This window comes from Populus trichocarpa, chromosome 14 (assembly GCF_000002775.5).
Source record: "Populus trichocarpa isolate Nisqually-1 chromosome 14, P.trichocarpa_v4.1, whole genome shotgun sequence".
NCBI classification, from domain to species: Eukaryota; Viridiplantae; Streptophyta; class Magnoliopsida; order Malpighiales; family Salicaceae; genus Populus; species Populus trichocarpa.
The window spans coordinates 5534729-5604305 of record NC_037298.2 but is presented as its reverse complement, the minus strand read 5'-3'; the positions used below and the strand labels follow the sequence as shown (position 1 = coordinate 5604305).

The window sequence follows — 69577 nt, the reverse complement described above, 5'->3', positions numbered from 1 at the left end:
AGATCACACACAGACTTTGTTTATCAAAGTATCATTTTTCTTCTGTTACTTTTGCTCATTTCTTCATAGTGCACTGTAATCATTTTCATGACTTCTGAGCATAGTTATTGAATTTTTTGGCCCCGAGCTGCTGTTATACCCAATTGACACTATGCGCGGAATGAATTTACAAGTGCTTCATCTGGTTCTATATAGGGCCTTTTGCAATAATTTTTATTAACTGGTATGTATTTCTAGTGTATTGCATTCAACTAGGGCCAAACAGTTTTACAGGTGATTAAATGTTCTCACCATATGCTACTTGTACCCATTTGACAAGGGAACTCCTAATTTGATTAGTATTTTGGCCCTTGCATCTTTTGAATTTATCACCTGATGGGCTCTGCTAAAAAACAAGATCACTGGTTGTTCATGCTGTGTCTATGTTAAAATTGATTTTAGGTCACAGATGCATGTTTTTGATTGATGGAAATTGCCCTGCTATGGATTGGCCACTGATTGTGATGTCCTCGTCAATTTTAATACCTTAATTTGCTATTTATATAATGCTTATGTTGATCCCTGCAAATGTTCTTATGTAACTCAGTTTATGTTAATACCATAACAATCCAATTATCTCCAATTTATTACATAATGTAAGTCACAATATATTACCACTTTGTAGAAATATCAGAAGATGCATCCATGTATGTACGATGACCATGCTGGATCTAGTTACAATCTTAGAGAGAGGTTAAAATGTAGAAAGCTTTTTCCTGGGGAAACATCGTCTCAAGCACTTGTTTGCTCACAGTCATCTTCTGCAGCCACCCAAACTGATTCAGATTCTTGCATGGAAGGGGTTTATGATGGTGATTCTTCAACTGAATGTTCAGTGCTTGACCTGCCAATTACAAAGAGAATTCCTGTGGGGCCAGTTTTTCAGGCTGAAGTACCAGAATGGACTGGCATGGCTTCTGAAAGTGACTCAAAGTGGCTTGGGACTCGGGTTTGGCCACTTGAAACTTCAATCAACAAATTTGTTATTGAAAGGGAACCTATCGGTAAGGGAAGGTCAGATTCCTGTGGTTGCCAAGTGCCGAAATCTATCAAATGTGTCAGATTTCACATTACTGAGCGAAGGTCGAGAGTGATGCGTGAACTGGGGAAGGCTTTTAATCAATGGAGATTTGATAAGATGGGTGAAGAAGTAAAACTCTCCTGGTCGTTGGAAGATCAAAAGAAGTTTGGAGCTATAGTGAGGTCAAATCCTCTATCTCTTGATAAGTGTTTTTGGGACGAGATATTCCGATGTTTCCCAAGTAGGAGAAGGGAAGATCTGGTGAGCTATTACTACAATGTATTTCTTTTGCAGCGCAGAGCAAACCAGAATAGGTCCACTCCAGACAGCATCAATAGTGATGATGATGAATCAGAATGTGAATTAGTAAACTATGGCTCTAGGCGTGAGGCAGTCAATTCACCAGGCTCCCTCATATCAGCAAAGAAGCAACATAAATATGTTAAATAGTGTCTGATCAGGTTGATGCCTAACTGAGATATAGAATCTGGCAGTTTCTCTCTCTCTCTCTCTCAGATTTTTGGCTATTTGGCAATTTTGCATGGCTACCACAGAATTTTCAGTGCTTTTGAAAAGCGGAAGTTTAGCAATTCAAGTCTCTGCTTTAGGGGGTAGCTAGAGGAGAAAATTGATGACAGCTATTGTTGTGGGAGCAGCAAACTGTAAGGGCTCAACCAGCCAAATTGATTTTCAAGTGCTATTGCTTCATTTCTTATGGTTTTTGAGATATACTTCTTGTTCATCCTTATATTTCTACATCGATTTCAGGTATTTTCACTTTGCAAACCCATTTTCTTTTTAAGCTGTTTGATGATAAGGCTGGCTTCAATAGGAACATTAGGAATACCGTGAAATGTCAACTCGGTAGTTAGATGGAGATGAATAGAAGAAAAGTGTATACTGTGATTCAATTGTAGTCTCTCATCTATTTTTGTAACATGCACTTGATATAATTGATTTTAAACATGTATGGAAACTAGTCTTGCCTCAGGCATTTGCATTTCGGTTTCTCTGTTTCATGCATCCAATGATTGCCTGTTCTTGTAGGCTTACATGCTGACAACAAAATATTAAAAGCACACTGCTTTTAGTGTATTGAAAATGAAAAAAACACCATAAGGATGATTGATTCAAATGTGATGGTTGGATTTGCATGCTATAAACAAATTATGAATTTGGAAGTAAACTTTCAAGACCAGTTGTGCTACATGAGCTTATGACCAGGATGTGGCTGGGTGAGGAAAGGTTTCATTGGATGGCAAGAAATAAGGAAAGCAGTGAAGAAAACTAAGGATTTCTAGATGCAGGAGTGGCACCTGTAGAAACGTAAATAAAAAGAACAACCTTTTCGACTCGAGTCATATGTTCCATTCTAGTCTTTCCGGTGGTGGAAATACTCAATTTGGAGATGCACATTCAAGAAGACGTTTCACACATTTGTTCTTCCTTTTGAATGGATTGGACCGTTTAATGGAAGAAAATGGCTGGCTTGAATATTTAGGGTGGATTTCAAGTTTGATTGAAACTAACCAACAAATTATTAGTTTATATGTTGTAAAAGCTTGGACGGTCGTGTTGGCTTAAGCAAAATGGAATGCATGGATAGCGAAAATGTTCGGCAAAGGTGTGTTTTGTTGAGTGTATTTCCGCAGTTGATATGGAGCGAAACAGGCTTTGTGCTTGGTGGTATGCTTCTTTTGTTAGGATTGGCAAACTTGTTATTTAGATCCAATAAAACTACTGTGGCGGAACACTAATTTAGTTGGAAAAATCAACAAAGATAAATAACCAAAAACGCCTTTGTCTATTTCTATTTATAGAACAAACTGTAATCAAAAGGGGTTGCGAGGGTTTATCTACAGTTGAATACTTGGGATCTTTTGGATTTTGGCAGGCTAAAGCAACTTTAGATTCCTGTGTTTTCAAGTATGGCCTTGACGACTGTTCATGAGTTATGTTTTCTTGTATATATCTCAATCAATATTATGTATATTGATTGCCTTATAAGTTGTTTGTGGGGGGCAGTTGTTTGTTTTCGCGTTTAAAATTATGTTTGGATGCTTTTAAAAATACGTTTGGCTTGAAAGACCATTTAATTAATATACTGTTTTTAGTGTTTTTTAATAATTTCTGTTAAAAAATAATATAAATTATATCTTGAAACTTCACTTAAAAGTTTAAACTATTAGTTAAGATAGTTTTTTGATATGATATCAGAGTTTTGATGACTAAACGGTCACGAGTTCGAATCTTATCATTTTTATTTATTTGATAAAAATTAAGCATAGTATAGTGCGGACCTATATAAATTTCAAGTCTAAAGAGTTTTCATTCCAGGAGGTGTGTTGGAAAATAATATAAATTATATCTTAAGATCTCATTTAAAAATTTAAATTATTGAATTGAATTGATTTTTCGACAGTTTTGATTCAAGAATAATATATATATATATATATATATATATATATGAAAAAATATCAAGACATTAATATGACTTAATGGGAAAAAAAACAAATACTGAAATATGTCTCGACCACGAGTCACAAAAGCGCCGAAATTGAATCCCGGCAAATAACACCAAATTCGGCCTCTTAGGTGTAGAACTTAAGCTGGTCCAAAGCCTAGCTTCTTTAGACCAAACGGGTGCGATTGGCTTTCGTAGGTTGGGCTTCTAGCTCCTAACCCCAGCCTCTCATGTTTGGTTAAGAAAAGTCAGGTACGGGGTCTCTAGAAGCTGCACGCTCAAACGCCAAATTTGGTGTTTGCAGCAAGCATCCTTTTGTCTTGGCCTTTTAATTCACACCTTCTAATAATTATTTATTCACTAATTACCTTATACTCTAAACTGCATGGGATTTTCACTGTTTATTTTTATTATTCATTACTTTATTTTATTCACTAATTACTTTATTTTTTATTGTTCATTCTCTCATATTTTATTATGAATGGATTGCGCAAAATTTTATGTTCTTTTCAATTTAGTCCTTAAACTTTTTTTTGGGTGATTTATCCCTATTTAAAAAGCAATTAATTTTAAATTCTTATAAAAGGATGGGATTGGAAAAGGAGGGAATGAAATGAAAGACACAGCAAACATGGGTGGTGAATCATAAGTTTTGAAAAATATGCACTTTGATCCTCCAAATTAAACAATCATGCAAATTATACAATTTTAATCCCTCGAAATTGTTCCAATTTTATTTTGGAACAAAAGTTTATTTTTGTTATTTTTTTGTCCCTAGTTGAGAGAGGAGAGAGATCGCTGGATTACAATGATAGAGAAAAAAACATGGCGTTGATACCAATTTAGTCCTCTAAAATAAATGATATTTGTGTCAAATTGTTCCATATTTGATGAAGAAAGTTTCATATTAGGTGTTTTTGCACCTTAAAAGTTTGTGAAAAAACAAATTTGAGCTCTGGTTGTTTTTTTTTATTATTTCTGGTCGAGTTCGGTTTTCTAGGTGTTTTAATAGGCTATTGATAGGTTTATCATGATTTTTTTGGTGTTTTATAGATGTTTTGGGTCAAAAACAGGCTGAAAAACAGGTTTTTTGGTCAAAAAAATATAAATCATGATTTTTCTAGTTACCATAGTGATCAAAATCTAGATAAAATAGGCAATGCAGAGTCTAAACACATGGCCTTAAAAAAAAAGTTAGGTGCTCATAGGTCTAAAAGAGCGTTTCGAAACGCGGGTCAACCTGCGTTTTCAAAGTTTTTTTTTTGTTAAAAATTATTTTTTATATATATTTTTGATCGTTTTGATGCACTGATCTCAAAAATAATTTTTAAAAAATTAAAAAAATATCATTTTGATACATATTTCGGCATGAAAAGCATTTTGAAAAGCAACTACAACTACACTTTTAAACAGGTTCTCAAAGGCCAAATCGTGTCGGTTGCAGTTTATCCAATGAATAGGTTTTTAAAATTTAATTTTTTATATAAAAAAGTGGAGTATGCATATAATCTGATTTACTTTGTTTATATTAGAAGTTGATTACAACACACGAAGGTCAAGTTATTTTCTTAATAAGGTAGGGAATAACGAATTGTCAACACGAAAAAGATTTCTTAAACTTCAAGAAAATGTTGAGAAATCAATGTGTTGGGTAAACAGTAATTTGTTGTTATAATTTCTTATCAATTTTTTATCAGGTTAAAACTCATTTTTATGTATTTCTTTTTTCCAACATTTTGTTGATTCGAAGCATCATGTCTTGAATATGCCTTAGCGTGACTTGAAAAACAAGTCTTAATTTTTTTTTAAAAAGCATAAAATTATGCCTTGCAAATTTTTATGCAAATGTGCGTGAAGATAAATGAACAATTAATTAAGAGAATTTAATGGGGAAAAAATAAAATAAAAAACCGATTTTTTCATCTCGTTGAATATTCATGACATTCTTTTTTTAAAAAAACACGCATGGTAGATTCATGTTTAATTATTTATAAAGTAATTATTAATATAACACCCTAATGACACCTGTTCTTTCAATTTTTATTAACTTAACCCCATGATTATATTTTTATAACGTAGAAAAAAATTTCCCACGTCCCATCCAGGAGAGCATTCAATGTGAAATGAAACCCAACACACAAAACCAAGGCAACATAACTTAGAAGTTAGAAGGACTAAAATAAAAAAAGAGAAATAAAGTTTAATGACTGAAATGCAAATAATGAAGAACTTGAGGGACCTAGAAATGCAAAAAAAAAAGTATATGAACAGTACAGATGTGGATAATACAGCGAGTCTTGATGAACAATAAAATTACAGTGAAACAAAGACATGTTTAGTTTTAGTTTATTAGTTTTTTTTTTTTGTTTTTTTTTTAATTTCACTTAATTTAAGCTGTTGTTATCAACGGAGTAGGGAAAATTAGTTAGCTACTTGTGTTCCGTGTGCCTTAATTTGCATGTTGTAGTGGGCCACTTGATTATGGCTCCTTGATGCAACATCCTGTCGTATTATCTATCGTCTTTAATCACGAGAGATACCTTTTCATTGAAAACTAATTTTAAATTTATTTTTTAATAATTATAAATTTAATTTTTGTTAACATCTCTTAAAAAAATAAGTGAAATTAATCAAAACATGTATAAATTAACTCCAACATCCATGTTAATAAAAAAGAAATATTATCTTGCAATGAATTTTTTAGTATATCTATTATTTTCTAAAGTATTTTTATTAAAAAATATATTAAAATAATATTATTTAAAAAAAAATTATTGCTGGGATGAGCACATAAAAATAATATAAAAAATATTAATTTAAAATATTTTTAAAACACATTAATATCTGAGACAAACTTTGAAAGGGTGAATGGATCCGTGCAAAGAGCTCAGCTTAACCCCTGATGTTTGTCTTTATTATCTTATTACAATAAGCTGACAACTGTTGTCTGCACCCTGCAGTTTATGAGCTGTGTCCCTTTTCAAGCCTCTTCTGTCTGTAGCAGCCAGGAAGCAACCTTGTGGTGCTCCTTTGCTTGTATGTCATTATGGTATTAACATGGTACGCGTTAAGAATTTCGTACACTCAAGAAGAAAGTAATAAAAAAGGAAAAAGAAAAAAAAAAGATTTGTCAAGGAAGAATCATTCATTTTAAAAAAAGTCAATACTGGATATATAAGAATAATTTATCGTCTCTCCATGAATACCCAGAATCAATTATTTTCTGTCGACAAAATTAAAAGGTTCCTGCAAGGATGACATCACGTTACTGCACAGCGATGACACCATAATAAGGATCAAGGGGGGATTATATTATATTTATGGGAAGATTACTTCTTTTCGAATTTTCAGTTGCAGAAAAAGAAAATTATTATTTCCTGTTCAGGAACATCCAAGCAGAGAGCAGCTTGCTGCCATGTGCTCTGGATCTTTCTCAGCCTTCCTTCCTTCCTTCCCTGTATAATTCACCCGTCGCTTTCTCCCATAAACAATATACAACGTCAAAATGCACTGCATTAGATATAAGATGATTTTGCTGGACTCTCTTTTTATATCAGCAACGTTCGGGTCAAGCAACTCTGCTGTATACTTTGCTTCAGCAGCTGGGTTCCTCTGTGTTTTCAAAAGCAGCCCCATTTATTTATACCGAATGAATGCATGCACCAACTCTTCGTACACGTTTCTTTCTCCCATTTGCCCCTCATTGTATTGTAATCCAGACTGGGAAATTAATTTTCTATATGTTTTTTTATCTCCGAGATAATTATAATGTTCTGATATCTAAAATAAATTTTAAAAAATAAAAAAATATTACCTACTGATCAATAATTGTGGTGGGATGTGCGGATTGATAGCAAGTGGGTGGCTTGTAGCAGCATTGAAAGGTGGAGAGAGAGAGTTAGGTGCAGGAATAAGATGTGCAATGGCATGTAGCAGGGCATGCCCTTGTTCCAAAGCCTGGTAAAAGCAAACCCTTTTCTACTAGTGGCTGAAATTACTTTCTTCGTTTGATAATTGAAAAGAAAAGGAGAGGTTGATTAGCACCACTACGTGATCTACAATTGAAAGGTCCAATTCTCTTCATATAGGGGGAAAAAAAGAAAAGAAAAAAAGAGGCCTCATGAACACCGCTGAAAAATGTACTGCATCCAACCCTTTAGCTGATGTGCACCCCACACGTTATCGAGCAGAATATATATTTGTCAAAATGTAACGTCGGCCGCCCATTGATTGCGAAAAGACCTCATTAATGATTGAATTTTTGCTTTGTTTTTCGGTAAAAAAATGTTTATGAATTTTTTTTAATTATTTTGATGTTAAAAATAAATTTTAAAAAATAAAAATATTATTTTAATATATTTTTAATGAATTAGATTTGGAACGGGAGTCATGTGATTTATGAATCCATTACCGGTGAAGATTGAGTGAAAATAATCTCTCAATCCACACGACTTTGTATGTACTTGTTCTATTTGTTCTCGTTCTTTTCTTATAGATTGCGGTGATATATCTAACTTTTGAAAAATAAAAATAAATATAGAAAAGGAAAGGGAAGATTCTTATGGTTAATTAATGCACTTGTGTTTTTTTTTTTTTTAACGTAGGTATCCGGGTTAGTTTACGCGCACCTTAACTAATCTTACGGGCCCTGAAATTAACGACTATGTAAGCCTGTTTGTGAGTGTAGTTGTGGTTGCTTTTCAAAATGTTTTTCTTGCTGAAATGCATCAAAATGATGTTTTTTTATTTTTTAAAAATTATTTTTAAGATCAGCGCATCAAAACGAACCAAAATATACAAAAAAATTAATTTTTAGTAAAAAAAAAATTTGAATTTTTGAGGAACGCGATTGCACCGTGTTTCCGAACGGATTCTTAGCCTCCAGTGGATCTGAGGTTTGTGAGACTCAAACTGGTGATCTCTAGAGAGCAAACCTAGAATCTGACCAGTTGAACTACCTCCTTTATGGTTGTGTTTAATTATTTCTAGCTCTTGGCAAAAAGGAAAAAGAAAAGATTCTAGCATGGCGTGAAGGCTCACTAGGTGTGTTTATTTTTGTGTTTAAAAAATTGTTTTTAAATTTTTTAATTTTAAAATATTTTTTTTATGATATTGAATATATGCTGATTTTAAAATAAAAATTATTATTTTAATATATTTTTTAAAAAAATACTCTTTAACAATAATCATCGTCATTACATTTCAAACACTGTCAAATTATGAAATTCCTACTTCTAAGGATAAAATGTATAAAAATTGGACGGAACAACTTTTATCATATTATATTAAGATCGATATTCAAGCTTATCACCGACAAAATGTTACAAGGCACGGTATGTACTGATAAAAAACAATTCACCAATAAAATAGTAAAAATAAAAAAAATGAGAAAAAAACTAGAACAAAAGAAAAGGTAAGAGAGAATCACCGCAAGCGGCTGTTTTTTTTTCTCTTTTTATATATATAGACCTGTTTGGTAGTATATTTATTTTTTAAAATGTTTTTCATGCTAAAATATATTAAAATAATTTTTTTATTTTTTAAAAATTATTTTTGAGATCAGCGTATCAAAATGATCTAAAATATATATATAAAAATAATTTTTAACAAAAATTAAAAAAAATTAAATTTTTTAAAAACATGGGTTGACCCGCATTTCCAAACGCTCTATAAATATATCTTATTTAGAAATTCTAAGTAGTACAATGATTATTGTTTTTTAAAATATTTTTATTTAAGAATATATTAAAATAATATTTTAAAATTAAATTAAATTTTTTATATTAATACATATAAAAAAACATAAAAAAAATTAACTTAGCCTTAAAAGGTTTGTTCAGGATTTACTTCATATTTTTTAAAGCTAATATTTTTTTAATTTTATGTGTTTTTTTTTATTTGATTGGGTTCTTAAGGTTTTTTATTTAATTTTTTTTATAAATAAATTTATTTCTTGATTTAAACAAGATTGATTGTTTAAATATAAATATAAATAAATAATATTTTTTTTATTTTTGTACGGCGCTTCTCTAGCGACCCGTGAGGCTTTTTTAAAAGCTATCATTCACTCTTTTGCCATAGGGCTCGGTGTGTATTGTCCACAGTTGAATGAAAATAAATATCCAATGATCTATTTATTTATTTTCCTCCTCCCGATATTTTGCAACTTATTTATTTTAGTTAATTGTTACGCGGGTTACTAATCTAGTTGATGTCCTAAGCAATTGTTGTTGCTTCCTTCACTTGTACAAGCAAAACCTTAACCATAATCTTCTTCCTTGCTTCCATTCTCTCTCTCTCTCTCTCTCAAAAAAATAAATAAAAATAAAATAAAATTCTCCTAAGAACTAAGAAAGGATCATGTCTTCCCCTAGCAAACGAAGAGAGATGGACTTGATGAAATTGTTAATCCTCTAACCCAGTTATCTCCTGTTTTTCTTATCTTTTCTTTTTTATTGGTCTTGATTGTAACTATTTCCTCTTCTTCTTTTTGGGTTTTTTGTTCTGTTGGGTTTTGAATAGGATGATGAGTGATTACAAGGTAGAGCTGATCAATGATGGCATGCAAGAGTTTTATGTTCATTTCAATGGACCCAATGAAAGTAAATCTTCACTGCGCTCTTCTTTCTTTGTTTTTTTTTTTTTGTTACATTTTTATTTTCAACTCTGTTATCTTTTTTATAGGATAATCAAAGTGATTGCTCTGTGGGTGTTATGTATGTATTTGTATTGATATAGATGGTGGTAAATGGAGATATTATCTTGTGTTTTGTGATTAATAATTAATAACTTGATTTTTTTAAAAAAGAACTTTTATTTTTGGATTGCTATACAGTTCTCTCATTCAACTGTTTTATGCAGTTCGTAGATTCTAAATCCTTGAATGCCTTTTGATTCTAGAAAGGAGTTCATTTTTAGGAGGTTTTTGGTTTTTTCTATTGCCTGATCTGCATTTTCTCAGACCTTTTTAGCCTAGTTCAGAACAATTATAATTCTCGAAGTCATATTCTTGTTGAAACTGGCTTTTTTTTTTTCCTTGTCCAAATCTAATGTAGCAGACTGGATATCGATATTTTTGGTATCAGCAAAAACAAGCATCTTTAACCCCTTTCTGTCATGTGATGGATATTGCAGGTCCTTACCATGGAGGTGTGTGGAGGATAAAGGTTGAGCTACCAGATGCGTATCCCTATAGATCTCCCTCAATAGGCTTTGTTAATAAGATCTACCATCCAAATGTTGATGAAATGTGAGTAAGTCAAGTATGAAAACAAGAACTGTGATTTTCTATACCTGGTAAATCACCATATTTATCCATTTAAAGAGGAACATTTTCTGAAGCTGAATACATTCATGGTTCTAATTTTCAGGTCTGGCTCAGTTTGTTTAGACGTTATTAATCAGACTTGGAGCCCCATGTTTGGTAAATATTTTCTTCGTGCCTTTTCAGATAAAAAATTGAAGCTACTGTCAAGCTATAATGTTTTGGATATATGTCTAACAAGCTGAAACACATGTTCTCCAGATTTGGTAAACGTGTTTGAAGTATTCATACCACAGCTGCTTTTGTATCCTAACCCATCAGATCCATTGAATGGCGAGGCTGCAGCTCTGATGATGCGTGACAAGCCTGCTTATGAGCTAAGAGTTAAAGGTAGTCATTTTTTTTCTTGTTTTTCTGATTAGGCACTCCACATTATCCAACTCTGGACCTAACAGTTATATTTTTACTCTCGAATATATGCCTTTTGTTTTTGCTTTCCTTTACCTTTTTCTTTAAATTGGGTTATAATTATTTATACCGGCAATTGAAAGGGAATAGTTTGTAGTGGAACATAAGAGAATCAGTTACTCTGCTGTACCAGAATTGCTCTTGGTTGAGAAGTGAGCTGCGCATTCTTAAGATTGTGAAATGTGATATGATATTTAGTGTCCAAATTGGTGGGTCACCTTTTCCCGTGATGAAACATAGGGAAAGATCTTGATTTGCTTGTTTTGAATTTAGTTTCATTGAGTCTACTCGCTTGGTCAAAACCTTTTGGAGTGCACTAGTTGATTATGGCATACACAGCATCCCAAATTATATGATCGCAAAAGACTTGACTACTAACCATTTAGCCATGATCCATGCTTGTTCTGTCAAGTTTCATAAAATTTGAGCTTTCCTCCATTGATGAAAAGCTCAATCATCACACAAGTTATAATCTTGAAAAGATCTTTCATGCTCTAAGAATTGCAGCTGAGCATTTGATAGCTACTGAATCTCTGAGATGACCACAGTTGATTTGTTATGTCATAATTTGAAAACTGAACTAGCAATAGATGGACCTTCCAAGAGTGATGGATTTTTTTATTTGAGTATAACAAAAGGCCTCGTTTGTATGTTTGGCTTGGAAGGATAAACCTTTAGCTGAGGTGAGCTCTCTCTCTCTCTGTTTGAGTAGGAATCATGAAGGTGTTAAATGTAAAGCATATCGAACGACAAGTAGAACGAGGCTCGTTGTTATAGTTGATTATATAGGTTTTGCTATCAATGTTGAACAACTGAGCCGTGCTCCATCTTGTTTAGAAACAAAGTTGTGGACAAAATTAACATATACTTCATCATTCTCCAGGAGATGCTTTGTGTTGTCAACCATATTTTGCATATCTGTGGCATATCTAACTGAAGTTATTAGACATTGATATTTGATTGCTTCATCCAGAAGTGGATGTTGAACTATTCACTCTTAATGTCCTTTGCTTTACACTTCAACTCAATTTGTGCCAATTTAACATCACCGCAACTTACTTTTATCGGCTTATCAAACAGAATACTGTGAGAAATATGCTAAGCCAGAGGACATTGGTGCTGCCCCAGAAGAAAACTCAAGTGACGAGGAGTTGAGTGAGGATGAGTACGAGTCTCTTGATGATGAAATGGCAGGCCAAGCAGATCCATAGTGGTCTCTTGCTTGGCCTCCCAAGCTTGTTGTATCTGTACATGTTTCTAGCTTCTGTAAAAATCAATCCTAACAAATGAACTTGTTTATTGGGCAGGAAAAAAGAATTCCATGGGCTCTTTATTTGTTTGAGTTCTCGCTTCGTGTTCCAATCTTTTAGTTTTTCTTGTGTGATCCCACCTTTTGCGATTATGTTTAAGCTACATGCATGCATGTGAGACCTCATTTCTCTAAAAAGATGAAATTCCCGCCGGAAGTATTTCACGGTTTTATTTTTTAGTTTAGTATATTTTTTTTCACATGATGCCGTGGAGCAGTTTTCAAAATTGATTTTCATTCAGTTTTGTTGTAATTAAAATAAATATTTGTAAGAAAGAAAACAATTTGAATTTTAAATAGGAAATATATTCTATTAAATGACTTTTTTATTTTTTATTTATAAAAAACATGCTTTAATTTATCTGTAGCAATATGTTGGCTTTTTGTAGTAAGATCATCACTAAAAGCCGGACCGCAAAAAGCCAACATGCTTTTAAGAATGTAAAAGACTTATAATAAAAAATAGTAAAATAGATATTTTATTTTTATTTAATTAATATACATAGCATTTTTTAATAAATCTTGTGTTATGATCTATATATAATAATTCACAAATTAATTTTCAATATTATTGTAAGAAACTATAATTTTATTTAAAAACTACGGGTAATATTTTAACTATTTTTTATTTATAATTAATTTTATTTAAAATTAAATTAAATTAAAAAATGAAGTGCAACACAAAAAGAGGCTATGTGCTGAGTCTAGGAGGATGAGCATGTCGTGCCTAGGGTTTTTTTTTTTTTTTAAAAAAATAAATGATATATTTCTTTTTTAATAAAATGGATGATAACATTGTTCATTTAAATAAATAATTCACTTATGGTAACTGGAAAGTTGGGTTTTGAGTTTTTAAACCTAGAAAACTAATTTTTCAAACACCTAAAAACAAATGCTAGTAACTTAATTAAACCCTTTTTAACCTCAAAGTTTTATAAGACTAGTCAAAAAAATAAAATAGATTATATTATAAAAACCTTCCCAACTTTGATATACTTTTTTTATAAAAATAAAAGTTTCAAATTACCTTCTTGGAACTCCATTATATAAGATGAATTCACTTATATCAAGATCAGCTCTTTTCTTAGTTGAAATATGATTGATCGACCCCTCTTTCTTTTTTTTTCTTTTTCCAGTGATTTTTTTATGTTTTCATAACTCTGAGAAACATGATAAGAATATAGTTTATGATTAAAATATAAAAAATATAAGGACTTATATGTAAACTAAAACTTCAATGATCAAATTGAAGTTTTTCATGTTCTTTTTAAAATAACTCCTTTTTTTATTCCTGTTTTTTAATTATTTCTTTAACTATAACCCATAGTTTTAAAACCTGGCCCGGCCCAGGCGGTCGACCCGGGGCTGGAATCAGGCCAGGTTGAAGGAAAAACAGGGGAAGAAAAACCCGGTGTGACCCGGCAACCCGTTGACTTTTTTTTACCAAACGACGTCGTTTTGATTTACAACAAAAAAATTTGACCCGGGCGACCCGGTCAAAACCTGGAACCCGAGCCTTGGACCGGACCGGGTCTAAAAACTATGCTATAACCTTAAATTATATCTCATAAACAGGCTAGTTAATTCAATTTCAGAATTTTTTTTAAGACAGTTTGTATACGCAAATGTATACAAAAAGAAACAAATGACAACACGTAAAATAATTTTTACATCTTAAAATGATAAAATTGAAGGGAAAAAAAATTTCGATTGTTCATCAATTAGTGCCGTCTACTCAGCTCTAGTAAAGCTACAGTAAAACGCGATTTTATAATGTTTCTGAAGGGAATTGTAGCCTGCAAATCATCAATTTACATCCCCGTCTGATGAACAAAAGGAACACCAATTTTCAGATTTTCCCAATCATCCGTACCACTGCCACAGTAGCACAGCACCACCATCTATTGTCATCCAAACGCAAATTTGTTACTTTATTTCCAATCTAGCAGTTACTTTTTCAAATATTTTATTTAAAATATATTAAAATAATATATATATTTTTATTTTTTTAAATTTATTTTTAATCTCAACCCATAAAAACAATCTCTCAAAATACCAAATAAAATAATTTTTAAATAATTATTTTAAAAAAATATTTTTAAAATACAAAATCTTTTCTTGTGATTCTCAAAATCTTCACCAATTTGACCATTTCTTTCTCATGGTTCAGACTTCAATTAAATTATCTTTCTGATATTCAGGAACTGCCGACCAGAATCACGTTTCCTATTCACATACCTCATTCAACCCTACAAGATTGCCAACAAAGAGATTTCAAATTTCCCGATTATTTTGGAAAGAGATTGCAAGAATGCACGAATTCTTCTTGTGTGCCATTACACACACAAACAAGAGCTCAAAAAGCTGACAGCAAAACGAAGATAAGCTTTAATCTGGTGAAGGCATAGCAACAATAACTATAAGACGAACATGCAAAAACTACTGGATTTCTAAAATCATGCAAGGAGCAGTATACAATGGAAGAGCAATGACCTACAACTATATTAACAGTAGAAGCTACAGCACTGGTACAGGCCACAAAGGGCCACTTGCACACTTTGCGGCTGAACTCAACAACAAATTTTTCCATTAAATTATACACTTTCCTTGAGAAAAATCATAAATGGCTCGGCCTTCTTTTACCAGCATCTGTCCTCAACCTCTTTACAGGATTTGCCCAACCAACACTCCCCGCACCACCATTTGGTGGTTGTGGTTGGTTCACCCACCCTTGCTGATGCGTATTCTGCTGGCTCAGTCTCGCATCTTTAGGTATTGAATTCAAAACAGGACTAGTATTCAGTCTCGCATCTTTAGGTATTGAATTCAAAACAGGACTAGTGTTCAGTCTCGCATCTTTAGGTATTGAATTCAAAACAGGACTCGTGATATTACGGCCCATGCTAGGGGGGGAGACTGGACCACTTGATCCAGTCCTTGACCTCACTGCTGACTTGTCCCGGTCTTTCCTCTTCTTCTTGCAGATAACTAACTCCCCTGGATGCAGTGGAGAATCATCCTGATGATATTGTTCCCTACTACTGCCACTTCCACTCCCAACCCTTGTTTCCTTCTGGGGCACACGGACGCTCCTAATGTCTTCACTATTAGGAATGGATCCTCGCTGCATTGGCTTATGGGTAGTGCTGTTGTCAGGTTCCACATTATTTATTGACTTGTTTCTCTTGCTTAGGCCAAGAGCAGCTTGTTTTGCAGACGGAGCAGAAACGGAAGTTGATGATGGGCCAGAGAAAGATAGAGCGTTCCTGGCCTCTCGGAAATCGGTGTCTGGAAATGCAATCTTCAAGATATCAAAAAAGAGATCATGCACCTTTCTTGCTTCAGTTCTAACCTGCATGATGTAAACATACCTTGAGATTCTAACTTGTTTTGAAGTTCGACCAAGTGGATTAGCTCTGGTAATTGGCACCATTGGGAGTTAAGGCAGCTAATTGAAGTAATAGATAGAAGAAATCACAAAATTCCATTGTTCTGACAACTGAGCATATGTTCACTTATATACAGGGAAGAATTTGGAAATTTTGATTCACACGAAAATCATATGATGTAACCAAAGGATAAGCTTTTGGCAAGCAGAGTGTTCAAGAACAACTATAAAGAAGAATAGTTCCCAACCTTTTTTTGTCTCATCCTTTAATGGGATAATAGATCAAACCTTAAAATCAAAAGTCAAACTGTGCTACATTCAGAGATGATGTTTCCATAAATTACTCAATCATGCCAGTCCATTATGTTTAAGTGCGAGAAAAAGAAAACCAAAACAAGAAATATATAATTGGACATTTCAAAATTATATCCAAAATGTTTGCATAGAAAAGAATTTAAAAATCTTGTAAATGAATGATACTACAAAACAGATAATATGACATCTTCCAAGAGGGAATAACACAACTTTTATAAAAGAAAGATAATAGAGCACTTTAGAAATTGGTTATGCATGACTGGACACAAATTCCACATCAAATCATTGACAAATGCCATACTATAAAAATGTTTCAAAGAGACCATATTCATGCTCCAACAGGATATCCAGAGACATCGCCAGTAGCATTTTCCAGGAGAAAATGTTTTAGAGAAAAAAATGTTGAAGTGAAAGTTTGGATGAGAAATCATACCTCATGTGAGAACCCATAAAATTGCATTGCACCCTTTAACATGAATTGCACGTCAAACACAAGCTCCATCACTCCACTATACTCCAATCTGTCAACACGCTGTTCAATCTTCCGTAAATCCAAAAGATTAGTTCCAGCACCACTTACGTGACCAGAATTTTCAATCCTCTTCCACAAATCAGCTAGAAGAGGTACAATTTGTTGTCCTTCCTTGTCTATCCTCCTTTGGAACTTGCCAATAACATTCTTACACTGCACAATTGAAACTTCCAGTTAATATACAGAAATATGATATAACTAGGGACAGACAATTAAAAAAAAAGAGTCTACACTTGATGTAAAGAACATCATGTGCCAAGCCAATCTTGATTTTCCACTGTCAAGCCTCTTTTAGGCGCATATGACCTATCCAATTACATTATATTAACAAGACAAAATAAATTAGAATAATAAATGAACTGAGTTCATACCCTTCTCTGGATGACATCAGACATCTTGGTGCCCAAAGATGAAGTACCACTTGTACTTGGAACTTTACCATCCAGACTCACTCTGGAGTGTTCAGTAGCATCCTCTGCTGGAGCAGACTGCAAATGCAATCTGCCAGATTTTGGCGAAGCATGTAACTTAGGTGTTTTGGCTATTCTTCTTGAAGGTAAATTTCGCCTACTTGTTGAGGAATCAATCTGATCATGCTTGAATCCACTAGGCTCTACTAATGCTTTCATTTCAGTATCGCTCCTCAACTGTGCTTGATATTTATGATCCATTTGGAATGGCAACAAACAAGAATCTCCACGTTGCACATCATTGCTAGACTTCTCCTCTGGCCTTTCAACAGTGTGACGGGGTCGAAGCCGAATACTACGTTTTCGTTTAATCTTAGGTTGCAGAACCTGTTCATCTTCACCTTCATCGCGATCATGCATCCAACTTCCAGATTGCTGGTGATCCACGTGAGAATCTCCAGACACGGCAATTTCCCCCTCTTCTAATTCATCTGGCTGTACAATATTAATGGAACAGTAAATGGATAGCAATACTACCCAAGTCAGTAATGAAGCACAAGAATAGGTATAGAAGGAACATACCAGCTTTTTGGGAAGTGAACCTGGTCTAGCATCTAATGCAGAAAGTGACCCGAATTTCTGAGGAGAGACAGGAGAGATCATTCGTGTAACTCTTTGGCTGTCAGAGGATGATCCTGAGGAACCAGCTTCATCTAGTACATCATTATTTCTAGTGCTTTCCAAAGCTCCGTGACACTCATACCCACCATCACACGGGGGACCATCATCTTCTGATTGGTCCTTATTAATGGGCGGTGCCCCAACAGCATCACTGGATTCATCATCTTCAATTTCTTGAATTTCTCCCTCTTCTTCATGTGCAGAATAACCGTTTCTCTCGTCAGAACTTGCCTCAGAATAGTCTCCATTTTCATCATCGATTTCCTTGTAATTAGGAGACTTTTTCCCCTTTGGCCGCACCCGTTTTCTTTCAGTTTCCATTTCACCGGAAACCATACCCATAACATCAGCAAAAAGGATAGCTTTTGATGGTTTCTTTGATAGAATAGCAATAGTACCATCCACTTCTTTTGAACTGGCTCGAAGCCATTTAGGTACCTGATCATACCTCGTCATCTCCTCCGTCCAATCAAACTCTTCATCCATTTGATCAAATAATTCAACTTCATCTTTACTCCTGGCTATCATGCGATTAACCTCTTGGAGTGATGGAACATCATGCATAGTTTCTTGATACCGCTCCTCATCATGCAATAATGTCTCTAAAGTCATTCGCCTCTCCTCATGTGTTGTTCTTTGATCAAAACGCCCAGCATTGATAACCTCATCAGCCATGTCAATCTTATATTGCTGGATGTTTTTCCTTATTAGGCTCTCAATAGAACCCATATATCGATCCTTACCAACAAGGTCATCTTCTAAATCAACGGTGCCTCCACTTCTTAATTCATCCTCTTTTTGACAGCTAGAAATTTTGTCAACAACTGCTTCCATATAAATGACTTTGACTTCTCTTGTCTGTCCAATCCGGTGGGCTCTAGCAACTGCCTGTTCCTCGTTCTTAGGGTTTGGATCAGGATCATATATGATAACTGTGTCAGCTGACTGAAGATTAAGACCCCTTCCAGCAGCACGAATACTAAGCAAGAAAATAAAGCAGTCTGAATCATGGCTATTAAAGTCCACGATAGCCGATTCACGATCTTCAAGGCTAGTTGTTCCATCAATCCTTCTGTATACCAGTCGGCGCCATTGCAAGTATTCCTCCAATATATCAAGGAGTTTTGTCATGGTACTAAAGAGTAGTACCCGATGGCCTGTTCTTTGAAGTTTTATGAGAATCCTATCCAGAATCCATAGTTTCCCACAAGATTGAACAAGGAAATCCTTGGATAAGTCATTGAAATATGGGTAATTAAGCAAAGGATGATTGCAAGTTTTTCGGAGCTCCATACATCTGTTATTTAAAGTTTTGTACACCTTAGGCTGGTATGCTGGATTTTTTTGAGCCCTGAGCTTCTCATCCTCAGGGTCAACTCGAATAGTGCCAGTAGATTTGATCCAATCATAAATTGTACTCTGTATAGAAGACATTCTACACCTCAAGACAATGGAAACCTGCAATGTAGCACTGTATTAGAATCCACCACATGAAAACATCATGATTGACGAGGACAAATTAATGCCATACCTTGGGTGGAAGTGAACCTTCCACGTCTTGAACACGACGTCTGAGCATAAAAGGCTCTAGAATTTGATGAAGTCGATGAATTATGATCACCTTCTTTTCAGTTTCAAGCCAGTCATCCTCTCCATCATGCATTGGAGCTTCCTTTTGGAAGGGCTTTGAGAACCAATCATGAAATGCTTTACGATTATCAAAAACTTCTGGCAGAAGTAGATTCAAGAGCGACCATAGCTCCTTCAAGTCATTCTGCAGAACCCAAAATCAATCCGTGTAAAGTCATAGCCAAAACTCATTGTTGACGGAATTAAAATTGAATTTCTGAGCTATTATTTTTCTTAATATCACAATATTGCTTCATATATGTCAAATTGAGACTCTAATTTTCATTTGTAAACTGCAGAGGTTCCAATCTATTGACCATTATCTTGAAAGTTTTTTGCAGGTCTTATCCAAAAAGTAAGAAGACATCTAACCAAGAATCATAATATGTGCAAACAGAAACATATTAGCAGATGTAACAGGACCACTGACAGAAGGAAATTTTCCTTGCTTTCCTACAGGATCATGAAGTGGAAAGAAGACGACATGAATACACTAGTATATCACAAACATCCTACTGACATACAACCAAGTTTTGCAAATCTTGCTGATTCTCCATTTTTTAAACTTAGGATCTGTAATTGTGGGAATGCTTGGATGCTGTAAGTCTGAATTGAAGTTTTACTTGCTCTGCTACATATAAGATAAAGCTGACAATTTGATTAAAAAAAAATCTGTAACGTAGGTTTTTTTTCCCTTGTGTACACCGTTAAAGCATTTTTACCCGTTCTTGATTAGTTTAAACAGAATGCCATTTAGAAATAATATGAAATTTATATACATGACCTATGCAGCTGAGGAGATCTCTAAGTTAAATATAATAAGACCCAAACACGGTTTTTTGGTTAAAGTAAGGTTCAGTAGAGCAACAGCCATTTTGTGCATGATTGTGAATACACAGCAGCGCACAGATAAATACCAAGAAAGATATCAAGGCTGCATTTGGACATTGGGGGGGGGGGGGCTTGGCTTTAGAAGGAAATGTAAAAATAAATAAAAAAGTAATCAAGGGAAAAAAGAACCAAGGCTAAATATGTACTAGTCCTGCAAAACAAAGCTGATCTATAAAATCAAACGTGAAAGTGTGCATCTATGTAAATCAATCCAGTAAAAACTGAAAGGATTATCTTTCTCATTTTCTCTCATGTTGGTGAAAGAAAATGAGTCAAAGGAGAAAATTTTGTCCCCAACTTCTATTACTCACTTTTTCGCCCTTCTTCTAAACAGAAGTAATCCTGCTGCGCTACCTGCGGGTAATAGCAAGAGAGTGAAGAACAATGATCTTCCAAACAAAATGAGTGTTTGAGTCCGTGCTTCTGAAATAGGACTCCTTACTTGACTTCGGAATGGGATGAGGGATCTAATACAGAATTCCTAGCCATCACATCACCTATTCTTCCTCCAATTTTCTTCCTGCTTTCACTCTTTCCTCCCATTTCTCCTCTCCCAAACATGCTCTAAATTACAGTTAGGCCATGGAAGCACAAACTAGCCAAGACTTCAAAACTGTATTCTAGATCTAAGTTTTCCCCAAGACACACAGATAAGCATTGGAGTAACAATGGTGTGTAGCTATAAAATAGACAGCTTTAACAGACCTGTAGTGGTGTCCCTGTGAGAAGTAAGCGCCTCTGGCAGCGATATCTATCAAGATCACGGGCTAAAACTGACTCCCTGTCCTTCATTCTCTGTGCCTCGTCAATTATGATGTACTTCCAATCAACTTTAGAAAGTTTTGACCGGTCATACATGATGAACTCATAAGTTGTCACAAGGACATTAAATTTCATGGCAGAAACCTCCTACAGAGTTATAGTAAAAGAAAGCTCAGCAATTCATAATAAATCTGAAGAGTGAAAAACAAATGAGCAAGTAAATGTGTTCTTCTTACTTGGGAAAATAATTTTGACCGCTGATCCTTTCCACCAACATAATAAATGCAGGACACAGATGGCAGCCAGTTGTGTAGCTCGCTCTGCAGCATGAACTCGGTCAGACATCAAAAAACACTAAAAAATCCTGTGAATAAATATGCAACTAAGAGTAACTAACCTTCCAATTCACCAAAACAGCATTAGGAACGATTATAAGATGTGGTCCATAGTTTCCTTTGAATTCCATTAGATAAGCAATCAATGCCATCACCTGCATAGGAACAAAATTATTTAAGAATAGCACACAAAACAAATGTCTATTATGTCATCTATAAATTATTCTAGTTGACTACCAATGGAAAAGTGTCAATGGGTTCACCATTCACATGCAAAAGACCAATAAGTTCATTATGCAACTTTTCATTCCACAAAATCTCAATTTTATATACTCCATAATTGAGATTCTAAATCATCAATTTATCCTTCATTATTTCACAACTATCAGCTCAATTATAAGAATTGTTCTCAGATTCACATGCAAGTTTCCTAAAAGAGAACGGGTACATGCACCATTCTTCTTCTTTTTTCAACATGTATAACATTAGCTTTTAGGGTTTCACTGTTATTTGCTCAACATTTTTATAGTTCAGGTCAAAAACTACAATTCTTATCTAGTTACTTTTTTCTTACATATATAAATGTATATATAAGGAAAAAAGGTTTTTAGACTTGGATTTTCATGGCAATAAGTTTCTTTGTATGTAATCAGCTAAAGCTTTAGAATTTTTAATTACTTCTCGTATTTAAAAGTGAACATTTTCTTAGGACATATAACTTCATATTTTTTTTAATTTATGTCTTTAATCATTGACACAACAAATTCACCTTTAAGTTATTAGATTTTTTCCTCAAAAAGAAAAGTTTCTAGGATTTTTAATAGGCAATGCAAAATTTCGGAGGGTACTTTAGGAAGCATGTAAAGAAATAAACTCCTTTAAAATAAAATTATTATAGGTGATTTATTGGTGAATTAGTCTGTTGCTTGAGAGAAGTGAAATTACTAATAATTTTTCCAAGAACAAAGGATCCATTTATGAGGCATGGAGTTCAGAGACATTAAACCTCTAGGGTTTTGAAAGCAAATAAATGGGATTTGTTTTCAAATATTTCATTTTTTAAAAGGATGTGGTTTAAAGGCTTAAGCTTCCATAAAAAGAAGAGGCTTGAGCCAACAGAAACAAACCTGTACAGTCTTTCCAAGCCCCATCTCATCTGCCAAGATTCCATTTAATTTGTTGTTATACAAAGAAAGCATCCACTGCAACCCAACCTGAGGGGGACAAACAAGCACACAAACATAAATAGCTTAAGAAACTTGTAACATGAGAAGGCTTAAAATGTAGCAAAAAGAAAATGAAATAAAATAAAAAATACACCAAAGATTAGTGGCCTACAAGCTGATAGTCTCGTAAGGTTCCAACTCGTAACATAGATGGTTGCCTTATGACCCTTTCATTCACAGCATGTGCAAGATTGTAATATCTGTTAACAGGGAATGACAAAGCATAAACTGTTACAATCAAACATCAATTTTGTACAGGATGAAAATGTGGAAGTAAATTATGTATGTGAAGATCATTAGTGGCATGTGTTAGATGCCTTTAGGATATATTGTATAGCACACAGAAGCCTCCATCTCTTGGAACCAACTACACCCACTCAGCACTTAATAAATCGAATAACCAGTTCACTCCTCTCCTCAATGTAGGAAACATGACAAATTTAATCAAACAAATAACTTACTTGTTAACAGATGAACTGTCCCAGGGTGCATTCATTTCCACAAACCGGTTTCTTATCAATACTTCCTCACCAGCACAAGCTGCAGCTGCTCGTACTTCTTCTTCTGATAGGCCCTTTAATCAACAATAAAACTAGATGAATTAGCAGTTCCAAACCAAATCTCACATAAAGAATATGAAAAGGAAATCCATGCATCAGAATTTATAAAGAAAAGGGGGGGATTTTTGGTATACAGCTAAGAGGCAGGAATCTTAATTTTACGAGAAGAAATAAAACATGAACATCTAATTGGTGGGTTGCTGGGAGGGAGGGAGGGGGGGGGGTGAATAAATCATGCCTGCAGTCGTGCAGCTCCTGCTGCGGCATTAGCTGCCTCCTCCACTTCCTGCTGATTCTTAGCAGCTGTTATTTTACCTCCCAGCTTATGGAGATATTCTTCTGTCTGAGTCAAGAATGACGAGAGAACGGCATATCTCTCAGAAGCATCGCCTGAGATGCTAGTCTGTTGCTCCAACAACATTTCTCTATACCTTTCAACATCGTTGTTCTTCAATGCCTCCATCCTTTTATTTCGGTCATCATCCCTTCTCTTTGAAAACTCCCTCAACATTCTCTCATGGTATTTAGCAACTCCTCTGTTACGGGCAGTACGTGCATCCCGGATGGCCCAATGAGTCTCAAGAAGTTTCTTGCGCCACTGCATGATGGATTTCAATTGCTTCTCTCTTATGGCTTTTTGAGAGGCCTGTACCTGCCTTGTCAGCTCCATCCGTTGACGCTCACATAGCCGAACAAACTTCCTATATAGTCTGTCAGGCATTGCCATGATTTCCTGTTGCTGTTGATCAACGTCATCCCTTAAACGCGCCTGTAGATCCAAAAGCCTAAGCTTTCTCTCTTCAATCTGTAACCGCAACACAAGATCTGGTCTAATCCTTTTCCTCTCTAAATTTACTGCTAGTAGACCATTGATTTTCTTCAAATTCTCTGACCTTTTCTTGTTAAGCATTTCCATGCCTTCCTCAAAAAGAAGATCTTTGACATCATAGGTCAATGTTAGGTTATTATTCGTGTTAATCATCCCAGTTGACCCAACAGAGTCATGTTTCCTAGTAAAAAAGGGAAAATCAAATAATGGTCCATGATACTTTCTGGCAGAGCCGGTATCTTTCGGCTGGACCACAGTGCTTGCTTGTGCAGGTTTCTTAGCTTGCATAGCATCAGATGCAGGAAACTGTGAAGCAACGCCCCTTCCCCTATCTGCTGCTAGATCACTTCTAACAGGAGTTTTCAGAAGTCCATGTTCAGTCTCCTGGTCTGAATTGACAGAACATGTAGCAGTTTGCTGCTCTTCTTTCCCAGAAGCCACAAGGGGAGTGGGTTCCTTCATCACAGCCGGTGCCTTTTGCATATGCATGGTTGAGACGGTTGCTTTCTCATCACCAGTAAAAACTTCCTCTTTAGAAAAATTCTGTCCGTTCATAGATAGCATTGCTTTCGAACCCTTATCATTGGACTCCAGATGCCTTGCTTGGTCTTCAGCAATCTTTCCACCCGACCTGTCCAGATTACTTCCTCCTGCAGGGAGAAGTTGTTGCTGCAGCTGCAACTCAAGGGGTGGTGGAGCAATAGCTCGAAGAAGCTCTTGTGGAAGAGTACCTTCTCCTTTCTATCAAGCAAAAAAAAAAAAACATATGATCCACTGAGAACTTATTAAGTCAATTGAAATTTTCAAGTGGACATTAAGAAAATGTGTAGTGGCAAGTAAAAGACTTTTAGACCTTCAGTCGCCTAAATGCTAGAATTTGAGCCTTCAGAACATGCAACTGCTGTTTAGTGAACCCAGTGCGCTGTTGTGCCATCTGGACAGCTGGCCTGCCTTGTGAAGAGAAGTGGTTGCCCAAGCCTCCGTCATTAGAAGGACCAGCAGATTGTGGAGAAGATCGATTCAGCTGCCTGAATTGCTGTGTCTGTGAAGTTTCTGAGCTGTTTAATGCATTTTTTGAAGGCAGAGTATGATCTGCACCTTGGCTTGCGTTTGCAGGCATTCCATTTCCAAGCACAACTGCCTGTCGAGGAGGTGCTTGGTTCTCTCTGCTGTGAAAAGCCTGCTGCTGCATTGTGAGGTTGTTAGGGTTATTCACTATGCCTCCACTGGAAGTTGAGCCAAAGGGACCAGATGGAACAGTTTGCCTGGTTTTTACAGAGCCAGACTGCCCAGAGATATCACTGGATGAATTTGCATGAGGAGAACTCTCGTTTGCAATGGATGGAGAAGCAACCTGTGGCTTTGACACAGGGAGATGTGATGATTGTCCACTAGTATTATTTTCATTTGCCTTTAGTTGTGCAGCCATCCTTGCCTGCATGACTGGAATAAGCTTCGCCATCAAGTTGGCATTTGCAGGTTGTGCCAGATCAATGTTGCGCTCAAGTGCCCATGCTTGCATTGCTTGCATCTGAGCAGCCATTGTGAGCTGGTTGTTTGCCATGTTTTGGATGTTTTGCTGAACCTGTGGTGCCTGCATGGGTCTAGTAACATTTGCAGGCATTAGTTGTCCAATGGCAGTAGGCTGGATTGGAGACTTTTGCTCATTCCTCTGTTCAGAGGCTTGCTGCTGACCTTGTTCCACCTGTTTTTCACCACGAGAAAAATGTTCAGATGGGTTCTTAGAAGATGAAGCCTGAGCCTGATTTGCCGACTGCATGGACATGAGTTCCTGCATTTTCAAATTTCCCACCCGCATGTCATGATCCTTTCCAGCAGGAGAGCCCAGTGTTCCTACTTTAGCTTGTTGCTGAGACTGCATTGCCAAAGCTGACTTTTGTTGGGCGGCCTGGAAAGCATATTGAAGATATGCTTGTTGAATTGGGTTCAAAGCCTGTTGCTCAACACCTTGATTCCTATTCTGTCCGTCCTGAGAGGAACCATGTTGTCGAGCCAAATCAAATAATTGCCTGGACTGTTGAGGTATTTGCATTGAGCCTGGAGATGAAGCAAAATTGTTCCCTCCCGTAACTCCTTGAAGAGTTCCAGCTTGATAAGCTAGAAGGGTTTCATTCCCTTCGGGTTTTCTAAGTAATTGTTGCTGTAATGCCTGCATGCACAGTTAGAAATATAAAACAAATGCTACCAAAATTTCACCTAAAAATGAAAGCGCAAACTACCCTTGCCCGTAAGGAAATCTTAGAAATAAGCACAATATCATACAATTCACAAAGCACACAAAATTGGATTTGGAAACAAGCACGAAGATGGTCAACCGAGCACTAGAATCGCCACTGCACCTTCATATTGACAAGAATCTAAAAGAGAAAGCAAAATAAATGAATGCATGATGCATCTACAGATTCATTTTTATGCAAACTGCGCCATAAATTTTCAGTACAAAAAAAAAAAAAAAACCTCCATCTAAAATTGCAGCTCAAAAAACAATGCCGGCAAAACACGACAGATAACAAGAACCATAAAATTAGACAGATTCCACCATGAACACCAAGTATGATACTTCTGCAGGATTATTCCATAATCCCAATAAAAAAAAAAGGGCTCTTTATTTTTTTTCTAAAAAAAAGTTAAAGAAATGAAATATAATAATAATATCCACATAAACTAACAAGGAAAACAACAGACATGATTAAACATCACCCAGATAAGGAATGCCAACTGCTAAAACAAAATACCCAATAGCAGGACCCGCGCTTAGTTGTCATTGATCTTCAATATTGAAACAAACCCCCGAGCAAACTCAGATGCTTAATTACACCTCAAAATAATTTAAATGCCCTAATCTTCTCCTAAGATTAAATGCATGCTTAGTGTGCCTCCTCCAAACTCGTGATTAATAAAAAATTCAAAAAACTAATCAATCACATTGATTACAACTGGAATTCACTAATCACACGCATCAATTAATCAAATTTGATAAATTGAAAAGAAAAACCTTACCTGCCTAGACTGCTGTTGCTGCTGCTGCTGCTGTACCGAATCAAATCCCAACTGAAGGTTCCATACAGCAGCAGACGAAGACGAAGACGAAGGCGATGCTGCAGCCGATGATGTGGACCCCGCACGCCCAGCCGGTCCTACCCAACTGGGCCCCCCTCCTCCACCACCACCAGATTGCATACAAATTTACTCTTTAAACCCCAAGTTTATGACATAAACCAAAAAAAAGAGTCATGTCCGAACAGAAAAGAAATCAAAAGCTAAAATGGTGTTGTTAAAAAAGCCCTCCAAAAATTTGAATAGAACTTCAATTTTACCCTCCGATCCCAACGTTACAAAAATAAAAACAGAACTTGCTTGCTGCCTTTTAGCCTATCTGTCCACTTTCTCTCTCTAGGTTTTCGGATTTTCGCACACTACAAAAAAGGCGAGAATATCGGTGAAGTGAAGAGGAATGGATCCTGCAAGAGAGAGAAGAGACAGAGCAGGTGATTGATTGTTTTTCACTCTCACTGAAACTCGCGATTGGATGTCGAGAGAAACAAAAATAAAGAAACAAACAAAAAAAGGGTGTTGAGACTTGAGAGTCAAACAAACCCTAAAGATTTGATGGTTTTATTTGGGGTTTTTATTTTTTTATTTTTTTTAAACTAAAGGGGGGGGGTAAATTGGGGTTGGTAATGAGTGAGTTTTTTCTGCCTTTTATTTTATTTATATTCTTATGTTAGGGTGGGGTCTACGTGACTCCTGCTGCTACAAGTTTACGAAAAGGTAGGGTTGGAGTTTAACTTTAACCTGCAGTTTGGTTATAATTACTGTTTTAGTCCTTCGGTTCCTGCGAGCTCCTTCGATGTGAATGCGTGCCCTGCCAAATGTGGAGAGAATTTCTCGCAGGATTGGTGACCTGCGCTACACTCTACTAACTACAGATCAAAACAATTTTCTAACATCATAGAGAATGTTTAGGTGCAGCTGACGTGTCTTAGATAAATAATATATATGTAACTCGTTCTTCGTAAAATATTTTTATTTTATATAAAAAAACTGTATATATAAAATTCTTCAATACATTTTTATAGTTAATAAAATTTAAGTTCAAATTAAAAAATTTATACATACGTGTAATCAAGTAAATTAAAAACTATATATGCGAATAAATAAATAAATAAATTATTAACAATATCTAAAAATAAAACTTGAAAAATCAAGAGATAGATATTGATCAAAATATTTAATCTCGAAAGATAGGATATTTACCATGTTATGTTCGCTAATTGTTTTTATTTTAAAAAATAGATACACAAATTAAATTGATTGAATAAAATAAAAGAGAAACAAACATCATCCAAGGTTGTACATGTTAGAAATATTATCTGAAAATAATTTTTTTTATTTTCAAAAATAAAGTTTATCAATACAAAAGATAAAAATTATAGATAAATAAAAAAAACTCTTCAAATTTAAATGCATAGCTAAAAAAATAATTAATATTTAAAAGAGGTTCTACAAACAAAATAAAAAAGAGAAGGGGTACTAATTTAAATATAAATTAACAAAATTTAAAGAGAAAACCATAAAAAATAATCATTAATTTCTTAAGAAAAAAAATTAGAAAAAAAAGAAGCAAAGGTTAGGCACTACTTCGCTTGGCCCATTTTGCCAGACCTCACGTGACTAGGCCCTTAATTTATTTTTATTTTGCAACTAGGGTGAATGTTTGCCCTAAATTTTTTTGAAAAAAAAATCAGACGACGCACTATTTGATTTGCCTAGATTCCAACCATTGTGATGATCGGAAAATCAAGATTTAAGTTTTTTATCCAAAACCTGTTTTTTACCCAAAACACCAATAAAATACACCGTAAAAACCGTGATAAACTTGTTTATGGCTTGAAAAAACCAAAATTAACTCGAGCTCTGATATTTTTTTTCCACAAACTTTAAATGTACAAAAACACCTAATATGAACTCTCATTGTCAAATGAAACCACTTGACATAAATATAATCTATATTGGTAGCTTGAATCGGTATCAACGATAATTTTTTCTCTCTGCCACCAGAATCTAATAACCTATCTCAACCAAAGACTAAAAAAATAACAAAAATAAACTCACCAAAATTGAATTGGAAAAATATTGAGGCACTTAAATTATATAATTTGTGTGATTTTAAAAGTATTATGACCAAAGTGCATCTTTTGCAAAACTCATAGTATGTCACCCATATTTGATGCCCTTTTCATTTTGATCTATCTTCTTTCAATCCCACCTTTTCATAATAAATCAAAACTAATTGGTCTTTAATTAGGACTATATTGTTGGAAAAAAAGTTTAAGGACCAAATTAAAAAGACATAAAATTTTGCACAACTAATCCACAGGAACGTGTGAGAGGATGAATAATGGAGCCTTGCATAGTGAAAAAATCATGTCTTTTGGAGTAATACTTAATAAAAATTCACAGCTATAAATAGACATTATTTTTTTGTCCCCTAAGCTATAATTCTCTTAAACTAATAAAATTAAAATTTATTTTTTGTTAGACCGAGCATTATCTAAGCGACAAAACATTTCATTGACATCATAAGATTTTAGTATGCAGGCATAAAAATAAATCATCAAGACCAATAACGTAATGTTAAAAAATTAAATATATATAGAAAAAAATTGAGGGGTCTAAATGAAAAAAAAACCCAAGGACAAAAAAGAAAAGAAATCAGGGTGCGAATCTCTCTTTTAGTTTTTTTTTTCTCTCAATATAGTAGTCCCATTAGAGATTATTTGAGTATATTAAAATATGGTATGGAAAGATTAATGATATCATAAGATACTATAAAATGTTGCACTGGTTTCGTAAATATATTAATTAAATTTAATAATTCTAATCCTTTCATGGTTAGCAATAAAAATTCCACTTTCAGGAGACTGGACAGGTATTAAAAAAAAAAAAGGATTCATTTAGTTTGAGATTTACGGTTCAGATTTCTATAACGAACTTGGTCTGATTAACTTCCCTGATCAAGATATTTTATATCTTCACGGCAACTAACTAACATTTATAAATTATACTTATCTTGTTACCTCTCTAAAATACATAAATTATATATATATATTATTTATAATTATATGGATAGACGGAATAAGTTGTAAGAACATCACCAGCAAAAAAAAAAGGAGAGAAAAAGAACATTTAATCCTGGAGAGAAACAGTTTAACTGGTTAAGCTCTGAGTTTATTTTAAAAAATTATTATTTTAAATTTTATGAATTTTATAACTACTAAAAACTTAAATAATATAGTTATTAACCTTAGAATTTATATAACTCGAATATTTATTTTATTTGACTCTACAGTTTGCATCTGTTGACGTTAGATTTATCTCAAACAAGTACTACAGGTGGCAATGCAAGAAGTGAATTGGGACAAAGGAGGCCACGTGTAGAATTTAGCTTCTTCTGGAGGAATATATCTTACAAGTTAGGCCTAAGAACAAAAACAAAAGTGTTCGAAAGTTTTCAAGAGCATCCCATCCCGAATGCGTGGGTAGATTGTCCAATCCGGGCATCAATAAGAGGATCAGATTTCAAAGAGTCCCTTGATGGCCAATATAGAATCACTTCCTGGTATAATGATATTGATTTTTTTTTTTTTTGCACCGAGGTTTGTGGTCCAGCGGCCTTGCCTCTGTCACCTGGGTTCGAGTCTCAGCGTGCACGCCTGTCAACCCCGTGATGTCTTACCTGCCTACTGGGCTTGCAGTGTTCAGTGGGTCCAGGGATTAGTTGTGGTGCGCGTAAGCTGGCCCTGACACCTCGGGTTACCAAAAAAAAATAAAAAATATTGAGCTTTTTTTTTTCCCTTTCTTTTCGAAGTAGCACTAGTAAAATTAAAAAAAAAATAATGAACTATCTAGTAGGTGATCCAGTGATAAAAGTTTGGAATTAAAAGGTTTGTTCCCATGTGGTCTCAGGTTCGAGTCTTGTGGTTGTTAATATGATGGCCACTGAAAGCTTACATGATCTTTAACTTTAGGGCCCATGAGATTAGTCGAGGTGCGCGCAAGCTGACCCGGACACCCATATTAATAAAAAAAATAAAAATTAATGCAATTCAAATTTTATTTAGACAAAAAAACATAGCTTCACAAGTCGCATACAATATATACGATTCCAGTCGATTAAAACCCAGCCCCCTTTTTTCTTTTCTTGTTTTTGCTCCTTTTCTCTTCCCTTCCATCTTTGTTGTCTCTATCGCTGGACTCGCCCGCTCTCTCTCTCTCCCCCCCCCCTAACCATGAAAGAGCCATCTCACCAACACATGATATTATTTTTCAGTGATGAATTGTTTTCTAATGCATGTCTTCTATGTCTTGATAGATTAAATGAATACTTTACATCGAGTACTTGATATTAGCAACTTTACCAATATGTCGAGAGGGAAATGATTTATAACTAGAATGAGTTGCCATGCATTATTTTGATATTGCTGAGATATATTTCTCAAGTGTTATGAAAATTATGAATTTAGTTTAAATTAAATTAAATTAAAATGTTAAATGAATTATAATTATGTTTGATTATAAATTGTAAGATATTAAGTTGATTGCTTTTATGACACGAAGTTGAAAAAACATCCCAGTTCAAATAATATTTTGGACTAGAATTATAAATATCTCACATGAATAGTTAAACTAAATTATGTTATTTTTCTAAATAAATCTTACAATGTTATTCTTTTTATTTTTATTACCGTGCTATTATTTTAAAAAAAAACTGACTAAAATGATAGAGTATAAAGTATATTAGCAGCGTGTTTTAGCAAAAGACCTAACTGATCGTTAACTTGTATAATTATTATTTTCAAGATTTATAAAATTAGTTAAAATATACGTAAATTGGTTCGAATATCTATATTAATAATAATAATAATAATAAAAAGACCTAACTGATATGAAAGAGGTTCCTTAAAATAACATGTTTACTATACTGCCTCTAAAGATAAATTTAAGTTTGGGTAACTGACATGGTTCAAAGAGTTCCAAACGCATATTTTGGCCTTTGACTTCGCCTATATATATATGATAGAGTAAGATTGTTTTTCCATTTCAAAAATATAAAATAAAAATTTTAAATTTTAAAATTTTCTATTTATTTTTATTCAAAATTATTTTTAGATCTTGATATTAAAAATAATTTTAAAAAATAAAAAATATTATTTTAATATATTTATAAATAAAAAATACTTTAAAAAACATTTATTACTATGATTTTCAGCATTTATTAATATAACAATTGTCTATCCTCAAAATGTCCTCGCGTAGCTTTACTGCCAGCCACCTAAAATCTAATCAAGATGGTCAGCTGTCTATTTCTTATCCACATACGTTCTGCAGACGAGCATAATCCACTACTGAAAGAACCATTTGGCAACTGAAAGTACTAGTACCTACACACGATGACCATAGAGTGAAAACGACGACTCCAAGATCATTAAAGTGCTCGAACAGGGCTGTGTATGCACCGCAATTTTAATAAATTTTGATTTTTTGATTTTAAATTATTTTGTCTGCCAAACTATTCAAATGAACGAGCAAAACCCAGAACGGTAATTTTAACTTTTAAGCTAAATGGTCGAGGAAGCCGGGATCCAAGTGCTGAACATCCAACAGTTGTTAGGCAGCGATTTTTTGTTTCTTTGGCACTCTGTAACTTCCGATGACGCGGGCATGGTCTCGCTCAAATCGATCTAATGTCACCATCTCTGCAGGCTTCGGCAGATCCGCCCTCAACATGGCAACTTCACTATCGCATGCTTTACCAGCGGGCACGGCGGAGTCGATGCAATTTGCCTGAAGAGGTTCAAGAAAATGTGCAAATTTATAAACAATTCACAAGATTGCAAAAAATAACAACAATAATAATAATCTATTGGTTGCTTTAGATTTCTCAGTAATGGAAAGAAGTGCAGAACAGAAGAACAGTTAAATGCTAGATTGAACCTTTATTGAGAGCACAAAATGACCTCCTGTTTTGAGGAGATAAGCTGCATTCAAAGCTAATATTCTTGTCTATCTGCAAAGAAAAAGCACGATAAAGAAAAGGAAAAAAAGCAAAAACACTGAAGACAAATAAACTGATAAATTCATAATTCCATCATGACCCCTGATTTTCTGCAATGCTGGTATTTTTCAGAAAACAACAACGCTTCATTATAGGACAGATGTTACCTGACAGTTCATAAGAAACTGTAAGAAAACATAAGAACATTCTACGTACGAGGATGAATGCCAAGCATTTCTAAGTTCATGTTGAAAAAGAACAAGGCACTATTACATATGGCAATTCCAGAGATATGCGCAAAAGTAATAGAATTGTTAGAGTTCATACTAATACGGCAATGCCTGTAAGGGAAATCTGAGTGGCCCAAAATGTCAAGAAGAACAAAAAAATGTATCCTGTGTCTTCGTCAGCATCATATATGATAACCTAACTGCATGAATTAATGTGCGCATACTGTATCAACAATATGCATGTCTTAGCATTTAAACCCACTCTATCCTCCAAGTCATTGGCAAAATGAGATTGTAAAGCCAACAATATTTAAGACAGATTCACATGAGAATGAAAAGAAAAGAAGTTCAAGCATATGTGAAGTGAATCAAAACAGTTTTTTACGAAATATCTCAGTAATCGCACCAGAAAAAAAAGAAATTGTGCCTTCCAATCAACTAACAAAACGAAGCATTGCATCAGAAGTTAGAGTTGCATGACTTAAATTTAAGAGAATCTGAGAAGCAGGTGCTGTATCCTTTGTACAACATCAAAAGAATAGCAAATACTCAACAGTGAGAGTGCAAAATAGTACAAGACAACTTGGAAAAGGAAAGCCCATTTTTATCTAATAAGAAATTTTCGCATGGATGACTTAATTAAAAACTGAGAAAATCTGTCAAAATTAAGTTTGAATTGGTAATGGGGCTTGTGCTTACTGCAGAATAAGGTTTCTACCCTTGCTAGCCAAACCCAATTCTCAGCTATAATAGCCTGTGGGAGTTAAAAGAAAACAGCATTATTGCTCTCTACTTTCTAGCTATTCTAGCAAAATGAACAGTATTCGCTATATATATATACTGTAGTACTCTTCAATTGGCTTTCGGAAAAGACGCGAGAGAAGAGGTCACAGGAAAAAAAGATCGTCCATGGCATCTGAGTCTTGTCTTTTATTCCTGGCTTTAGTTTTCCTAGCAATTAACAGTTCAACTATGGCGATCCCGTACAATAGTTAATCTGTGGTGCTAGCGAAGTTGAATCCTCAATTGCCAAAATGGTTTTTAGTAAAATGTCCGTGCTTATTGTTTGGACTCAACGTTCGACGATGAAAGTTCTTGGCTTGATAGTATTCAAGCCAAACTACAAAAGCAACGCTACCTCATGTGCTCCTTAAGATATGTTATCTTATTCTGACAGCAATCATATCTCCAGCACGTTTCCTTTTTTTTTTGTCACTGAACACATCAATATATTTAGGCAATTAGTATACTATTAATTCGCGGGTTCCTGAGTTAATCATATTTTCATTGAAGGTGCTCTGCTCTGATCCAATGCTATTTCAGTTAGAAGCAACTGGATATTCAAATACTGCACAGCTAACAGCTTTAGTATAAGCAGATGTCTCCCCCTTTTGCTTTGGAATGGCAGGGACACGGAAACACGAGGAATATGGCCTTTGTGGAGAATTGCCATCTGAATTATGTATTTGAGGGGGCTGCATTCTCTTGATCTGTCTGATAACTTGTTGGAAGGAGGGAATCCTGAAGGAACTGCAAATTTGTATGATTTGAGAGTCATTAATTTGAAAAATAATAGGTTCACCGGGAAGCTACAAGTGGATATTGGAGGCCATAGTGGTCTCTGCAAATGAAGAAATAACCTTAGTGGATTGGGGAAATGCCATAGTAAAGGAAATAGCATACACTTCAATATTCATCTTTCACCTCACATGTAATAATAAAATATTCATGATTTTTTGTATTTTAAAGAGCATGAATATGATTACATTTTTTAGAAAGCTAGTTAAAATGATATTTTAGCTAAAATTTATGCATGGATGTGGATGCTCTAAGATCCAAGGAACTAAAAGAAACCAACTTTAGAAATATGCACAATTTAATAAAAAAGAGAAAGGAAAAAGAAGAAAAAAAGTGGTTTAAAAAAAAAATAGCACAACAAATTAAAATTATTGACAAAATAGAACAATTTTAGTTTTTCGTTAAATTAAACTCGAACCTCCCTTTTTAATGCTGTTTTATATAAAAAAAATCGTGTTTTGTAAATATATTATTTATTTAATGTCGTGTTTTTTAATTATAATTTCTTTATAAAATCACGGTAAATATAAATTATATTATTTGATCAAAAATATTTTTCAATTTTTTTATTTCGTTGAAATATTAATCTTTTTATGCTAATATCACACATAAAAAAAAAGTCTCAAATTTTCAAAGTAAATGAACATTTTTGTTATGAAAGAAGTTTTTACTACGCATTGCGTCAGACGCTCGGTGTTGCTGCGTTCACATCAGGTGGATACCGAGTACATGCGTCATCTGCATGACTTGAAAAGCAGGAGAATTTATCGACAATAATATATGACAGGTCAGGTAATAGTAATCAATTCTTAATATGTTTCAAGTCTATAAGAAAACACCTAGTTTTATTATTTAAAAAAACAACGTTGTTTTGGAACAAAATTATATAAAAAATCTTTAGAGTTGAACTAGCTGGTCTCACCAGGATTTATCCAGGAGTCTCGATCCTTACCACAATTCTTATCTGACAGACCAGACCAGTTTAAATAATTATGCTCGCCTCCACTCTGCCAACTGATTTAAGGTTCCACTGCAGTTTTCCTCTCAACCACCTGAGCCAAGGTCGGTTTTAAGAAGGGGGTCAGTTAATATCAATGTGGAGAAAGGTTGCGCTAGGCAAGATTTTGAAAATGTTGCGCATCCATAACGCAGAAATTAGCGTGGAAATTCTAAATTCCTTATCTACGGTCTTCGGCAGTTTAGAGGTAGCGATGCTTCATCCTAACCATGAAAGTATTAAAATCTTAGAGAACCATAGAAAAAAATTATGGTTTTTCACTGGAAAATTCATTGATCAGCAAATATTAATTCAACTGACGCTGGTTAAAATCAACTGCAAGAAGTTCAAGCGGGCATCAAGGAAAAATAATTTCCATTGCTCAACTAAATTCTGTAATACAGAGGATGCTTTTCAAGTGAAATTGGAAACTAAAGCCAAACTTTAAGAGACAAGCAAGCTCTATCACCACAAATGTTACGGAGATAAGCCGCCTGCATGGACACAGAGTACATATTTTGCTGCACATCGTTCAACAAACACATTGAGAGACATGGTTGCGCAAGAGGCCTTTGACATTCATCGAGTGAGATGTTTGAATGAATTAGTCCACAGGAACTGGCTGCATGTTCTCGGCTTCTTTCCTCAGATCTTGAAAGAGAACAGATGACAAGTATCGCTCCCCAAAACTTGCATGAATAGTCTGAAAGTCAACCAGCAACAACTCTTACGGAGCATTCATACTTAAATTAATTTACTTGGGTAAAAAAAGAATTCCCGATTCAATGATGAGGAAATTTGCTTAAATTGATGAAACCTTAAGCCTTCTTAACAATCAAATATGACAACTTCAGGAATAGAAAAGTCATTATTAACAGCGTACCCCCATCCCGCAAACAGTGTAAATTGTCAGTAGAAAATTTAAATTCTGTGTTTTTGAGAATTGGAATATAAGTTGTTCTTACCACTATAAGTTTGCCTTTATTTTCTGGCATTCTCGCAAGTCTAAGTGCGGCAACTGTGTTGGCTCCGGATGATATTCCCACCTTCACAAACCAAAAATAATTGAATAAAATTTAAACAACAAAAAGTACTCTGCCACTGCTCATTTCTTGAAAGCAGATGCGAGTCTTGAAAACTACAAATCCAAGAACCCAAAAATTGCAGCCAAAGCTCAAAGAAAACCGATTCATATACAAAAATTAAAGCATTGCGCTTCGCATTAGCATATGTGTGCAAGAGGCTGTCAAAGATAGAAAATCAACCAAAATGTCAACGATAACAGACTTTGTTAAGAGTAAATACCATAAGACCTTCTTCCAGTGCCAACCTCCTAGCCATATTCACAGCATCTTCGCTACTAACCTGCCATTTAATTTTTTCATTGTCAGTTTGGCATTTCAAAATCTGACATTGAAAATGCCTCATCTTTTAGTTACATTTATTCTCTACCCTTTCCTTCAATTCAGCGGTACTTACCTCAAGGACCTTTTCCATTACATCCATGTCCAATATATCTGGTTTGAATCCAACCCCATTGCCAGTAATGTCATGAGGACCTATTTCAATTGGCATAATAATAGAGATTCAACTTCTCTGTCCATAGCAAGGGATTTAGCATGGTAATCAAACTCGTCCCAGCCCGGCAGGTCAACCTGATGACCTGCAAACCCGGAGCCTTGCCCGAGCCGGGTTTGCTTTTGAGCCACCTAGGAGGTTGACCCGGTCAAACCCCAATGACCCATCTTGGGCTGGGATGGGTCTTATAAGTATGGAATTTAGCACAGACTTGACATAAATTTTCAAAATTACAAAGACCAAAATCATAACCTCCATCATGTTATATTCCTCCATTCCATCTCTATAGGTTATTATACCTTAAGCTTAAAATTATTGGAAACAACATTCTACTTCTAAGAAGCAGAGAAGATTCTAGCTTTACTCTCTATAATTCCTTTCTTCCTAATAACAAGAGGAGAAGAGTAAAAACGAAAAGAACAAGAGCAGAGCGAGACTCTTACCTGGTTTACCACCATTAAGTACATTACTCTCCGCAGGCTCTACTCCATAAATCTACAATCATATAAAAATGAAGACAAAACATTATGGGAGAAATAAAGTAGTAACATTTATGACAGCACATGGCAGTGATGCTGTGAAAGCACCAGCAAGAATTTAAAATTAGATACCTTAACGTTAGGATTTTGGGATTTGAGATACTTCCCGACGCCAGAGACAGTCCCTCCACTGCCTATTCCCATTACAAAGATGTCAACTTTTCCAAGTGAATCCTCCCATATTTCCGGGCCTGTAGTTTCGAAATGGATCTGTTTTTCCATTTGGATTCAGAAATCAATCCAATAGTTACAAAGTAAGAGAGTTAAAATCCCAAATCATCAAAATAATACTAACTCGAGCACATTGCTCTCGATAAGCCCTTTAAGCTATGCAATGTCACTGCTATTGTGAGATCAAGTACCTGGGTATTGGCAGGATTTGAGAACTGTTGAAGCATGAAAGCACCTGGAGTGGATTCCAAAAGTTCATAAGCCTTCTTAACTGTTCCTCCCATTCCCTTAGCGGGGTCAGTCAGAATTAACTCAGCTCCAAAAGCTCTCATGGTCACCCTTCTCTCCAAACTAGTATAAGAAGGCATGGTTAGAATCATCTTGTACCCTTTCATGGCTGCCATAAATGCCATGCTGATCCCCATATTACCAGATGTGGGCTCTATCAAAGTCGTCTAGTGTAACATGAATAAACAAGTTAGAGAAATTCAAAAAGTTCAAGCATCTGATTGAACCTATAATATCTAAAAGTTTTAGAGCTATGACTATTGAGCAAACCTTCCCAGGAGCAATCAAGTTCTTCTTTTCTGCATCTTCTATCATTGCCAATGCCGGTCTGTAGCATAAACATTATGGTTTTTATTTGACCTTAAGGTTTATGATAACATAGGAAAATAGTATTGAGTTCTGTGATACCTGTCTTTGATGCTAGAAGTGGGCTGAAACATCTCTTGCTTGGCGGCTATATAAGCTCCACATCCTTCAGTCACTTTGCTCAGATACACAATTGGAGTTTTCCCAATGAGCTGAATATTTTGAATTATAAAAAAAGAGTGAGTTAGTTTGGACACAAAATTTGGTCCAAGATTAGAAAATCCACGACACTGAAAATCCACTCTCTTTTCCTTATGAACAACTTGGTTGAACTAGCTGAAACCTATGTCGACGACTAGTCTTCGCAAACATGAAGACGACTTGTCGTTTCAGAGCTGAATAGACAACGGTGCAGTTAGTTCGTGGCTTGTCGGAAAGAAGAAAAAACGGACAGCGCAGTGACCAATCCGGTGGGCACAGAAAGATGTTTCTATTCATTTTTATATGAGGATTCTTATTGGACCGAATTATATATATATATATATATATATAGCCGGATTGAGGAGAAAAACATTGAAATCATAAATAAAAACCCCAGGAAAAGAGTACCACTGTACTTGAAGAAAATGGTAAATAGCAAAGCAGAAAACTATCGTCATTAATGCGCCAGGAATTAAGCAAAGAGATTTTTTTTGGTTAAAATTAATGATCAATAGATATGGAGGGAGATGGACATACTTGGGAAACTTGTGTCTTGATTTTAGTGCCAGGAAGATCTTTAGGCAAATCTCTGAGTCTTTGAGCAAAAGAAGGGGAAGCAGCAGCAGCTTCCGAAGAGAACAATCTTCTAATCATCACCAGCTCGTTACATGTTGGGATTGATGATGAGTTTTTCTTCAATAAGCTCCTTAAAGCAGCCATTTATGGAGGTGTTAACACGGTAGACACTAGCTAGTAACAACACACCCAGAAGGTTACTAGAGCGAAAGCCACTTGTTGAGAAGACAACAGAGTCGCGTATGAAAGGTGGGCGTGTTAGGACTTAGGAGTCGTGGGAGATACGTTTTATAAGGTTTCTGAATTCTACTCTCTGGCTTCTACGATAAAAGACAGTCTATTTCAATTTCTTAATAGTTTTTGTAGCGAGTATTTTTAAAGTATTTTTTTTAGAAATTTTTTAAAATAATTTTTTATTTTTTAAAATTTATTTTTATATTAACATAATAAAATAATTCAAAAAAATTAATTTAAAAAAATTTAAAAAATAAAGTTTGACTGCAAAAACAAATACTAGATGATTTCCATTTTTTTAAATCACCGTAAACAATGTCATCAAAACAGTGAATATTCCCCAGGTGGATATTTTGGATTTAATTAGCTTGTGAAGTAAAATGTTTTTTTTAATAATTTTTAATTTTTTAATTTTAACATCAAGAGGAAAAAAAAACATGACATAGAGGAAGCCAATAATTGCCGCCGCGATTAATAGAAGAAAAATCCACGAAATATATAAAATGCAAATATTTATTGATGAATAATAATAATAATAATAATAAATCTATAAGAAGCATGCATATCTCTAAATGCATGAAGTGCACGGACTTATCCAATAATATTCGCACAGAGACAGGCCAATTGTGTTGAAAATAATTATTCCACGTGGCGGGCTTGACTCTCGAGTTAAATTCATTAAAAATGTGAAACTGCAAACCTCCGGGGCCTGGTCGATGCACTGCATCTGGCCAGGCGGCACGACTGGTCAAAGATGGTCACTTTTTGTTCTTAGGATTACCAAACTACCTACCCTACATTTTCCTTTTTCAATAACAAAAACATGAATATAATATGAAGAATTAAATTGACCGTGACATAGGGATTTAATATGTGATATTTAAATTGATAACAACATAATTTAATTTAATAAGTAAAATTTAAATTAATGGGTGTAATTAAATTGATAAAATTATAGAATTGCTTTTTAGAGATCACCTGTTCGAATTCCACAAATCTCAGGGTCATTGAAAGCTTATATGGTTTTTAATTTCAGGACCTGTTAGATTAGTCAAGATACATGTAAACTATCCGAATATCTAAATTAAAAAAAAAATTAAATTGGTTGCAACGGTCAGACTATATTGAAAAACATTTGAATGTGATATAAATGAACATAATGAGAACTTTTCCATGTGTCCCCTGCAAACATAATATGAGAGGTGCTCGTGCCCTTGCCTTTTCAGCTACATCGAAGCACCAATCCAGAGGTCCGTTCATGGCTTTTCAGCAAACAAAGGAAACCATTGGCGATACTTTTACAGAGTGCTCAATTACTTTTATATTTTTTTACATTAGATGGATACATGTGAGTGTGAATTGATAGGAAATATGCCTTCATCTGTAGTGGCCTAGTAGGTCCTACCGGAAAGAAACGTTGTCAATTCCTACTCAATGGTGGTGGGTGCGCCTTCAGCATTTAGCGGGGGAAGTCCTCAATTTGTGTTTGGCAACGACCAAACACATTTGTTGCCGGTCGGAAAGGGCAGCAAAATTAAGGCAGCCTTAAAATTTTTATTTGGAATTGTTGTAGTAATAATGGTTTAAAATATTTTTTTATTTATAAAGATATTAAAATGAAATTTTTTACTTTTAAAAAATTATTTTTAATATCTGCACATCAAAACAATCTGAAATCATAAAAAAAAATTATTTTAAACAAAAAAAATTAAAATTTAAAGGAACACGATTTACACCACGTTCTCAAACACATCATTAATCAATTCCTTATTCAAAAAATGAGCCGAACAAGGGCAAAGCCATCAAAAAAATCCAAGTTGAACCCCGTAATGGCGGTAGTGCTGTCAAATCATGCTTATAAATAATTTTGATTTTTTTAATTATTTTTTAATATTTTAAATTGTTTTGATACGATGATGTCAGAAATAAATTTTAAAAAATAAAAAAATTATTTTAATATATTTTAAAATAAAAATTACTTTAAAATATAATTTCTACCTCTTGTGTCTGGTATTATGGTAACTTTTATGGTTGTGGTTTGAAAAGGTTGTTTTATAAAAAGTACTTTTAGTTGAGGTTAGTTTGATATTTATATATGTTTGGTTAAAACTGTTGATGAAATTGAGGTTAAATAAAAAATAGTTTAATGTGTTTGGTAAAAAATACTTTTCAAATTGAGGTTATAAAATAACTAAAATATATATATATATATATATATATATATATATATATATATATTGATGGTTTTTAATTTAAATATTATAGATTTAACTACTACTATTACATCATTAAATAAATAGTACTTTTATATCAATTATTTTTTTATTGTTCCATTAACCTATCTACAATTCCATCACGTACGAAATTCATCCGATAAAAACTACAGTTTCCATGGTTTTTCGAGCATGCAACAAAATCAGGTAAAATATCATCAGGAACACAATTGGAATTGCGATCAAATTTTGCAAATGCTATGTTATCATGCGATCTTCTTCTAATTTATACAGTGTCATTGAATAATATTAAACACTAGTTTTTTCGAGTAAAATATAATTAAAAAAATTAATTTATTTTTACTGGATCCGACATAGTCCAATACATTTAAGTTTAGACAGGATCTGATCCGACCATAACAGTAAAGAACGTCTCCACTGTATCCACACAATGGAGAGTGAATAAATTCACTTTCCATTGTGTGGAGGCAGAGATTATGCGTAGTCGATGAGAGAGAGAACACGGGCACGAAGCAATTGTAAATTTCTTTTCACAAACTGGGTTCGACTTTAGTTTTCGAGTGAGATTCACGTGAATCAACCAAACACTTTAAATCAGTGTTTGCTTCCGACTGTTGCCGTATTCGTATTGCCAAACGGTGACTTATAAGCAGCCACTACGTACCAAAACAAAACAATGTTCCTGGGCAACACATCTCCCCTCGAGTTGGTTTCAGCTTATTTTTTTGTTATTGACAACGTGTAAATTTCAATTTACTTACTGATAATTTCATTATAACATAATAAAAAAAATGTAAGATCATACTAAGATTCGCTCCACTAGAAGCAATGGCCATGATCCAGGGGACACGTGGAAAAGTTATATAGTAAATGTACGGGTCATTCTCAGGCTTTTTTATTATTATTTTCTTCTAGTTTTTCTAATATATCCATGACAGAGTAGACTTGTCCTATCTATAGACGAATCAAGTGTTTAGATTCATCTTGCATGTTTTATGTTATCAAGGATTCCAATCCAAATTACAAGCCGATGCATTGTGTATAAGAACAGATAAATCCCAGGAGTTGATTCGTCCAAGATAGAACTGAAAGCAATCTTATTAGTTTTTTTTTTTTTTTTTTTTGTATTCCATTTGAGGCATTGATCGAAATACTACCAGGGCTTTGCAGTACACGACATATATATATATATATATATATATATATATATATATATATAGATTTCTACCATTTCCCAAATGATGTGAAATGAAGAAGACGTTTGTGCATGTACCTAGTGATCATCATGTTCCGAAGCTGCGGCTGATACTCTTGCTCTCCAGTCTCAGGTCTTGCTTTAGAATCTGGCAATGGTATCTGTAAGAGCAAAATGCTGAGCATAAAACTGCTAGTACAGTACTGTGACAAGTCAACGGAACAGGCCATGAAAGAATATGGTCATGCAGCTATTAATGGAGTTCCTTGAGATTTGAATGTGAAGAAAATAATGTTTGGAAGTGCATGCTCGCCTGATCTGCAGCACATATATTTTAAAGTATGCACCGTACGTATGACCCAATACGGTCTTGCTCTAGACATATACAAAAAGGTCTGATAGAATGGATTCAAACATGAAACCTTGAGGTGACATTTTGACCAGTTTTCAATTATATGTTAACCTAATAGATGGATGTGTTCAGCATGCAACCAGCGAAGAACATTGTTAGTGCTGAAGCTACAGTAAAATAAATGGGACCCAATATGAAATGAAAGTAAGATAAGGATGGATATAGAATTAATCTACAAAAGATGGGATCATAAATAGAATAAGCAAATTTTCAGAGGGGCCTAATTGAAAGAACCTTAAATATATAAGGTCTAAAATGAACTTTTAAATAATTAGAAGAACTTCAGCCCCTCCACGCAAGTTTAGAGGGTGTCAACCATCTAGGTGGTGGCTCAGTGGTAAAAGCTTGGGACCAAGAGGTTTGCTCCCTCTGTGGTCTCAGGTTCGAGCCATGTGGTTGCTCATATGATGGCCACTGGAAGCTTACATGGTCGTTAACTTCAGGGCCCGTGGGATTAGTCGAGGTGCGCGCAAGCTGGCCCGGACACCCACGTTAAACAAAAAAAAAAAAAGTTTAGAGGGTGTCTGAGAGTGTTGTAATAATTGATATCAGTACATTAAAATAATTTAAAAATATAAAAAATAATTTCAAACAAAAAAAAATTAAATTCTGTTTGTAATGCAATTCGAAATGGCGCTGTAGTGACAACCCTGAATGCTACCCTTACATATCCTACACCAAGTCATTGTCTCTCTTAACAAATTAATGAGTTTCCTTCCATAAATCCTCAGCCTTTGGTTACCTTATAGAATGATAGCTGAAGGTGACTGCTTAATGTAGCACTGCTAAAGATGCCACGAGTTTATACTTTTCTACTACTGGTCTCCTTTTTTTCTCCATACCCTTTCCAACTCTTGGCACTTTCCGAGTTGATCCAGCAGTGATAAGCAGGACATGTATGTTAGTCGAGATCCACGGCCCTCTCATTTCCTTTCTTTTCTGTGCTTTTATTTCAGCAAACTACACTTCCTAATTATAATGCAGCCATTTTGTCGCCATCGTGTAATTCTAGCCATGAATCGCAGGACCATTTTTAAACTGCCAAGTAGCTACTGATCGTTCCACGTGGATATCGGATGAGAAGCAAGCTAGCAGCTATCTGACCATGACCGAAGCAATGAAATTAAGCTTTGGAAATTTTAATTCTGGAGGAAGATGCTCTGCCTGTCGCTTTGCCTTCCTTGACAGGGAAAAGGCTCCAGATTGGGATTTACCAAATCCAACATACAAGCCGATGCCATGCCAAGTCAATATGCTTTAACTCTATTTAGTCCTGCTGTGTTTAGAAATGTTCCACAAAGAGAATGGCAGGCCTAAAAACACTTGCTATGTTTTGTTAATGTAGGCATGCAGCTGCTCTTCGTCATGTGGCTCAACGGGGAGGTTTATTTGAGCCCATCACAATTTTCCCTTCTTATTTTCACTTGGTAATAATCTGTCCCTTCGGCTTGGCATAGGCGATGGGCTAATTCCAGGGCCTTTCTCTTTGTTGTTTTTAACAAAAAAAGCAAGAGAATCCATTAACTCCGAACACCTTCTCCAGGCATTCATATCAAACGAACCCTAGCTATGTGTGAAGAAGATTGAAAGAGATTGATCAGTGAAAGGATAGGAGGATTTGAATGCTGTGAAAGCTTGCTCATGTAGTCGCTGGATGAATTAATCGAGGAGTTTAGAAATAGGCTGGAATTGCATCAACACTGAAATTAAGAAAAAGTTCACCTTCAATTATAAAAATGATTCTTGACATTTTGCAGATATGGTTCCTTATGTACAGCTCTGGTGATATTTAGAGAGAGTTCTCGACAAATGCAGCCCACATTACTATTCAATCCTTATGGATGATGCATGGCATAAGATCGAATAGCACTGAGAAGAAAATGGCTGCAATTTTTGGTTTTGGAAGATATTAATTTTAGTTTGTCTACACAATTAATAAGGATTATTAAAAATGAAACAATTAATTACATCCTCTTATGGAAGTTCTTTCGAGTAGAATTAAACTCCAATTCGGCACAAACTCAATTGATAAGCAAACTGATTAGCACCTAAACCATGCACAATAACCGTGCCCAAATCCAACGCACCCCCTGTGCGCACGTTAACAGTTACCCTCCATTTTCAAAACCCATAAATAAACAAAAAAACCCAATTTTTCCGATATCACAAAAATGCCAAAGCCCAACATCCTGCTTCTCCTAATTCTATTTCTACCCCTAATCTTCTCCCCGGATTACGATTTCATCCGCGTGGCCAATGCAGGGAAGCGAAGCATCCACATAACGGATGATCTTGACGACGTTATCGACGATGAGGAAGACGAGGCATGGAAAAATTGGGGAAAGACCACAAAACGGTCTGAAGACGAGTTCGATCCACCACCGTCTGATTTGAACAAAATGAATGTGCAGGAGATCCAGGAGATGATGATGAAGCGAAATTTCGGGCCAGTTTTTGGGTTTGTTAAGCTCCGATTAGGCGCACGCCGGACTCCGGTAATTTGATTTAAGTTTTCATTTTCTGTGAATTGGGGCTTTTGGATTGTTAGTTAAGGATTGAATTTTTATGGTCTTGATTTTTCAGGACGTGGTTGCTGAGATTGCTATGAAATGGACAAAGATTATGAAAACGGGAGGAATTCGAGTGCAGTTTTCAGGGGTTGATTTGAGTACAATTATGTTTAGCATGGATCAAGGCAGAGACACAATGGAGGTAAAGCGGTGGAGTTCATTGACTCCTGAGTTTGTTTTGATCATGCCTAATTGAAGTGATTGCACATTAGTACTTTTGACTCTTGACTAGCCAAATCCACTCGTCAGTGTGATAGCCATTTTGCTTAACAAGTCTTTTAAATGATGTTCGCATTTTATTGAAGATTACTGGTTTAGTGTTTTTAGTTTTAAGTAAATGCATTGTTGATCTTGAATATCGTGTTCTCCTTTTACCTCAATATCGCATTCTTTTGTTGCCAGTTGAAGGAGTTCATTTTGAATGAACCGGAGGCTTATGAAATCAAGATTGGGGATCAAGTTTTACGTAGACATGGAGATCCTCCTTTAGAAGCAGTCATTGAGAAGCTTCAGCGCGAGAAGGACAAAGCAGACAATGCTCCTGCAGCTGCTACAAAGGATGATGGGCATCAGAAAGAAGAATTGTAGCCAAGTGGGAATCCTCCTTTTCACATGTAATTAGTCAATGAATTAATCACATCATAATTTCACCGCAAGTTTAATTTCTGGGTCTGTAGTTGCAACTCTTGCAACTCGTCCCCACCCACCATCCTTCCTTTTTGTTCCTTTTCTTTTAACATGCTGCTGCTTGCTACCATCTAGAATCTGGATCCCTTTTTACACACCAATCACAAATAGAAGTCTTATTTTGCCAGCAAATTTAGCATATAAACAATGTGTGATCATGTGTTTTCGTGTAATAACTGGTATGTGTATGATGTGTGATTGAGATCGGATTTTGCAGAATTTACTGATTCATCGGGGTCATATTCATTTTGAATATCTTTTATTTTAATTATTTGATATACAAGCTCAGCCAGTGCAAGATTTGACTTTGTACCCTGGATAATATACTTTCTGTCGGCAGTGGTTCTCTTCCCAAGTCTTGAGCAATATTGTGGCTGGTATTCGAATTTCTCTTCCACTTTTTTCGTTTCTTTGTTCTTTTTTTGTCAAGCAGGGCAATATTATGTTCCCTTTCCTGGATGATGAAATTTGAGAAGAAATACAGCCTGTGTTTTCCATTCAGTGTTGTTCGGAAGTGGTAGAATCTGTGAAGTACAGTGGATAATATTTTGTTTGGTCAACCCAGACAAGTTACATGGAATGGAAGCGTTCAATTCCTTAATTTCTACCATTTTACAAGTGGCAACTTGATCATCGAAAACAACTCAGTTATGACCTGAATAATTGAATAAAGGCTTACAAATCACAAGTTTGATCGTGCTTTATTCATGAAGATTCAAACTGGTATGAAATGAGAGATTTCCTGGTTTTGTCGTGGTAATCAAACTCAAGCATGACAAAAACAAATCTTACTTATTTGGCTAAGTCCATGATTACTTGAGCTTTTTACTGAAGTCGGTGAGCTGAAGAAGGGTAATCCTGGGAATGCTTGCTGCTTCCCCTCTCTCTTGATGAGTGTTGTATCCCCAATCCCCTGTACAAGTTAATCAACATTATTGCCAAACGAATATTAATGATACTGTAACAGGGTTGCATCAAAAGGAGAGACGGCAAAAAACAGGAAAAGCTGAGGGAGATGATTACCTAAGTACAAGTTCCACCCATCTAATTCAGGATCTTTAATTACATTCTTCAGGGTTGCAAGTCGATCTTCCACAAAGCTGTCCATGATTTAGAAAAATCAAATCCAATTCAAATTAAGTTAACTGGAGAAGAAAGTTAACGGGAGACCACAAGGTCTGCAGAGGTTTATAGATGTGGCGACTGGATGAAAAATGGGTAAAGAAAAATGGATCTTACTGTAGTTTCAACCCCTGGTGCTCCGGTTTCCTTTGAAGTTGCTTCAGCACTTCCACCTTGGGACTGAAAGCAGCAATTGAAATTAACGGTGGGACAAGGAAAAAAAAAATCATTATGGAAAGCAAACCGTGCAAAAGAATCAAGGAAACTATCAATGGTTTTGCTTTCCCCACAACACTCAATTAACATGTACTAACCCAGTTCCGAGACCATATATTCTTTCTGGCGGGATTTTCAGTCCCGCGAGCTCTTGTAGTAAAGCATCTGCAAACCGGCTCTGAATTGAAAAGCAAGAAAAAAAGGGGGCACAAGTTTGAATATCAGTAAAAGAAATAAAAAAAAACACTCAAGTCCTCTCCAAATTTCATCTCCTTTGATTTTCACTTCAAAACCTGATGGGGATTGAATTATAATGCCCTTACTCCAATGTCACAATCATTTGAGAGCAAAAGATAAAAGAATAACAGGCCACACCTGTTTTGTGGTGACTATATATATACTTGAGCTTGCAAATTTCAAAGCATCAGGAACACCGGGATAGAATCTGCAGGGGAGGATCAATTATCAGGTCCAAAGGCTTGTTCAGCAAAATCAAAGTTTTTTTTTTTAAAAAAAAAAAAAAAACAATATTTGATAGACATGCCTGGTGGAGGTCATTGAGATTCAAAGATAACAGCGATTAATCATTTTTCAGCGCAAAATGTAGCCGCAGAATTATGTAGAAATGGTCAACCCAATTGTTATAGGCAGTGAGTGAAGGAGGGAGATAATTGAACAAATACGTATCCCAAACTTCCAAGGATGGCAAGTACGTTTATTCTCTAGAGATATTCTCATTCTTAAGGAATATCCTCTGAAAATAAATTTCAAATTCATAGTTCATTTCTGCAAAATCAGCTTCGAGCTCTTAGAATTTAAGGTGCATAATGCGTGGTAACCCTGAATGAATCTGATATGCAGATGAATCTGATTTGGTTAAGTTGTTGGCAAGAAATAATCATCGAGTTTTAACCATAACTTTGGGTTTACTTTCTTATCATGATTTATACTGAAGTTCTACATATTGGGGCACATCTCTAAAAACTTAATTGAAATACCTGTTCGCTCCAATCCATGTTGCCAAGTCATTATCCATCCATTCATCCCTGACCTTTCCAAAGAGTTCTATCAGAGCATCTCTATTCTCAGCCCATTCTTCCATAATGACAGGCTTTATCTTTGACCAGTTATCCAATATCCCATCAACCGTGAGTCCCTCTGCAACCTTGCAAGTTGAACCACAGTTATCAGGTCCAGACCAGTATTTGAAAGTGAACAAAATAATTTCGTAATTCTTGAGGATAATAAACGTGACATAAAATGTTCTTAGTTTTTTCATATAATAGAGATAAGTCAGGGTTGTGGCGCTGTATGCCCACCGAGGATTTCCGAATAGAAGGGATTCTCATCTCCAGCAGCAGCCTTACAAGCAACAGATTTTCATATCCAGTTTCCACCACAGGTCGCACCTGCCACAGTACAAGTCAGTAATTAGCCTCAAACATATACCATTCCCTTCGTTTTTCTTTTTATAGAAAAAGAAAACGAAAATAATTTTCAAGAAGAAGAAGAAGTGCGTTGGCATTTATATACGGCATCAATCCGAGGACTTTCCACATCAAGTCAGAACTTTAGTTTTACAGCTCAATCCAACCGATGTCTCCAAATGGACCCATAACAAGTCACCAATATTTCAATTGTAAGACCCCAACAGCAAATTCACAAAGTTGAAATCATGGATGCAAATTTTAAATTTTGCAGAATACTCATGATGAAATAGATATGAACCAATTATAACAGGTATATCCTTTCAAAAGGTGCAAGAAATGTAATATACTTATTCGTTTTCTAGCTAAGACACAAAAGGACGGACTTACAATGTGCATCTGATCAACAATCCAGTCCTGCAAAGTTGAATCCACCGTATCGAATAAAACAGGCCATCTCACTTTAGCAGCCTATTCTATCACCAAAACAACCAGTAAAGAAACAGCATCATCATCCTATTACTCGCTATTTGAACAAAATTGACTTGAATTAGTGCTTCCAAAAGTTGTATTCCATTTCATGGCAGCTAAAAAGGAGGAGAGAGAGAAGAGAACCTTGACAGCGGAGAGAGAGCTTTCACCGCAGCTATCACAGAGAACTCCGTCGAAATCCAAGGCATATAGATCTCCCATTTCATCGAAAGATAATATCCTCTTTGCGTCAATCTTCGCTTCCTGCCACTCGACCTCTTATATATTGCTACTACTGTCTTGACCTTTCTTGAGTTTTGTTTGGACTCTTAAATGTTTATAATTGTGTAAAAAATTGTTTTTTAAATTGTTATTTATTTGAAAATATATTAAAATAATATATTTTATTTTTAAAATTTATTTTTTATATCAATGCAAAATCATGAAAAAATAATTTAAAATAAAAAATTAAACATTTTTAAAAGTATTTTTTAAACACAAAAAAAATACTCTTGGAAAAAAGCTATAGGTTATAGAATTGTGATATAATTTTTTTTAAAAGTATTTTTTATTTAAAAATATATTAAAATAATAATTTTTATTTTTTAAAAATTATAAAAAAATTAACTTTTTAAAAAAAACAAAAACAAAATAAACACAGTCCGCTCCCATCTCGTATTTATTGAATCCTGTCCGCTCCCATCTCGTCGTCATCACCTTATCAACCGCCCACTCACTTTATTTTCTACCCAATCAAAATATTGCCTGTTCGGTTTGATCTCTTTTCCCTGATTGGTTGCTTGGGCTCCTATAGCCCAACTCCTGATAGCCCAGTCGGGCTTATCTTCCATAACTTTTTTTATTCCTTCTTTGTAAGAGTTAATTAAGAAAAGGTACAAACTACTTCAATTTTGAAAGCTAAATTTTCAATTAATTTTCGTGATACGTTTTGATTTTATAATTCATATTTCAAGAAAAAAAATTCATATTTAGTTGCACTTCTTATATTACTCTCTTATATATTTTAAGAATTATCATTTATGTGATTTTCTTTTCTTTTCTTTTCATTTCTTTTCAATTTGCTTGAAAGCATTTCCGTTTTAATTTTGTATCTCTATAATATTTTTAACTTGTAAAATGTTTTATGATTGTAATACTTTTTTTCTTGTGTTATTCCATGATTACAAATTTGATAAAGTACATTCAGATAAAATTATGGATATAGAAGTGAAAAATATAATTATTAATGCATGTGAATCTTGAATTCAATTTTTTTTATAATAATTAGTATATATTATTTTTAATAATTTTTTTTTAATAATCATGTTAAGAAGAATAATTTTACATGATAAACACTTTTAATATGTTAAACAAAGATTTTTTTAAAAAAAACATTATACTAAAAAGACAACAACAAAAATGTATAAGTAAAAAAAAAGATCACATATTGAAACTTTCTGTAAGGATTTTCTTTTTAACAAGCAAGATAAATAAATAAAAATTCAAATATTTTGTTCTTTTAGATATAAAAAAAAATCTAAAGAGGAAAGGGAATTTGGCTATAAACTCATCATTTTGTTGTTCGTTGTAATAATAAAATGGTGTTTATAGCCTTTTAAAAATAATTGTTTGCATTTGAATTAGGAGTATTTTTGTTTTTTTTTTTTGTAGAATGCATTAATCATTATAATTTTTTTTTTTTGTGATTTTTTATCTTTTTTATATTTTCATGAACATTAAAATGACCATAATACCCTGGGATATAAAAAAACTAACATTGTTAGGCAAGGGCATGCAAGTCTTTTCCTTCATTTATGTAAGATTAAGTTCCACGTATGCTTTTGAGGCCAAAAGATTTAATCCATTTATTTAATCAGGAGTATTAAGGTATTTTTACCTCTATTTTGATAATTATCGCTTGATTACGGATAATATCATCATTTCACATTTAAATAATGTTATTTTAACTAGAAGAGCTAATGGCACACGCCTATGCGTGCGGTGCCCCTTGATAGTGAAAGATATGTTTATGCCGTTTCATTTGATTCTTTGTTGTGTCCTCTCTTTTTTTAGGTAACATGTGTCAACTTACGGTAATCAGTTTATCACTAGTGAGTCTTTTTCCCCCTTCATTTCTCTCTCCTACCCTGAAAAATAAACTCTGGTACTCGTTGTTATTGGCGTTTCAGATCCAGTCCTTTTTGTTGGATTTTTTGTTTTTATCCTTTTTTTTATATAGTTTTATTTGTTTTAAATTTAATCATTCAATTCTAATTTATCATGCATGATGTTTTTCAATTTGACCCTTCTTTTTTTCTTGATCATTTTATCAATGTTTTTATGGTTTTTGATTTTATCCTTCAAATCAAGTTTATGATTTTTGTTTTTTTAATGATAATGATAATGACGACGACAACAATGATAGTGATAGTAATGATAATAATAATAGTAGTAGTGAAAATAATAATTTATTATAATAGTAATAATTATGATAATAATAGTAATAATAATGGTAATTGTGATAATAATAGATGTAATAGGGGACATCGAGGCGAGCTTGGTGTAAAGAAGGAAAAAAGAAAATAAAAAAATTGTCACCTGGTATTATGATAATTATAAATCTTAATTAACAAAGGTTTTGAGTAAGATAATGGTTATATATAACAAAAAAAAAATATTTTTCTATATATTCTATCTCATATAAGCTGCATTGTTATATTATTTTTTCAATAATATATGTATTTATATGGTATGCCTAAATTGATATTTTATCTAGGTATTGTCCATTATACAATGTCCACAAAGTTGAACCTTACCATCCTAGAGTCACTTGATGAATAATAAGACTATATTGATTGGCCATGTTATCTATTAATTAACATCTAAATGACATGCCTCCAACATTGAATCATTTCATCTTGGATTATTTAACACAGGATAGTATCATTTAACATGCAAGATTTAATATATACTTATGGTCATGGTTAAATGACCACAAAATAAATAACATTTAAAGAACATAATCTAATATTGAACCATTTCATTTTAGGTTATTTAATAGATAATGGAAACTATTCCATCGCGGGCTACTCAATAAATAATAAGAATATCAAATTATTTTTTTAAAATTATAAAATAGATGATTATATGGTGACCAAAAAATTATTAACTCGTGTCCTAAAGATAATGTATTAATTGATTCTATTATTTATTTATCACCAACTAGAGAACAAGATTTGATATTAGACCATATCATCCCGTGTTGATTAATAATTAATAGAAGCAATTAATTTATTGATCATACATCAATTGATCCTATTATCCAATAATTAACATTCAAAAAATAAAGTCTACTACAAGATCATTCTATCATGAGTTTGATTAACAATTAACATGAACAGTTAATATAAAATTATTATTATTATTATTATGTTTTTTTATTAATTAGCATTCAAAAAATAATGTCTAGGACTCATCTTGGATTGATTATAATTCTACTAAATTTTTTTATTTGTATATTTTCTTATCATCATCATTTTTCAACAGTAATATACCCAGAATGTGCTCATTAGAACATTCCCCATCAAAATTAAAATTTCAAAATACTATAACATGGCTACTCTCAATCTTATCATCAATAGTTTTTTCAAAAGTAACGTGCACACATCATCCAAGCATATTCTATTTTAAAATCATAACTCGACTTCTTATTTCAAACCCACAACAAATGCACCATTAATTCTACATCTTACAATTAAACTCGCATGTTCATATATAGTTCTGAAAATTAACGCCAAATAAATAAATTGAAACCTCACTCAAAGATTGATGCTCATTCATTATTCTAATTCTCCACACGATGCTTATAATAAATTTAAAATCAATAAAATTTATTGTCATCCCAAGATCATATTCACATTTTCATAACCAAACAATTAATCACTAAAAATTTTCAGTCTTATCAATAATACCTCACATATTTTTTACAATTTCAATTTCAAACCTCGACTTCATCAATTTGTCACAATTCAAACAATACCGACAACATCAGCCTTTCAATAAAATCACATGAAAAGATTTAAAATATAATTTATATTATTTTTTAATATATTTTCTCAAGTAAAAGTCTTGAAAAATTTGATTGTTTTAGAAGGAAAGTATCCAATTATCCACCTTTTGTTTTTAACTATTAATATATTTCTGGGAAAAATAATTGTACTCATACGAGTGTGTTCATGAGAAAATAATTTTTGAATATTAAATAGGTTATTCGTATTCGATTTTTGTAGTAATTTATGAGGAACTTCTTTCTCACCTTTTCTTTAAAAAAAAAATCAAACTCGAAATGATATTATCTTGCAAAAATCAGCCCCATTTCATACTCATTTTATCATGTTCGCTTCTTTAATATTAAGAACAAAAACAAGTTTCACTTAAATCATAAACACATGCAAATCAAACATTTTCATCTAATTTACAAACTAAAATTTTTACTAACATCTCAAATACTCAATTTATTGCAATTCAACATCACCGATCACATTCACAAATCACAATTCAAACAATTATATCAACCAAAAAAAAACATCAACGAACTTAAGCAAAAATTTCCAATTAAAATACAAACTAAACATGAAAAATAGGTTAGCATGCGAGGGTTTAGGACATTAAAAATCAACTTCCAGTTGAGGAGTTGAAGGTCGCTGGAGCTATTGGAATCTGACAAAAATAGTGACGTCGTGTCTATCTCATGCACATGAGAAGAACCACCACTGTTAGCGAATCACTGCACTCATTATTGAGGTTTAAAAGGAGCATGGATGGTCCTGCATGGTATACTCCTCCTTATCTTCCTCCCTACTCTGACGGTAGTACTGTTTACCACTGTTGGAGAAGGGAAATCGACGCTATCAAAATCAATTATTCTTTTCCTCCCTCTCCTTCTTTCTCTCAACCGTGAGTTGTTGCTGCTACCGTAAACCATGGAGGAACTCGGGGGTTGTGTGTGGTGTTTTGGGTGGTGGTCGGTCGAAGATTGGGTGTTTGATGAGAGAGTGGCTAAGGTTTTGGTGTTTGAAGAGGAAGATGGTTTTTCTTTTTGTATTTTTGTTTATTTGAATAGGGGGGGGGGGGGTGAGTACGAGGTAATAAGTAATAACCACCTATTTTTACTCGCTAAACTTTTTATTAATCCCTATCACGTGAAGTGGTCAGAAATTACAAAATAACCGAAAGTTAGCCAAATTACATGAAAATTTTATTTTTTGTATATTTGATTTTTAATTTATTTTAATTATATATATACACGCTTTTTTATTTATGATTACGACTTTTCAGTTAAAAGACAAGTGAAATAACTGTTTTTGAACGAGCATTATCCTTTCAGCAAAATATAAGCAAAGACTATCGAGTTCAATTGAAGCGTGTAATGATAAATTATTGATAGATGAATGACAAACAAATTGGGCAACTAGTATAGAAATTAAAAAGAAATTGTGAATTAACACAGCAATAAATTTTTTTAATGAATTTTGAATATATGGTTCACAATAAGATATTTAAATGATATTATAATTAAAAAACACTACATATTATTTACATCAAGTTTCTAACTGGAACATCAATTAAATTCCAGTGCATCTGTTGAATTTGGAACTAATATAAGTTAACCCATTTTCCTCCCACAGGAAACTGGACTTGGAGATACGTTGGCCTGCTTTACTATTTTTCTGTGTATATTTGGTTTAGAGGTATAGTTAGTTTTAAAAAATATAAATCACATCTTATAAAAATAAAAAATATATATTTTTATATAAATCTAAAAAAACTCATTATACCTCCAATCTAAACACCCCGAATAAAGAATCAAAGGGGTGGATTGAAATAGCTGATTCATCAGAGATACATCATGTAGCCTCTATAGTAGATGAGCTGAATCACGCATCTGTTTGTTTTTGTGTTTTAAAAGTATTTTTTAAAAAAATTAAATTTTTTTTTCTTTACTTCAAATTAATATTTTTTTAGTGTTTTTTAGATCATTTTGATGTGGTAATGTCAAAAATAATTTTTAAAAAATAAAAAAACAATTATTATAAATATATTTTTAAATAAAAAATATTTTAAAAAATAACCGGAATTCATTTCGCTGCAACGAAGGATGTGCACACTTTTTTATGCAGGCATTCAAGGGTTTGTTCCACTAGAAGATTTTCTTGCTGCAGGAAGCAACAAGGTGGATCAACGTTCTTCCATCTGGAAAGAATCAGACACGACCAATAGTGGTTGTGATACAGATAATGATAATTTTGAAAATCCATTTTATGATAACGCTTCTGTCATAAATTCGTTGGATGATCCCGTATCACAATTTTTGGAAATATTCCCCAGATCTGAAAACGGGTCGGCGAGGGATCATGCAAAGATGTTTCTACCAGGCCTTGTGATTCATATGGTACCCCAACAAAGGTTGGACGTGTGTTTGAATCAAGAATTTTTGTCAATTGGAAAAACAAACTAAGGAGAACAATACTGAGAAAGAGACAAGACCAACGTCTGAATTCAGGTGAAGAAAATAAGGTGAAGAATTACAATAGGGTGTTGTTTCGTTACTCTATAAAGTTTTATTTTATTTTAATCCGAATTAACATGGGTAAACTCTCTCAATATGTTATTTAATTATTACCTCGAGATGAGTTTTAAAACTATGATAATAACTATTTTTATCCTTGCGTTGACTCGAATCAATGGTCAACTCCACTCATGACCCGAGCCTTGCCCTGGATCGACTCCTGAATCAGGTTTTAAAACTATAATATAATTATTTTTATTATTACGTTGACTCGGGTCAGTCCGACCTATGACATGGACCTTGATTAATGACATGAGTTTTGCCCCAGATCAACCCTCGAGTTGAGTTATGATAATAACAGTTTTTATCATCACATGTTATAACTGGATAATTTTGAATTTGAGAGTTTTTTACAATGATATTTTAGAAATAAAAAATAAAAAATATTATCTCTAGAAACTTGTTCTTTTTGTACCTCTTGTTTTTTTAAGTATAAAAATTCATTCTAAAATTATTTAAGATAAATTTATTTTTATATATTTGTTTTCATCTCTTCAACCAAATACATTTTTATTTTCACTATCTTTATTTTTTTATCTTAAAATAATAACTAAATGCTACCAGGAGAATATAAGAGCAAATAAAGAAAAAGAAAAAAGAAGACAAATATCTCCTTAAGAAAATAAAGTTAATTTTTGCTTATTAAATATTTACTAATTAATATTAACTTATAATGTTTTTGAAAGGTGACATGTTTGATTGTTATTTTTATGAAGCATAATAATTATTTTATTGTATTTTAAAATAATAATAATAATATTTAATAAATATCATGTTTTAAAAATACAAATAAGTACAAGATATTATTTCAAAAAAAATTTAAGTTACGTCATTCTTATAAAAATTTTAGATGACCACGTTATGTTTTTTAAAAAGTCATGAACAACGTGGAGATCGCAATAACGGCCGGGTAAAATCAGATTTTAAGGACGTGTAAAATACATGCCTCCCCCTCCCTCCCACGCACGCAAAGCCACAATAAGAGCTGGTTAGTTACCGGTTTGAAACCAAATTAAGACAAGTAATCGCGATTCCCTGACTGTACGGGAGTGAGAAGATAAGTATTAAAGAAGAATCCACCAGCACGCTTCACCTATCACAGCCGGTCAAAACCATTCGCTCAAACCATCAAACACAACCGGCCACTGCAGGTTTACTTCTCATCTTGAGAGTCATACTAGTACAAAACAATACAAAACAATAAAATCCCATTTCTCCCTCTCCCTCTCTCTGCACTACTGCAGGCAGTTTCCACTCTCGTCAACAAAACGTCATCTTTTTCTCTCATATCTCTCTAGATCTCGTCCGATTATATCCACGTGAGTTCTCTATATCTACTTTCCTTGTTTGTATATTGAAAGCTCTCATCCGTTGTTTTTCTCTGATGGATGATGAAGATGTTGTTTTTTATTGATTTGATTATGCTGTTTGGATCTGTAATTGTTTATTTTGACTGACCAATTGATTGCCTTACGCACAGATATCCTTTTTCCGTTGGTTGAATTAGATTCTTGTTTCAAGTTTTTTTTATTAAATTGACTGATTTTAATCATTTTTATTAAGATGATATTATTAATTGGAGTGGATGATTTTATTAGGTTGCGAATCATTTATTCTTTGCAGAATTTGTGGTTATTCAACTTTCTTGATCATTAATGCTTTAAAAAAAGTTATCATTTGATTGAGAGTTACTCATTTAACGGAATAATTAATTCACCATAGATTGATCGAGTTTATGTTTTTGGGAAACCGAGTAGGAAATAATGGAGCTGTAATATTTTTTTGTTTGGACTGTTTTGTGCTCTTGGTTGATATTTTGATCGTCTGGCTTCTTTATGGTGGAATAGAGTTATTGATAAATTAATTTGGTCCATTATTTGATTCAAGAACACTTTATTTCTCAATGTTTTAACTTGTCTGTGAGTTTAGGAAGATAGTGTAGCTGGAAGATGGAAGGTAAAAATGAAGGAGAGGAGAATCCCCCTCGTGGGAATGATTGGGAGGTTGTTTCTCTGACAGCATCTACATATGCAGCTGCTCCTGGTCCAAAAGAATTTGATCAGAAGGATGATGATAACAGCAAGGTTTATGAAGAAGATGAGGCTGAAAGTTCTCACGCTTTATTCATGTCTCGTCACTTTGTGTTTCCACCGAGTCAACATGAGAATTTGCCATTAGAGCATGTCAACAGTGAGATTCTTGATTCACATGTGGGGAAGAATGTGGCCCTTGAACTTGGTCCAGAAGAAGGAGGTAGATCCAGTGGTAAGAATGAAGAGATTTGGCCATTCAAGGGGTTGGAAGAATCTGAAGAGTACCCTGGGATACAGTTGTTTGATGAAAAGGGCAAAAAGGGTCAAGAATTTGAAGAGAGCACAACTCTGCAAGATTTCAGTGACAAGGAACAAAGTATATACAGTACAGCTGCACTTACTTCTTTCCACAATGAAACGGAACTCAGTGGATCAACCACATATGGTGAGAACCTGGGAATTCCCGAAGTAAATGAATCTTCTGAAAGGGGATTGGATTTTCCTGCTGTTGTTCCTTTCTCACCGAAAGCTGCCAAAGATGCTGACCTTCCTTCTAATGCCTGGTGGAAGAGGAGGGCAGCTTCCTTGTATGCTCATGCAAAAGAGGCGAATACATTTTGGTCTATTTTCGTTACAGCAGCTGTGATGGGAATCGTAATCCTTGGGCAGCGCTGGCAGCAAGAAAGGTGGCAGGCTTTGCAACTTAAGTGGCAGGCTAGCATCAACAATGAGGTGCTTTTTCCTGAATCCTTTTTCTGTTTTTTCTGCGGATCAAGATTTTTCTTTGCATATAAATTTTTTTGACAGCCTGTTTGGAATCAATTATGTAATTGAATTCAATTATAGTGTTAAATTTGAATTCAAATGATAAATAATTTGAATTCACATATTTAAAAGAGATAATTCAATTCATTTTGTTTATTATATTACTCTTTAACACTTCATCTTATTCCTTTAAATGGGTAGATTTAGATGGCTGGATGGGTATTTTAGGTAAGCAAGTTTTAACAATTTTTTTTTTTTAGTGTAGTAAATTAGAGTGGTTGACCTTTGATTTATTTTTGAATTATTTTTAGAGATTGAATTCTATTTGAAATTCAATTCTTGACACTCAAAATGGTTCTAAACATGAGATTTCATTAAAACCTCATGATTCAATTCAATTAAGATGTTATGTGATTTTTTTTACAGTAAAAAATATGCATGGGCTCTAGGAGCTCACATTCGTATGTATTATTTATTGGAGTTGAAGTTGAGAACCCTTCTGGTTGACATATGATCACTAAGATGTTTTGGAGACTTGAAAAAAGATATTATTTGAGGGAAAGGAGTGTGCAGGCGGGGAAGGGGAGGAGTGTGCAGGCAGAGAAGCGGAAAGAGATGCAATGCAATAGTCAACTCATACCAACAACTACAAAAGTTATTAATTGATAAGAGTCTCCTGTTAATACTTACATGTGTAATTCTTTTATTTTTATGTTGTAACTTTGGCCGCCTGAGCTATGATATGCAAGAGCATGAAGTTGCACATTGGATTGATTAAAGCTCATTTTACACTTTAATGAGCTGCACGACAACCTAAGATCACCTGAGCTTCTATTTATGCTTGTTACCTTTGTTCAAGTGCTGTAAATACTCTACTGGTACTAAAACTGTCGAGTACTTCTGCCTATTGTCTTTGAGCAGATTTTAGCACTTAGCATAAATTAATTCACTCATTCTTTGTGCAGGCATTGCACATCAAGTCATGTCAGTTGCCTTTATAGTTCTTTTTCTTCCCTGTTTGCTGCCATATTCTGCTCCTTGGATACTTGTATTACAGCACTTTCCTGATGTTTATTCCTTTTTTGAACTCATCTTTGCCGCGAAGTGTGACATCTATTGTGCTTTTTGCAGAGAAGTGGGAGTGTACTGAGGCCAATAACTCGACTTAAAGATGTGATTGTCGGTGGCAATCGACGTGGTTCTTTTATCAGGGGAAGTTCCTCAAGTGACAACTAAGATATTGACGAAAATGTGAGGAGGGTAATTACTGTATTTTTCTGTGTGGACCTAATTTTCATATGACACAGCTCCATGGCTACATGTTAAAAGTTTGATATTGCTGTGCTTCTGTAATTGTGGTGGTTTCAGTACCTGGCTCGGTGTGGGAATTCATATTTCATTGAAGATTGGTAGGTGGTAGAGAACTGTGCATCAGAACACAAAAAAAAGATGCATGCTCATGCAAATATTTAATCATAGTTGTCCTTTATATTTCACATAGTTTTATTTATTTTATTTTAGAGGTTAATTTTGATTGCTGAGAATAGATGGTTTTTATTTTTATAAATATATTATGTAAATATAATTTATTTATATATAATATAAAAGAGAAGAAAATTAAAGATAAATTATAATATTCTTGTTGAAGCATTGTGAAATAAATAAAAAAAGACAATTAAGGGTAATAATTACTATCTAAAAAGAAGTTAATTAAATAATTTTAAAAAATAAGAGGGTATCAATTAAAATTTAAATAAAAATCAATGCAAAGTAAACAAATAAAATAAATAAATGAGAGAAACTATTTACTAACATTTTAAAAAAAATTACTACAAGTTAAAAAAAAAGGGCAATAGAAGGTTAGACTTGCACACCTGCTAGGGATCCAAAACCTAAGCGTGCGCGGGTTTAGAAGCTCTGGTGTGTTTGAAAGGGTTTAAAAGCTCTGGTGTGTTTAAAAATATGATAGTAATTATTTTTAAAATAATTTTTATTTAAAAATATATTAAAATAAATTAAACAATACAATCACTGTAATATATTTTTTTCTATGATGGTTAAAAGCCAATATAGTTTTTACTGAACTCTTGTTGAAAAGATAAACTCAATATGATATCATTATCAACTTTTTTTTTATGATTGAGATATGACAATTCAAGCACTTTTTCTCTTTTCAATTATTTCTCAATGAGTTTTTCTTGTCTCTCATCATGAAATTTTAAAATAACAAGAATCAAATAATGGATAAAAAAAACTTCCGTGAGTAAATTGAAGTTTTTCATGTTAGTATTTAAAAGGGGTATGATTTGTCCTTTTTAAAAAAAAAAAATTGGCTCCTGTTTTTTAAACTATAAATAAGGTTCTATTTGAAAAAATCAATCAATGAAATATTTATCGACACTTTATATACGTAAATTAAAAAAACATAACATGTAAAATCATACTAGAATAATTTGTAATAATGAAATTGCAAGGAAAAAAAACTAATGACAGAAATTAAAAAAAAAAAATACATTGTTCATGTGAATAGTACAATGAATAATGCATTTCCAGAGTGATAACACATATATTATCATTTTTTTTCCTAAATATTTTAATAGTGCATCTGGGTGGGGAGAATGCACAGACTAATATTACTTTTTCTACATGTTTTAGTATATTTTACTAAAGCATTGATAATATTTTTATAATAAAAAAATAATCTTGTAATTAAAATATGATATTTATTGAATGATATTTTTTTAGATATTGATATGATAATTTATTAGATAATATTTTTTAAAAATATTAAAATGACGGCATATTAAATCGACCTATATCATAATACCGTGATAATTTTTTCAAAAGCAAGTCAAGATAAATTATAAAGGTCAATTCCAAACCAACCAGATATAAAAAATGATGGAATTGAAAAATAAAATATTAAATTTAAAAAAAAAAAAACTACATGAGTCAACCCGAGTTAACTTGCTAAAACATTAACCTACCAAAACTATAACCCGGGTTATGAGATCGGGATAATTTCATAGAAACCAGATCAAAAAATATTACGAAGCTCAATTTCTAACCAATCAAACATTGAATGATGAAATAAAAAAAAATAATTAAAAAATATATATTTTAAAAAAATCAATCTAGTCTAACCTATTAAACCAATAACTTAAGTCATGAAACCATGATAACTTCAACAAAAAAAAAAAAAAACAAATATATATATAAAGCTTCATTTCCAACGTATCTAATGTTGAAGGTTGAAATCAAGATAAAAAATAAAATAAAATAAATCCATAAGACTTGAATAACTCCATAAAAAAAGTAAATTGAAAAAAATTACAAGGATCAATTTTCAAATAACATAACATTGAAAGAGGAAATTGAAAAAACAAAACTAAAAAAAAAAAAGATTGAGTTGTTGGGTGGTGAAATAAAAAAAATCAATTAAAAAATAAAAAAAAAAAACAAATCATGCCAACATGTCAAACTTGCGACTTAAATCATAAGATCGAGATAATCTTATTGAAAGCAATTTGGAAAAAAAATTATGATGTCCAATTAAAAAAAATATTCAATAAAAAAATGATCTAAAAGAATAAACATAGTCAGCTAAAGACAACCTGCTAAACCCGCAATATGAGTCACAAAATCAGGATAACCTTGTAGAAAAAAAAAACATTACGAAGCCCAATTTTACATCAAACCTGGTGTTGAATGATGAAATAAAAAAAATTGAGTAGAAAAGGGAATCTAAACAAATGACATGAGTTAATCCAGATTAACTTGTTAAATATGCAGCCCGAGTCATTAAATTATGATAAATTTATACAAAGCAAATAAAAAATAATTAGGAAGTCTCACTTCCAACAAATCTAATACCAAATGTTTTTTTTAAACTAAATCTACGGTATATAACAAAAAATAAAGGAAAATGAAATTAAAGTTATGAAGCATGATTCATAAAATAATCTAATATTGAAAGGTAAAACTGAATAAAAAATACCACTCCAATAAATAATGTTTTATAGATGTGACTACAATGATGCAGTAAATATCCTTTAGTATTTTGTTAACTACATCATTTGCTCATGTTTTGTTGTAGGTCATATTATTTTTTAACAAAAAATAAATAAAAAAATATTGTTGATGTGTTTTTTGAAAAAATTCAATCATGAACCTAAAGTTTGATGCAAACTAGATGACACACCTTTAAAAACATTAAAAAGGTGACATATTGGACGACACATGTATTTTTTGAAAAACAATATCAAGACAATGATATATTAAATTAACTCGAACCAATCCTGGTTAACATGAAAACTCGTGACTTAGGTTATGAGACCGTAATAAATTCGTAGAAAACCAATCGAAACAAATTGCGAAACACAATTCTAATCAACCAAGTGTTAAATGGAGAAAATAAAATAAAAATATCCATAAAAACAACTCAAGTAAATCTAGGTAAACATTATAAATCGATAATGCAAATCATGAGAACAAGATTACTCAACATAAAACAAATAAGAAAAATACTAATAATATCTCCTAACAAATCCAAGGTTAAAAGACACGATTAATTTTTTTTTAATAAAATAAAGAAAAAAACCCGAGTCAATTCATTTAGCTCACGACTCAAGTTATGAGACCGAGATAACTATATAAAAAACAAATTTAAAAAAATATTTTTTTAAGTTTAGATATAGAAAAATTCCTGGCATAATATAAATCTTTTTATTTGTGTGTGTGTATATATATATATTTTAAATAAAGGAATGGCTTTTTAAAAGAAGCCCAATAGTATGGGTCCCATGGACCAGCTCCTGGGTCCAAAATCAAGGGTAGGCGTCCCTGGGCCTACATGGGCATGCTCGTGTTTGCTTATCGTGCATTTAACCCCACAGGATACAAGCATTTTGGCGGGAACGCTTCTCATTTTCCATTTCTTAACTCTCTCTCTCTCCTCATCTCTCCGCTACGGTAGGGTTTCGAATCATAACGAAACGCGCCGTTTCTCCACCCCCAGCAAATTCTCTCGTCAAATCTCTCAATCAGGTAACCTTCAACTTTCCATCTTCTCTTCTCGTTGATTTCTCATTTTTTATGTTTGGTTTCCAAGAAAATGGAGGAAACAGAAGGCTACTTTTCTAGCAAGCCTTTCTCTACCTGGTTCTAATTAAAAGTTCCTATATTAATTGATCTATTTTTTTATATAATTTTTTTTTATCATTCACAACTTTATCTCAAACAGAAAAAGAATGCAACTACATCTGTAGTTTTTCTATTTAGCAATTAACTATGTAATCTTTATTTTGATTATTAGGTTTCATTTTCTTTAATGGTTGTCTTGCTGCTGCGTATTTCTATGAGTTTTAGAACTGTTGCTAAATTTGAGAAGAATCTGTTGCCGCAGACAAAAAAATGATTCTTGCAAACTTGTAAACAAATGGGTAAAGAGGAAAGTCCACAAATCACCAGAAGAGTGACACGATTGTCTTCTTCAACTGCCGTCACAAGCAATGAGGTTGAAACAGAAAAAATAACCAAACCTTATAAGCCCACACTCAATGACTTTGTATTTGGAGGGGAACAACTTAGCTTCAACGATTTGCTTTCTAGTTTTCCTGCTAGAGGCAATCAAATTCGTGAGCTTTTGCGTCTTTTGGGTCCGGTGAATTCCCCTATGCTTCCATTATTTGTTTATGGAGATCCTTCTACTGGGAAAACTAGTACCATTCTTCAAATTTTTAGGTACCTCAATCGCCCTTTTGTGTATGCTAGCTGTCGTACTTGTTATAGTCTGCAGATCTTGTTTGAATCGGTTTTAAATCAGTTGTTGCTTCATAAGAAGAATTCGGCTAATGGCTATTCGAGTACAAAACGCTGTATTAAGCCATCTGATTTTGTCAACTTTGTTCGTGAAGACTTGACAAGTGTTATTGAAAAGCTCAGGAGTTTGAAGAAATTGGGTTCAAATAAGTCGGCTGGAAAGCCTAACGGGAATATGCTCTACTTGATATTTGATAACTTGGAGCTTATTCGTGAGTGGGATAAAAGTTCGAGTGCATTACCCTTTATGTTTAATCTTTATGATGTTTTGAAGATGCATGAGGTGGGACTCATATTTATCAGTAATACTTCGCCGGATACATACTACTCAAACATGGGATATACAGAGCATGTTCCTGTTTATTTTCCTGAATACACAGAAGACGATCTTCGTCAAATTTTGATGAGAAACCAAGCTAATCGAAAGTTATATTCCTCCTTTCTTGAGTAAGAACATAAAACACTTTCTTTTTGTCTTTTACTTCAATCTTTCGCTATGTGTTATCTAATCAATAAATGTGCCTTTTCTGCTTCTTGTCAACAGTGTTGTCCTGAGACCTTTCTGTAGAACTACTAGACGAGTAGATGAATTATCAACTGCTTTTTCACCATTATTTAGAAAGTATTGTGAACCGTTGAGTGATTTGGCATCTGTACCCAATGAAGAGATGAAGAGAAGGTTGTTTAGTCATTTTCAGCCACATATTGCCCCTTCCTTAAATGAGATATTCTGGGTTCCATCTAAGTCTTCTACTGAAGCTGAAATCAACAAGGATACGAGGCAGAAAGGCAGCACTAGAAAGTCAGAAGTTAGTGACCATTTTGCTCAGATAGATTTCCACATGTCCACTTCTGCGAAATATCTTCTCATTTCAGCATTCCTTGCTTCAAGAAACCCAGCTACTCTCGATGCATCCTTGTTTGATTCAACTGGGGGATCTGATAGTCGCAAAAGAAAAAGGAAGTAAGTGGTTATTCTGATAGATTACTGGCTCTAACTTTTTCTTCTCAAATAATTCCTCATGAAGATTCTTTTTTAATATTTAGGTTTGTTTACTGGGATAACTACTCTTTTATATTGTTTTGGTCAGTGTTTATTCTTCTAATTTATAATATATGGATGGAAATTTCCCTCGAAAACAGTAAACTCAACCTAAACTTCTTCAATATCATTGCTGAGAATAGAAATTACATCTGCCTAAGAATTACTCTTTTGCTCTCTTTTGATCACACGAAGAAAGTGTTTGGATTGTCATCTGCCATGTAGTAAATGGAAAGTAAAGGAGCCCAGTTCCTTCTAATGTACTTATCTTAGTGCTAGTTAACTCGGCAATAGTTTTTGAATGTGTACTTCTGGATTGTTAATTAGCCTAGTCTGGGCAGTCAATTAACCGCTAATGATAGGTAGTGACATGAACTGTTCCTCAGTTATTAATAAACATTTCCTGTTCATCGAATTGCTAATAAAGAAGCATTTGTTGACTACTACTTATCAAGATACACCAATTGACTGGGTTCACCGTGAATGGAACATTTATTGGTTACTTTAGCCTCAAAACTAACGTCTCATTTTAGTTTTTGTTTCATTTCTTTCTATGGTCATAAAAGACTAAAAGTTGCATTTTCTCATCTAATATCTTCTCAGGGCCTCTGAAAAATCAATGGAACAGAAGGAAGTTGCTGAACAAGAATTACTTATGAAAGGGCCCGGAACTTTCCCACTGGAGAGGTTATTAGCTATATTTCAGTGTATAACCTCTGCAGCAGATTCACTTGATGAAGAGGAACATGAAAATGATGTCTTAAGAGTTGGAGGGGATTGTGGACTCATGTCTGATGTTCTATTGCAACTTTCGAGCCTTTGTAATGCCAACTTTATTATTAAAGGAGGAAGCTGCCCTTTAGAGGGTTCAACTCGGTATAGATCTACAGTTTCTGAAGATTTGGCCTTGAAGGTATCCTTTCAATCTTTTCCCAAATTTCTTACAAAATTTTCTTGTAGGGGTAACATTTTGAAAGATTCTCTCATGTTAAGCAATTGCATTATATATTATACACTTTCTGTATGGAATGGGTTGCAGGTAGCAAGGAGCCTGAAGTTCCCTCTGCCAAATTACTTGTACAGACGATAATCTGTGATCTTGTCTAAATAGAAGATATATCAAATAGAAGTTTGAGGGGAGGAGTGGTCTTACTGAGTGTAATTTCTGTTTCGATCAGCCTCAGCCTCAGCCTCATCTGTGCTAGACTAATTTGTTTATATTCATTTCAGAAACGTAACATCAGTATTGTTAAATGCGTTGGCTGGTCATCCTAAGATGTGGGATCAATGCAGTTAACCAGTGGTAGAGGGTCAGAGACATTTGGAAAAATTATTTTCTTATCAAGTAGCGTATCAGTTTCTGGGAAATGAATGAATATTTTGCTCTTAGTTTTGCTCTGTTATTCATGCATTGGTAACCCATTGCTTCTTCCATCCTTTCTTATATGTATGCATGTACGTACCCACGAGCATTTCGGTGGCTTCACATTCCATAATCTTGGCATTTTTCTTTTTCAGGGAATAAAACTTGCCTGATAGACTACAATTGCCTGAAATATGTTGAAATGTTCAAGATAGTAATTGCAGCAATTTGACTTTGTTTGCTGGGGTGTATACGATATCTTCTGAGATGTGATTCCTAGTAAATACTGAACTTATCAGCGATCAGGACAGGTCTAACCTTCTCAAAGACAGGATGAACGGACCAAATATGTGCCCGGTCTGGCTTAACGTTTTCTCGCTTTTCTATTTTGGGGGGGTTGTTTAAACATAAACAGGTGAAGGAACTGCCTTAAGTTCATTTTTAAGATTGTGGTCTAGCTGGCATTGCCGGTTTAAGCTAAGGACACTGGGGTAATTATATAAATCTGTACTTAATAAAAAACTCCAAGAATAAATAAAATATATTTATTAATTATATTATCTTCACTTAATAAATAAATCATTCTAAGTGTAAAATAAAGATTGTTTAAATTAGACATGCATAAAAGAAATAAAAATAAAAATGTTTTTTAAAATACTTTGAAAAGTTTTTTTTTTTGAAGTTTTCTATTCATCGTAAGCGGCTCCGAGGGTGAGTTATTTTCTCCGCAGCCTAGCAGACCAGACTTTCTAGTTTGGACCAGGTCATCTGCTTTTTCATCATCAAGTATATGCTGTCTTTATTTTCCAAATAACGATTTGCTTTCAGATACAGCGAATCTTTAACGAATCTACTGATAGTCTGATAATATCAACCCCAAAATCTCTAGTATCTTGAACTAAAGTTTTCGCAAAAAATTACGTGCAAGATTATTTAGAAAACAATGGGTTTAACTCCTGGGAAATTAGGAACTTCACTGGCAATTTGGTTACCCTGTTACGAGCATACAGCACCAAGTGCCATTATATCCAAATCTCACAATACTTATGAAGACGCCTACAAGACTTAAGATAGTGGATTAACAATAATTATCATCAAATTTTTGTCAGATCATTCTACTTGGTAAGCTACTGCGTTACCAGAATGGTTAAAGATTTTGGTTAATTGGAGTACTTAAGGGGCAGCTCTCATCAACCATTTAGAAATGCGTGGACTAACATTTATATATATGCACCTATAGCTATCTACTATCGAGCTTTTGTAATGTTTTCCCAGCCGGTGAATCACGAGGACAGCAGGGGATCGATAGGTCAACGAATCTTGATAATGTATTGATCTTGAAGACTTTAGCCACTTCATGACTTGGAAATTAGCGAAAATTAGAATCATAATTTTGAAAATTTAATTTTCCAATAATAAGCATAAGCAGGGTGGGGATTCATAGGTCAACGGTTCTTGATAGTATTTTGGTATTGACGACTCTAGCTTCTTCTTCACGATGTAGAATTTGTCGTTTACATATATTAATTTGTTTTTTAAAATCAATTTCATTGTTATATAAATTATAAAAGAACTCCCTCAAATTTTTCGCTACCTACATATGGTTACCAAATTAGGAAAATAAAGAATGTAATGTGTCCAACACTTAATCTTATCAGCAAATACAAATTCAGGCCTATTTTGTATAGCTAA

General features: G+C 33.8%; 8 protein-coding genes and 1 long non-coding RNA gene across 16 annotated transcripts in view; 5 read left to right on the top strand and 4 right to left on the bottom strand.

Annotated features, from left to right (window-relative positions):
* Positions 1-2064, top strand: part of LOC7494094 (AT-rich interactive domain-containing protein 2) — a 3901-nt gene extending 1837 nt beyond the window's left edge. For both annotated transcript variants that reach the window (XM_002320771.4, XM_052447105.1), the window contains exon 3: positions 665-2064. In XM_002320771.4, the coding sequence (XP_002320807.3) occupies positions 665-1510 (846 nt within the window). In that variant the 3' untranslated portion in view covers positions 1511-2064. The remainder of the gene's footprint in view (positions 1-664) is intronic.
* Positions 2065-9570: 7506 nt separating this feature from the next.
* On the top strand, positions 9571-12598 carry LOC7496982 (ubiquitin-conjugating enzyme E2-23 kDa). The gene is made up of 6 exons (XM_002320770.4): positions 9571-9928; positions 10047-10126; positions 10659-10773; positions 10895-10947; positions 11050-11178; positions 12337-12598. The coding sequence occupies exons 1-6, from the start codon at positions 9885-9887 to the stop codon at positions 12465-12467; spliced, it is 552 nt and encodes a 183-aa protein (XP_002320806.1). The 5' UTR covers positions 9571-9884; the 3' UTR covers positions 12468-12598.
* A 2387-nt stretch (positions 12599-14985) lies between these two features.
* Positions 14986-27738, bottom strand: LOC7496980 (ATP-dependent helicase BRM). Of its 5 annotated transcripts, none has more exons than XM_052447249.1 (15): positions 27145-27736; positions 24977-26293; positions 23533-24864; positions 23196-23308; positions 22847-22934; positions 22636-22722; positions 21571-21663; positions 21410-21493; positions 21117-21320; positions 19423-19665; positions 17793-19349; positions 17172-17705; positions 16702-16953; positions 15383-15917; positions 14986-15337 (listed from the first exon to the last, which is right to left on the bottom strand). In XM_052447249.1, the coding sequence occupies exons 1-15, from the start codon at positions 27322-27324 to the stop codon at positions 15183-15185; spliced, it is 6774 nt and encodes a 2257-aa protein (XP_052303209.1). In that variant the 5' UTR covers positions 27325-27736; the 3' UTR covers positions 14986-15182. The 5 variants fall into 5 exon arrangements, with proteins under 5 accessions (XP_052303209.1, XP_052303210.1, XP_052303208.1 ...); XM_052447250.1 differs by having other exon boundaries at positions 15428-15917; XM_052447248.1 differs by having other exon boundaries at positions 14986-15382; positions 15428-15917; positions 27145-27735.
* A 4658-nt stretch (positions 27739-32396) lies between these two features.
* Positions 32397-35926, bottom strand: LOC7496978 (uncharacterized). Its single transcript, XR_002977864.2, has 2 exons — positions 33142-35926; positions 32397-32991 (listed from the first exon to the last, which is right to left on the bottom strand). It is a non-coding gene; the product is annotated as an uncharacterized LOC7496978 (long non-coding RNA).
* A 439-nt stretch (positions 35927-36365) lies between these two features.
* LOC7494093 (bifunctional L-3-cyanoalanine synthase/cysteine synthase 1, mitochondrial) lies at positions 36366-39946 on the bottom strand. 2 transcript variants are annotated; one of them, XM_002320105.4, is made up of 10 exons: positions 39628-39944; positions 38992-39101; positions 38854-38911; positions 38487-38750; positions 38197-38334; positions 38029-38080; positions 37487-37566; positions 37313-37372; positions 36973-37053; positions 36366-36710 (listed from the first exon to the last, which is right to left on the bottom strand). In XM_002320105.4, the coding sequence occupies exons 1-10, from the start codon at positions 39808-39810 to the stop codon at positions 36612-36614; spliced, it is 1125 nt and encodes a 374-aa protein (XP_002320141.2). In that variant the 5' UTR covers positions 39811-39944; the 3' UTR covers positions 36366-36611. The 2 variants fall into 2 exon arrangements, 1 of the variants encoding a protein (XP_002320141.2); XR_002977863.2 differs by lacking the exons at positions 36366-36710; positions 37487-37566 and having other exon boundaries at positions 39628-39946.
* Positions 39947-45816: 5870 nt separating this feature from the next.
* On the top strand, positions 45817-47227 carry LOC7496977 (uncharacterized). The gene is made up of 3 exons (XM_002320769.4): positions 45817-46236; positions 46325-46453; positions 46714-47227. The coding sequence occupies exons 1-3, from the start codon at positions 45913-45915 to the stop codon at positions 46897-46899; spliced, it is 639 nt and encodes a 212-aa protein (XP_002320805.2). The 5' UTR covers positions 45817-45912; the 3' UTR covers positions 46900-47227.
* Positions 47228-47568: 341 nt separating this feature from the next.
* Positions 47569-50547, bottom strand: LOC7494092 (uncharacterized). The gene is made up of 9 exons (XM_002320104.4): positions 50379-50547; positions 50154-50234; positions 49656-49745; positions 49335-49501; positions 48712-48781; positions 48435-48514; positions 48238-48300; positions 48022-48098; positions 47569-47911 (listed from the first exon to the last, which is right to left on the bottom strand). The coding sequence occupies exons 1-9, from the start codon at positions 50454-50456 to the stop codon at positions 47811-47813; spliced, it is 807 nt and encodes a 268-aa protein (XP_002320140.1). The 5' UTR covers positions 50457-50547; the 3' UTR covers positions 47569-47810.
* A 7459-nt stretch (positions 50548-58006) lies between these two features.
* Positions 58007-61156, top strand: LOC7494091 (ATG8-interacting protein 2). Its single transcript, XM_002320768.4, has 3 exons — positions 58007-58181; positions 58792-59627; positions 60792-61156. Exons 2-3 carry the CDS (start codon positions 58812-58814, stop codon positions 60894-60896), a joined length of 921 nt encoding a protein of 306 aa, XP_002320804.1. The 5' UTR covers positions 58007-58181; positions 58792-58811; the 3' UTR covers positions 60897-61156.
* Positions 61157-64545: 3389 nt separating this feature from the next.
* Positions 64546-67911, top strand: LOC7494090 (origin of replication complex subunit 5). 2 transcript variants are annotated; one of them, XM_024584828.2, is made up of 5 exons: positions 64546-64706; positions 64975-65927; positions 66025-66444; positions 67126-67435; positions 67562-67911. In XM_024584828.2, the coding sequence occupies exons 2-5, from the start codon at positions 65098-65100 to the stop codon at positions 67610-67612; spliced, it is 1611 nt and encodes a 536-aa protein (XP_024440596.1). In that variant the 5' UTR covers positions 64546-64706; positions 64975-65097; the 3' UTR covers positions 67613-67911. The 2 variants fall into 2 exon arrangements, with proteins under 2 accessions (XP_024440596.1, XP_002320803.1); XM_002320767.4 differs by having other exon boundaries at positions 64549-64706; positions 65065-65927.
* The last annotated feature ends 1666 nt before the right edge of the window (positions 67912-69577 follow it).

Excerpts from the sequence above, each read along its gene's own strand:
- LOC7496982 (XM_002320770.4), top strand. The coding sequence starts at position 9,885 with ATGTCTTCCCCTAGCAAACGAAGAGAGATGGACTTGATGAAATT. Across the intron at positions 10,127-10,658 it reads TTTCAATGGACCCAATGAAA|GTCCTTACCATGGAGGTGTG; the intron begins GTAAATCTTCAC and ends TGGATATTGCAG. Across the intron at positions 10,774-10,894 it reads CATCCAAATGTTGATGAAAT|GTCTGGCTCAGTTTGTTTAG; the intron begins GTGAGTAAGTCA and ends TCTAATTTTCAG.
- LOC7496980 (XM_024585087.2), bottom strand. The coding sequence starts at position 27,324 with ATGCAATCTGGTGGTGGTGGAGGAGGGGGGCCCAGTTGGGTAGGACCG. Across the intron at positions 23,309-23,532 it reads CAGGAGCTGCACGACTGCAG|GGCCTATCAGAAGAAGAAGT; the intron begins GCATGATTTATT and ends TGTTGATTAAAG. Across the intron at positions 22,723-22,846 it reads CCTTACGAGACTATCAGCTT|GTTGGGTTGCAGTGGATGCT; the intron begins GTAGGCCACTAA and ends TGTCCCCCTCAG.
- LOC7494093 (XM_002320105.4), bottom strand. The coding sequence starts at position 39,810 with ATGGCTGCTTTAAGGAGCTTATTGAAGAAAAACTCATCATCAATCCCA. Across the intron at positions 37,567-38,028 it reads ACTTAATGGTGGTAAACCAG|GTCCTCATGACATTACTGGC; the intron begins GTAAGAGTCTCG and ends CAATTGAAATAG. Across the intron at positions 37,054-37,312 it reads CACTGGAAGAAGGTCTTATG|GTGGGAATATCATCCGGAGC; the intron begins GTATTTACTCTT and ends TGGTTTGTGAAG.
- LOC7496977 (XM_002320769.4), top strand. The coding sequence starts at position 45,913 with ATGCCAAAGCCCAACATCCTGCTTCTCCTAATTCTATTTCTACCCCTA. Across the intron at positions 46,237-46,324 it reads TAGGCGCACGCCGGACTCCG|GACGTGGTTGCTGAGATTGC; the intron begins GTAATTTGATTT and ends TTGATTTTTCAG. Across the intron at positions 46,454-46,713 it reads AAGGCAGAGACACAATGGAG|TTGAAGGAGTTCATTTTGAA; the intron begins GTAAAGCGGTGG and ends TTTTGTTGCCAG.
- LOC7494092 (XM_002320104.4), bottom strand. The coding sequence starts at position 50,456 with ATGGGAGATCTATATGCCTTGGATTTCGACGGAGTTCTCTGTGATAGC. Across the intron at positions 49,746-50,153 it reads TTGTTGATCAGATGCACATT|GTGCGACCTGTGGTGGAAAC; the intron begins GTAAGTCCGTCC and ends GTACTGTGGCAG. Across the intron at positions 48,782-49,334 it reads ACATGGATTGGAGCGAACAG|ATTCTATCCCGGTGTTCCTG; the intron begins GTATTTCAATTA and ends CCTCCCCTGCAG.
- LOC7494091 (XM_002320768.4), top strand. The coding sequence starts at position 58,812 with ATGGAAGGTAAAAATGAAGGAGAGGAGAATCCCCCTCGTGGGAATGAT. Across the intron at positions 59,628-60,791 it reads AGGCTAGCATCAACAATGAG|AGAAGTGGGAGTGTACTGAG; the intron begins GTGCTTTTTCCT and ends TGCTTTTTGCAG.
- LOC7494090 (XM_024584828.2), top strand. The coding sequence starts at position 65,098 with ATGGGTAAAGAGGAAAGTCCACAAATCACCAGAAGAGTGACACGATTG. Across the intron at positions 66,445-67,125 it reads AGTCGCAAAAGAAAAAGGAA|GGCCTCTGAAAAATCAATGG; the intron begins GTAAGTGGTTAT and ends ATATCTTCTCAG. Across the intron at positions 67,436-67,561 it reads CTGAAGATTTGGCCTTGAAG|GTAGCAAGGAGCCTGAAGTT; the intron begins GTATCCTTTCAA and ends AATGGGTTGCAG.